This window comes from Drosophila miranda, assembly GCF_003369915.1.
Source record: "Drosophila miranda strain MSH22 chromosome Y unlocalized genomic scaffold, D.miranda_PacBio2.1 Contig_Y1_pilon, whole genome shotgun sequence".
Taxonomy (NCBI): Eukaryota; Metazoa; Arthropoda; class Insecta; order Diptera; family Drosophilidae; genus Drosophila; species Drosophila miranda.
Window position 1 is genome coordinate 10,476,022 of NW_022881603.1, and position 71,498 is coordinate 10,547,519.

General features: G+C 42.9%; 6 protein-coding genes and 1 long non-coding RNA gene across 8 annotated transcripts; 4 read left to right on the forward strand and 3 right to left on the reverse strand.

Annotated features, from left to right (window-relative positions):
• Nucleotides 1–5,834: 5,834 nt before the first annotated feature.
• On the forward strand, nt 5,835–8,055 carry LOC117190431 (activating signal cointegrator 1 complex subunit 1-like). The gene is made up of 4 exons (XM_033395511.1): nt 5,835–5,848; nt 5,903–6,167; nt 6,223–6,456; nt 8,050–8,055. The coding sequence occupies exons 1-4, from the start codon at nt 5,835–5,837 to the stop codon at nt 8,053–8,055; spliced, it is 519 nt and encodes a 172-aa protein (XP_033251402.1).
• On the reverse strand, nt 7,950–18,771 carry LOC117190414 (lysophospholipid acyltransferase 1-like). Its single transcript, XM_033395491.1, has 7 exons — nt 18,387–18,771; nt 11,266–11,489; nt 11,035–11,203; nt 10,792–10,962; nt 10,268–10,615; nt 9,871–10,203; nt 7,950–9,790 (listed from the first exon to the last, which is right to left on the reverse strand). Exons 1-7 carry the CDS (start codon nt 18,480–18,482, stop codon nt 8,948–8,950), a joined length of 2,184 nt encoding a protein of 727 aa, XP_033251382.1. The 5' UTR covers nt 18,483–18,771; the 3' UTR covers nt 7,950–8,947.
• Nucleotides 12,700–14,142, reverse strand: LOC117190415 (mucin-2-like). The gene is made up of 2 exons (XM_033395492.1): nt 14,036–14,142; nt 12,700–13,976 (listed from the first exon to the last, which is right to left on the reverse strand). Exons 1-2 carry the CDS (start codon nt 14,043–14,045, stop codon nt 12,814–12,816), a joined length of 1,173 nt encoding a protein of 390 aa, XP_033251383.1. The 5' UTR covers nt 14,046–14,142; the 3' UTR covers nt 12,700–12,813.
• Nucleotides 17,415–18,578, forward strand: LOC117190416. Its single transcript, XR_004473690.1, has 2 exons — nt 17,415–17,506; nt 17,570–18,578. It is a non-coding gene; the product is annotated as an uncharacterized LOC117190416 (long non-coding RNA).
• Nucleotides 18,772–19,463: 692 nt separating the features above from the next.
• On the forward strand, nt 19,464–29,150 carry LOC117190752 (cytochrome c oxidase subunit 7C, mitochondrial-like). 2 transcript variants are annotated; one of them, XM_033395816.1, is made up of 4 exons: nt 19,464–19,550; nt 28,671–28,754; nt 28,837–29,002; nt 29,052–29,150. In XM_033395816.1, exons 2-3 carry the CDS (start codon nt 28,671–28,673, stop codon nt 28,951–28,953), a joined length of 201 nt encoding a protein of 66 aa, XP_033251707.1. In that variant the 5' UTR covers nt 19,464–19,550; the 3' UTR covers nt 28,954–29,002; nt 29,052–29,150. The 2 variants fall into 2 exon arrangements, with proteins under 2 accessions (XP_033251707.1, XP_033251706.1); XM_033395815.1 differs by having other exon boundaries at nt 28,837–28,997.
• Nucleotides 29,151–29,260: 110 nt separating this feature from the next.
• Nucleotides 29,261–29,829, forward strand: LOC108157985. The gene is made up of 3 exons (XM_033395814.1): nt 29,261–29,411; nt 29,470–29,612; nt 29,663–29,829. The coding sequence occupies exons 1-3, from the start codon at nt 29,319–29,321 to the stop codon at nt 29,673–29,675; spliced, it is 249 nt and encodes an 82-aa protein (XP_033251705.1). The 5' UTR covers nt 29,261–29,318; the 3' UTR covers nt 29,676–29,829.
• A 16-nt stretch (nt 29,830–29,845) lies between these two features.
• Nucleotides 29,846–30,948, reverse strand: LOC108158870 (protein seele). Its single transcript, XM_017291610.2, has 3 exons — nt 30,612–30,948; nt 30,373–30,540; nt 29,846–30,314 (listed from the first exon to the last, which is right to left on the reverse strand). The coding sequence occupies exons 1-3, from the start codon at nt 30,694–30,696 to the stop codon at nt 29,998–30,000; spliced, it is 570 nt and encodes a 189-aa protein (XP_017147099.1). The 5' UTR covers nt 30,697–30,948; the 3' UTR covers nt 29,846–29,997.
• Nucleotides 30,949–71,498: the final 40,550 nt, after the last annotated feature.

Consider the following 71,498-nt stretch of genomic DNA (forward strand, 5'->3'; position numbering starts at 1 on the left):
TCGAAGTTCGATGACTGTTTTACAGTGTACGAATTGTGCTTTGCTGATCTCACTGATCAGCTCCAACAACCAGCAGTCCGTCCCGCCGCACAGCCAGATTTCCACGGCGGCTGCAGACTCCCCCCATGCGACATCGAAGTTTTCGCTGGGGATTACGTACGCTGGCCTACGTTCCGAGACCTGTTAACTGCGATCTACATACAGAATCCCAGGCTGTCTCCCGTGGAGAAGTTGTACCACCTCACCACTAAGACCAGTGGTGATCCGAAGGCCATAGTGGAAAAGTCCCCACTCACAAATGACGGCTTCGAGGCTGCCTGGAATGCCCTTCGGGACCGGTACGAGAATAACAGGCTCCTGGTGACTAACCAAATAAATATCCTCCTTTCATTGGCTTCCGTTGGTACCGAGTCCAGTCGTGCGCTAAAGGAGCTTCTCAGCACCATCCAAGGGGTTTTAACCGCACTGGCCCACTCAAAGGTCTCCACCGAAAACTGGGACAGCTTGCTGGTGACTATTTGTGCCTCCAAATTACCGAAGTTGACCCGGGCTTTGTGGGAAGATTCCGTCACCACAAAGAAAGAGATGCCTTCGTGGAAGGAGATGGAATCCTTCCTCAGCCAGAGATACCTGACGCTCGAAGCCATCGAGAGCAACCCGTCCGCTTCACACAGTCCGAAAGGTGATCCGAATCCGCCACCTTCCCGAAGCAACCCGTTCCGTTCCCAAGGGAGTCCTGTTCCTCGGAGGGTTCACTCCTTCGAGACAACCGTAAATCCGAACCGGAGAACGTGTGATCTTTGCGGGAAAGAGAGTCACCCAATCCGGCTATGCCCGCACTTTCTCCAAATGAACGCTGATGCTCGTTCCAGCTGCATCAAACAAAAGCAGCTTTGTCTCAACTGTTTCGCAAGAGGCCATCAGATCCGGGAATGCCAAAGTGCCCATAACTGCATTACTTGTGGGGACCGACACCACACGCTGCTGCACCGTGGCACTCCAATCGCCCGTGATTCCACTTCCCCAGTCGTACCGAGTCCAAGTATTTCCGACGCGCCACCCAGCGTTCAAAATTATTTCGCCTCCGGCCAAAGAGCTATCCTTCTGGGAACAGCAATCATTAATATTTGCCACCTGGGGACAAATTTCCGCGCCCGCGCTCTAATCGACCCGGGATCCGAGGCAACGTTTATCACGGAACGTCTTTTTAACATAATCAAGTTGCCGTTCCGACTCATCCAGGCACAAGTCTCGGGCCTCAATCGGACAGTATCCGCTCAATCCACGAAGATCTGTAATTTTGCCATCCATTCCACGACGAGGCCGGACTTGACTTAAACGCCACGGCCTATGTTCTGCCGGAACTGTCGGGTCACCTGCCATCCTATCCGATTCCGCAAACTTCGTTGCGAGACCTGCCGGGCCTTGCATGGGCAGACCCGAGCGGATATCCTTCCGTCCATCCTGTTAAGCGGCTCACAGACCAACATCTGTGGCTCTCTCCTCGGGCAGGAAACCATTTTCGGGTGGGTACTTTCCGGCCCAGTGCCCAATACTGGACAAAGCAGTATTTCATCCTTCTCTACGCAAGTTTCGAACGGGCTAGAGGCTCCCTTAGACCAGCTTCTTACCAAGTTTTGGGAGGTGGAGACACTACCGGTGAAAATCGTAGGCGAGTCGGATGCCTACTGCGAAAGCAATTTCCTCCGAACCACTTCGAGAACGTCGAACGGAAAGTACGTTGTCGCGTCTCGGATCGTCTCGGATCCGATCTGGGGCATTCAAGGTCGATTGCCCTGACTCAGTTTCTGCGGAACGAAAATCGTTTAAAAAGAGACTCTACGTTACAAGCGCAATACGACTCCGTGATCACATGACAGAAGTTCCTCCGATTCATGGGTCTTCAACCTACTACCTGCCGCACCACGCTGTCTTCAAGCCTGATAGCACCACCACGAAAGTCCGCGTTGTATTTAACGCATCTAGCCCGTCGACTAACGGTATCAGCTTGAATGATCTTCTGCACCCCGGCCCTGTTCTCCAGTCCGACTTTACCCTTCAGATCCTGAAGTGGCGCTACTACCGGTACGTCTTCAATGCTGACATCACCAAGATGTATCGGCAGATTTGGGTAGATCCGAAGCACACCCCCTTCCAGCGAATATTGTTTCGCAACAAGGAGGGCGAGATACGCGACTATGAGTTGCAAACTGTTACCTTTGGAGTCAATTGTGCTCCCTTTCTCGCCATCCGGGTGTTGCAACGGCTTGCAGACGATGTCCAGTCCCGATTCCCGAGAGCCAGTCACATCATTCGGTCCTGTATGTATGTCGACGACGTCCAAGCGGGTGCAGACTCTTCCGAATGACCATCTCCTTCACACCGACTTCCTTGAAATTGAGGCAGAAAGCACAGCCAAGACTCTCGGAATTCGCTGGAAGGCGACAACAGACGATTTCTTCTTCGTTCCGCCAGAGCTGGCATCCTATACCAAGCGAGCGGTGCTTTCCCAGATAGCAAGGTTGTTCGACCCTACGGGCTGGTTGGCTCCTTTCATTGTCCGGTCAAAGATCTTCATGCAAGAGATCTGGTTGCAAGAAGTGGGATGTGACGAAGATCTTCCGACCGAGATGCGTCAGCGCTGGCAGAGTTTTCTGCAGAGCTACTCCGCTCTCGACCAGATCCGCATTCCAAGGTGGATTGGCTCCGAACCAAGGGTCGAGCATCACGGATTTTACGATGCGTCCGAAAAGGCGTACGGTGCGGCGATCTACGTACGCATCGAGACTGACCACCTGGTCAAGGTGCAGTTGCTCACCGCGAAAACACGAGTCGCACCCGTTAAGACTGTATCGCTCCCCCGGTTAGAGCTATGCGGCGCCGTGCTACTGTCCGAAATGGCGACGGCTATCCTGCCAAATATTCCAAGCGCACCTACAACCTGTTACTTCTGGACAGATTCCGCTATGGTCCTGTCCTGGCTGAAAAAGCCTGCTTGCCACTGGACTACCTTCGTGGCCAACCGAGTGACCTGAATTTCCCAAGCCACCGAGGTCGAGAATTGGGGTCACGTTCCGTCCGCACAAAATCCCGCCGACCTCGCCAGCAGGGGCGTATCCTTACAGGAGCTCGTCGAGAACCAACTCTGGTGGCACGGACCAGCGTGGTTGCAAGGGCCGCGGCATCAATGGCCAGCCCAAGGCGGGGACGATCCCGTGATAACCCTCGAGCAACGTGCTATGAAGGTTCATTTTGCACCGAGCCCATCCGAAGACTTCCTCGATCGGTTCTCCAATCTGGAGAGAGCCCTGCGAGTCCGTGCTTATGTCCTTCGCTTCACAAAACGCTGCCGGAAGCTGGTCACCGGACAAGAGGACCACCTTGCAAGCGAAGACATTACCGAAGCTGAGCGCACTCTTATCCTAGAGACTCAGCGCAGGGAATACTCCCAAGAGTATCACTGCCTAAGCGAGAAGCGGCCAGTGCCAAGGTCAAGTTCTATCCCGAATTTGAACCCGTTCCTAGAGCAACATATCGCAACTTCTACCTTTCTGAAGTACGACGAACGGCATCCCATTATTCTGCCGCACCGCTGCCGGCTATCCCGCCTTCTCGCGCAATTCACCCACCGGATAACTCTTCATGGCGGGAACAAACTAATGGTGCGACTTATCCGATCCAAGTTCTGGATTCCCAAGGTTCATAAACTCATGAAGGGGGTGGTAAACTCCTGCAAGGTATGCGTCATCCACAGACAGAAGTTGCAAGCCCAAATGATGGGAGATCTTCCTACGGAACGAACGTCCTTTTCCAGACCGTTCACGCACTCCGGAATTGACTACGCGGGTCCCTTCGAAATACGGAATTACACAGGCAGAGCGTGATAACCAAGGGGTATGTGTGTGTGTTCGTGTGTTTTTCCACGAAGGCGATCCATTTGGAGCCCACGTCGGATCTCATGACCGAGAAATTTCTTGCAGCCTTTGCTCGTTTCGTCGCACGACGAGGGTGTCCGCAGCGCATTCACTCCGACAATGGCAAAACTTTCGTTGGTGCCGCCAAGGTGCTTTCCCGTGACTTCCTAGAAGCATTCAAGGGCTCGATAACTGATGCGTAGAGCCATCACCGGGTTTCGTGGCGTTTTATCCCACCAGGAGCTCCACACATGGGAGGTCTGTGGGAAGCCGGGGTGAAGAGTTTCAAAACTCTCTTCTTCAAAGCCACGTCCACTCGGAAGTACACTTTCGAAGAGCTTTCCACGCTTCTCGCAAAGATCGAAGCATGCCTTAATTTCAGGCCGCTCTCGCCGATGTCCGAAGATCCAACTGAGTTGCTGGCCCTTACTCCCGGGCACTTCCTTACCGGGGGACCCTTGATGTCTACGGCCGAACCCGAAGTAAAGGGTGACCTTAAATCAATAATCAATCGATGGCAGCATTTAAAGGCCCTCACCCAACAGTTTTGCCAGCGGTGGAAAGAGGAATACCTCAAAGAGTTCCACAAGCGCACTAAGTGGCAGACGCCGACGCCAAACCTCCAGGTTGGGGATATGGTTGTCGTCACAGAAGACAACCTGCCCTCCAATGAATACCGGCTCGGGAGAGTCCAGTCCGTGTATCCCGGCCCTGACGATAGAGTCCGTGTGGTAGATATCCTTACTGCCCGCGGTGTCCTTAAAAGGCCTGTTGTAAAGGTCGTTCTCCTCCCAGTAGAACGCCCTAGTTCCGTCCAACAATAACGCGAATGTACCTTCCAAAGCTCCAAGTTTCATTACTAATACTTCTTCGACCACTTTCCTTCCTCCTAGCTCATCGTATCCAGACATGGCCCCACGCTCACGGGCCATCCGCACCGGGGAGAGCCGGCGTCCACGGGGTAGAAGCACCTACCGTTGCCGAGTCTGCTCAGGAATACACCCGCTACAGACCTGCCACGTGTTTCTGCGCCTGAGCCCTGAGAAGAGGCTCCGAGCCGTCCTGAGAAACAAATACTGCGCCAACTGCCTGGCGCACCAGCACTCCGGAAAGGACTGCCTTTCGGGCGAAACGGGCGCGCTCATCGACCCATGCACGCCGGTGAGCTGCATTGACGACTCATTGGCCTCCGCCTTCAAGCTACCTACTACGCGCGTCGGCAACGAGAAGGTGTGCACCGCGGTCATTCGTACCAAGACGGGCGAATTCCGACTGGAAGCCATCCTGAAGGTCGAGCCCCGTTTGCGCATCCGCACGCCGATCCGACCTTTGAGCGATACGATCCGGGCTCCATTTGACGATCTGAAGCTCGCAGATGCGCAATTCCATCGACCAGCCACCATCTCTCTGGTCTTAGGCGCCGACGTTTACCCGAAAGTGATCCAACCCGGGTTCTTGGCACGCGAGGACGGCCTATCTTCCCAGAGCACGGTGTTCGGATGGATCGTATCCGGTGCATGCACACAGCCATAGACACCGATTGGGCTTTGCATCCTGCAGAGGGGGAGGATGTTCAGGCCAGCAGCAGATGAGTGCCGCGCACTGTGCCAACTTCGTGCGCTCCGGTCCCAACTCGCTCTCGCGCGCTCGGAGGGGCGCTCGGGAGATTTTACGACCCACGATCCACCCGGCGCTTAAGCCATCATGGAGCATAGATCGTAAGGCCTAGTTTAGTGACGTTTCAACCCTCGTTTCAAACGCACGATCTACCGCGCGACCCCCGAAATAAATACTACACATTTACCACAAAGCACCACGGCATTTTCTTTTCTTGCGACGGCTACAGGAGGTTTCACTTCATCATCCATATCGTCGTTGGAGACTTGAGCTTCGTCCGCCCCCTACAAACACTTTCGTTCCATGTGTCCAAGTGAGTGCCCAAACAGGTGTACATGAACTATGTTTCATTAGAATCAATTTCCTTGCAGATCATTTTATGGCGGACTGATTGGTGTCAAGGGATCGACCAAGCGTCGCATCGAGGAAGAAACCCCATCGGAAATTTACATTCCACGTCAGCACGAGGCGTCATCGAATGTGACGATCAAGGCCAAGGAGCGCAGCCAGGTGTGTGCTGCCTTGCGCCAGATCCGCTCACTTGTTGGCTCGCTGCGCAGGAAGATGCGTCCAACGCATTTTCTTGCTGTTCCATTGAACTTTGGCGAAGTGCAGAATCGCTTCTTGGAGCTTAAGGTAACAAGGACGATAGGACACCAGAGCAGCCATTTATTGTGCATTTACTTTCCAGACAAGCATTTTGGAGGCTCAGCTCCCAGGCATCGATAAGGAACTCTTCACTCCCGAGATCCCGAGATCCCACCTAACTTTGGGTGTCTATGTGCTGCTGGATGACGACGAGCGTAAGAAAGCATTGGAGGAGCTCGAGTCCTGTCGCTCCATGCTGGCAGATCTAGCTACTCCATTCGAGATGAAAGTAAAGGGTCTGGAGATCATGAATGATGATCCAAGCTCCATTCGCATTGTGTGTACGGCTGCGTTGAGGCTCCCGAGCTGCAGAAGTTTGCCGACCGGTGCCTGGCCCATTTTCAAACGACTGGATTTTCGGCCTCGGATAACAACGATCGCGATTTTTTGTATATTTGCTCTTGGACTGCATTTGCTGAATGTACTTGTATATAGTGTTTGGGCTCTCAAATGTGGCCTTTCTGTGCATTTCAGGGCTTTCGCTTGGCATTAATCATTCTCCGCCAAGCGAAAGAGTTCTTCTATTGGAAAGTGGTTTTTCTGTTACTGTTTCGCCTTCCCTTCTTGTCATTTGTATTACAATAAATATAAAAAAATATATATTTACTCGTATATGTATATGTGAGGATTTGTGGGGTTTATTGAATTAACAAAAATATGCAATGGGTAAAACAAGATAATAGGTTATAAAAGGTGTGTGCTTAAGAGCTATAGAGTAGGAAGTCATACACAAGTGTAGGACTGGACATGAGCAGATCTCTGAGGAAAACCAGGTGGCATGGCCGGGCCTGGCAAGGAGGATTATACGAGTACATATGATTATAGATATGCTGGATATATCCCTTTCACACACACACAAAAATTCGCACACTCGTAAAAAATTAATCAAATTGAGTGTAAACGAGGGGGAACGTTGTGAGTTGCTGCGGACACCGCAACTCTACGGCTATACCCGATACTAAGTCAGTATGGCTCTCCTCCGGCAGACGCCGCTAATATTAACACGACAAAGAGTGCGTGCGAGAGAGACAGAAAATCAGTCTGAGCGTGACGTCGGGCGCTGCGTAGCCAGTGCAAATTGATTTGTTCCTTTTGGCTATAAAAACAGATTTTCGTCCTTTGTGGGGGCGGAAGGGGGTGGGGCGATATTCTGAGATATACGTTTTATAGTGAGATCTAACAGAAGTGCGGATACCAAATTTGGTTACTCTAGATTACTCTGAGATTTGTGGATGCCCCAGATTTTCGTCCTTTGCGGGGGCGGAAGGGGGTGTGGCGAAATTTGGACACGAAACGGTCAAGGTCCGATATCACAGGAGTGTGGATACCAAATTTGGTTGCTCTGGCTCTTATAGGTTCTGAGATCCTTGAATTGGCATATTTTGCAATTGGCAAAACCGACCATGAAACCTGTGTGTTAGAGAGAGACAGAGCGAGAAAGTATGAAATTGTTTTCTTGATTCTGGCTATAATCATTATACGATCTGGTTCAGATTTTGCACTGTAGAATATATAGTCATCTTCTACGATTCTGCACTAGGCGCTGAAGGGGACGGACAGACGGACGGACGGACAGACAGACAGGGCTCAATCGACTCGGCTATTGATGCTGATCAAGAATATATATACTTTATGGGGTCGGAAACGATTTCTTCTGGACGTTACACACATCCACTTTTACCACAAATCTAATATACCCCAATACTCATTTTGAGTATCGGGTATAAAAACAACATTCTGTCTTACTTACTAACTTCGCACTACGCACGATTTGTGTTTGTTCTGGTTATGTCGCCTTGGCTTAGTTTATTTTTTTCAATATAGCTTCAGTCTAAAGTTAAGTTTTGGTTGACTTTTTCTTGTATTTTAGCTTTAAGAGGATATCATTGGTTCTACTTGTTACACGTCTTGTTTGGTTTAGTACTTAGGGCGGGATTCGCACTTCAATAATAATGATTTTATAAATTGATTTACTGGCTGGTACATAGACCATATGGAAAACACGCAAACATTTGCTTTAGTATATCTGATTTCTGCACTGTTTGGTGCATAGTGTATAGCGTATAGTGCACTGTATAGTGGAATAGTTCTTAATTAAACGACCCAGTCGTACAGTGCGTCCCAAAGCTATGGCAGACAGTTTGGAAGTGTATAGGATCGAGGCTTCTGGTCGATTTCAGTCAGTTGTCGAATAGTTTATGAAGGTGAATCGTATATTGAAGAAGATGCGGGATATGTGTACAACTGTGTCATCGTTTTGAAACGCACTGTAGGCCGCTCTGTGGCGGGACTTTTAACAATCAGATATAGGAGTAAATTGTTTAACAACAAATAGACTTTCGGAACACACTTAGATACAATAAATATTCTCAGTAGGTTCGTTTTCTTGCCAGATCGAATGTACATACATGTATAAATAACCTTTACCTACATATTTATTATCTGGCTAGTCCCCTTTAAAAAGTTACCTGAGTTCAAACAATTTGTATTCAATTCGATCAAAGATCTAAACTTAAAAAACACACTTCCTTGCACTGAAACCAAAAAATGTGTTCATTGTGTATCTGGATCTGTGTCTGCGTCTGCATCTCCGTCTACATTTGAGTGTGTTTGTGTGTGTTGTGTGCGTATTTGATAAATCAATCAGGTCTATCCATGGCCCTACTCTGTTTCCCTTCCCTGCCGTGGCATTCCTTTCGTTCGTCATAGTCATCGTTGTTATTGGTGCTGGTTATCAGTTTCTCCACAATTTCTAGCGGTCGCTGATACTATTTGGCATGACCATTACTGAGCACCGCTGGGAGGACGTTGGCCTGCTGCACCACCGCATTGATCACTTCAATCTCTTTCTTGAGGAAGGCGGCGCTGTTCTCCTCCGCGGCATGGTCGGCGGTAGCGCCACCTGAAGCATCGGTGCACTGTCGATTCTCGTGCACAGAGGATATGTAGCGCTTGCGGAGTCCCACTGAAGTTGCAGCCGCTTCCAGTGGCGTGGAAATGGCGCCGCCGACCGGCAATTTCAATTTGGGAAACTCGATGTCGCGCATCAGATCGTTCTTGAACTCCACAATGCCGCTGACGGTATCCGTTACAGTCTTATCAATAAATTCCTCAATGTTTTTGGTCTCGGCCTCGAACTTTTCCTTCAATTTGCTGGACAGCTGGTCCATCTCGCACTGGTCGTGTGGCACGCTAATCGCGTCGCGGGCGTTGGTCGGCGGCTTTGGACTCTTCGGTTGCTGCTGCTGCTTCTGTTGCTGCTGTGGGTGATGTGAGGTCTGTGATTGGAGTATTACATTGTTCTGTTGCTCTTTCTGCTGTTGCTGTTGCTCTGTCAAAAGCTGCTGTGGTGTGTTGTCTTTACATTTAGCATGCTTATCCTCGTCCCCATCCTCGTTGAGATCATTGCCGCCGGCCAGTGCCGCCCTGGCGGCCTGGGGCACCCGGGTCGGTGATGAGTCCCTGACACTGCCGCTGGCAGCAACGCTGTCGCTACTCTTGGGCGAGCTGTCTCTCCTCTCGCCGCGTATATGTTGTGGTAAAATAAATATGGTAACTAGTGAAATGATGTGAAGGCACAAATAAAATCTCAGGTACAATTTGATGCTGCCCTGTAATTGAGAAACGAAATAGAAAATTCCGTTTAGGGATCACCTCCTTCACGGCGCATACAAGAGTCAGGAGTACTCACCATAAATTCAAGCAGAACGAATGGGAATGTGGCATAGCCCATCACAATGCGTGTGATTAGGCAGGTGAGAATGTCGTAGAACATTCGCGTGAGCTGTGTGCTCTGGAAGCGATGACGGAAGAGTCTGCGTCCCATTCGCGCGGCGGTAACCGTCACGGCTCCGGTGGCAAAGGTCAGATAGTAGCCCGGATAGAAGCCATGCCACACGGCGCTCAATGCAAAGGTGAGCAGTGTGCCATACCGCTTCGGTACACGCTCGTAGACGAGCGTGCGGAGCCAGCGATTGGTGCCGCAGTTCCAGTTGTTGATAGTATCGCGCATGTTCGACGAAAACTGCCATGGGACAATGCGATAAAAACTATTTACGGATTCCAGATCAAAACAAAGATATGCCTACCTCGAACGACAGGACATTGATGTTGGATATTAGATCCCATTTAGCATTGCCGTCCTTGTCGTAGCCGGCAAAGCCTATACCAGCGTTATTGCATATCGCATCGGCCAGCAGCCATGCGTGATAATACTTGAAGCGTATGCAGGTGGTTGCCATCATGGCATACCAGTATTTATAGGCCATGCTGGTGTTCTCCAGGAAGTCATCCTCCTTCATGTTCTTCACTGGATAGAGCTTCACGAACTTCATGAATATGAAGGCGCACACGAGGCTGCCAATCACCTTGCGTATCACCGTTTTCGTTGGCGATGGCTCCAGCACCAGTTCCCTTTTGCCATTGTCCAGAGAGCCCTGTAGCGGACAGGAGTAATTAATGTGGCAGGCAATGCGGAGAAGCTACTGCTTCCAACCAGGTAGAAGGAAGGACAGCGGGGGGGAGGTCAATTTGTGGCCACTAATGAAATCATTGCAGCTTCCATTAGTTGCGACTGCAGTGACTCAGAGACCTGACCACAAAATGCACTTACATTGGTGGAAGGACGCTTCAGCAGATTGTAGCCCTCTAAAAACTCAATGTAGTCCTTGTAAAATACCAGTGGGCCGGCCAGGATGCTTTGGAAATGCCACACATACGAGAAGTACTCCAATACCGATGGCATTTTGCGAATGGCATGATACTGCTGAGCCTTTGTCAGGTCCTATTAATGACATACAAAATAAGTTTAGTTTTTGGCATTGCTGGGAAGTGCACCTCAATTTGATGAACTCACCTCCTCCTCCCGCACGAAACCGTCGTGTATGCTGAAGGCCAGGCTCGTAACCTTCTGTGTGATGATCATCAGTGGCCCGGTAATGTCCAGAACATAGGATCCATAGTCGTAGAGTTGTCGCATCAGGTGCACGCACAGCAAATAGCTCATGGCCACCAGCAAGACCGCTCTGCAATCTCAGTAAATTAGCGAGAGTTCAAATCAATCAGCGATTCTATGTGTATTCTTTACCTCTGCACAATGCGCGGATCTTGGGTGCGTATGACTATGTAGCATATTGCCGGAAGACCGGCAATGTGTATCGCCTGCTGGCCAAAGCAAAAGTAGCCAAAGGCCAGACCTATCGACAGTGCGAATGTGTGGCGCAACTTGCTCGACACCTTCGAGGGGTGCAGCATCGAGCGGAAGAGGGAGGCCAGGAAGAGCGCTGATATTTGGCATAGTAAAAAGTTTACCTGCAATGCAAAAGAAGAACATGTTTTTAAATTGAGTGAAAGAAAAAGAATACATTTGAATTACGCCTATATTAAACGTCGAGAAGACGTCACACAATTTACACGTATGCATATCTAGGGGAATTGCACCCCTAGTATGCACACGTAATTGGCATCAGCGAAGAGCATTCCTCTCCGCCAACATTGATCAAGATCAAGCATCAACGATCACGATCACACGTTGTGATCAATGTTGGCATGGGTTGGTTTTGGCATGGGTGGGTTGGCTTTCTTTCGGTGCAAATGCTTTGCTTGCAAACCGATCCCCTCGCACAGATCGTTCCCGCAAAGCCCTTTGCCAGCTTCCAGCTGACATTGAGCACCGAACCCTGGCAAATATATAATTTATGATTCTCTCTCGTGCCGGCAATGCATAAACAGCGAGTTTAATAGGGCTACAGGCCCCGCTGAACTGGGTTTCGTAACGGGGTCGGTCGAGACAAGCACATGATATAAAGCCTATAATTTATATCAATTGCTTACCACTCGCTCAATTAGATTTTGAGCGGTTTGAAAACGCATTTACTTTATACCCGATAAGGAACAAGCACCTCCAAGAACCTCAGGACCCCCAGTCGATTCGTTGAATGAAGGCCAAGCGGATGCGGCCATTGTCACCGGCCTTATCAGGGACAATGTTGTGCCGACGCACTTATGATTTATATAACCATACATATGTACACATGTGTACTTAAATGGGTATTATTGTAGAAACAGAACAGTTCCAGACTGTAATCAGCGCTACATCAGAATACATTTTGAACGTGTTCATAGTTTCTGATGTTCTGTTTTCGAATGTTTTTGGTGTAGCAGAAGTACGGGTTTTTCTTGGTGTTGTAGATGAGGATGAGATGAGTTTACATATCCCTGATACCGTCGATAAACCTTTTATTAAGTGTTAGCCAGACGCTGAGATAGGCTCTCCTCTATGCCAGAGACTCTCGCGTATCTGGAATGGATTGCTGTACCTTCAAAGCTACCCTTCTATTTCGAAATGAATTGTCATCGTAAACAACTCCAGGCGGACACTTACTATTCCCAGTAAATACGGCCGGATAGACCACCAATTCGTTGCAAAATTTATGTATGTTGCTTTTTGAAGCGGATAAGTTGTAGGCAGATCCTGGAACCTCAAAAGAACAAAAATGGAGCGACGACACAGTAGGATAAGTTGAGTTGGTAATAAGTTTGAATTGCTATTGCTATTTATTGAGTGGATTACTGTTGGTTAGGATAAACGTTAATATACATGTTGCACGTATCATATCCGCCGATCGTGTCATCTTCAGTTGCGCTGTGCAGGACAGTTCAGCACCAGGCTGCGACGGCGGCACTTGCCCTTATCCAGGTCGAACCACTGGCCGGCTCTGCATTTGTGCAGAACGCGGTTTCCGTTGAGGCACTCGTAGTAGCGGCGGCAGTGCTTCTCGTCCTTCAGGTAGGTACCGTCAGCTCTTCCGCTGCACTCGAGGTCGCCAGCAATGGAGATGCTGGAGCCGGAGAAGAGATCTAGCAGAGGCCTGGGAATGAGCTTCTCGATCAGGCTGGCAGCTTGAGGGGCATCAGTTGCACAGGGTGTGGTTGAGGGAGGTGTAGTTGAGGTGTCACAGGGTTGTTCAGGTGTCGGAGTTGTTGTTGTGTCACAGGGTGGTGACGGAGTAGTTGTCGTGTCACAGGGTGGATCTCGTGGAGGTGTACGGGTGCAAGGGGGGGGTGGTGACGGAGTAGTTGTCGTGTCACAGGGTGGCTCCTGCGGAGGTGTACGGGTGCACGGAGGGGGTGGCGATGGAGTTGTTGTCGTGTCACAGGGTGGTGACGGAGTAGTTGTCGTGTCACGGGGTGGAGTTGTTGTCGTGTCAAAGGGTGGTGACGGAGTAGTTGTCGTGTCACGGGGTGGCTCTTGCGGAGGTGTACGGGTGCACGGGGGGGGTGGCGATGGAGTTGTTGTCGTGTCACAGGGTGGTGACGAAGTAGTTGTCGTGTCACGGGGTGGCTCTTGCGGAGGTGTACGGGTGCACGGGGGGGGTGGCGATGGAGTTGTTGTCGTGTCACAGGGTGTTGACGGAGTAGTTGTCGTGTCACAGGGTGGATCTGGCGGAGGTGTACGTGTGCACGGGGGTGGCGATCGAGTTGTTGTCGTGTCACAGGGTGGTGACGGAGTAGTTGTCGTGTCACAGAGTGGATCTGGCGGAGGTGTACGGGTGCACGGAGGGGATGGCGACGGAGTTGTTGTCGTGTCACAGGGTGGTGACGGAGTTGTTGTCGTGTCACAGGGTGGATCTGGTGGGGGTGTACGGGTGCACGGTGGGGGTGGTGACGGAGTCGTTGTCCGTTCACATGGCGGCTGGCGGGTGTAGGTGCTGCACGGCTCCTGGGGGGCTGCAAGCGGCTGAGCGATTCTGTGCGAGTCTGCTACTACTGCCACGAGGGCCAGCAGAAGAAGGCTTACTGTAAATTGGATCGGTTAACTCTGAGGACTTTCGTGCACCTGCCCCTACGACACTTACAAAAATTCATTGATAACTTCAGGCAGCTCGAAAGGATAACTAACTGCAGTTGGTTACTTTACCTCTTTCGGTTCGGGGCTGTAACATCTTCTCTGTTGCAGCGCTCTTATATAGTCATCCGGCCAACGCTCGACTCAAGTGGTCTCCGTGTAACTGCGGGAACCGATACATTTCCTGATAATTTCCGACTAATTTGCAAAGTGCATTCCTGACCAGAGAAGATGTTCCTCCCTTGGCTATTATCCGGACCAACGTTCTACGGCTTCAATATATGAAAGCAGCTAGACACAGTACAGCGCAAAACCGTAAAACCAACGATATATCACAGATTTTAAGCTGAACTTTATTTGGCCAACTATAGATAATGTCTCAATTGAATATTCAATAGCGAAATCAATTCAAATTGTGCCATACTTATGCATATGGTAAACGCACTGTACTTGCTGCTCTTTATTTCAGATATCTTGTCAACAAACTTTGTTAGCATCTTTGCTCTCTAATTTCGTAATTGCCAAGGTACATGTCAGACTGTCGATAAGAGCCAGTAGTATACTTAAAATGTTTGTATTTGTGCACATATGTACTTAGATATCTAAGATATAGTACACATTATCTAGATCCATATAAAAAAGTAGTAGTAGCCACGTCATATGTAGTTATCTACCTCCTCGCGCCATGGGTCAAAGACAAAGCGACAATGGCCTGATGGGCGAGGGCCTCCGTCATAGCGATAAGCTACATACAATACTGTGGGACGATAAATTCGTTTGAGGTGTTGTTTTCATAAATGCCGAGTAGAGAGGTTGTATTACAGATCTGATTAGAAGGTATATAGGTGTGTATTGACCGACCAATGTGCATGCACACCGCAGAAATGCCACAGAGGAAAAAGTCTCCCCATACAAATACGCAGTGTTGTAATCATCATCCATCCATCCAGCCATCCAAAGAGCTCATGCGCAATTATTCGAGTTGGCAATACGCTGGCGAAAACCGGTTAGCCAGCAAAAGCAAACGAAAGGAAAATCTTGCTAAAGAATAATATTTCAAGTCGAAATACAGTGGAATCAGCATTCGGATGGGATTAGGCCCCAACAAGTGGGTGGGCGGCGACTTGTTGGAATTGGAATTAGAGCAGGAGAGCACCAACAGCTGCGTAAGGGCCCGAGCCCAAGCCAACCCGAGTTGATGAAAAATGCCGGATATGCGGAAGGCAATCATCAGCTTGCTTGGTGCCGTGGATGGTTTCAGCTTTTGTTTCAGATTGAAGGGGAAGGGGTGGTGCCAAACCAAGCTCACATACATAGTACCTCTCTGAGGGCCTCTCTGGCGACAAGGTGAAATAAGTAAATTGAGCATAAACTCAGGTGAGCCAATCGAATTTCAACACTGATATTGAATTTCTGGGCACGCAGAGACAAGGAAGCCCCCAGTGTTTCGATTGTCAGATTTTTTTGACACGCTGCAATCGGAGGGCAGCATTTGAACACGATTTCATGCATTGGTATAGCAAACAGTTTAAAGGCAAATCTTGACCCCTCTTTCGCGGCTTGTCTCCGTCCCTTTTCAGTGCGCAAATTATGGAGAGCTTGATGTCAAGATAAGACGTTGCTATAGTTCCAGGCCAACGGACGGAGCACAATGCAGCTTGGATGAATGTGTACGCACGAAGGCAGCAACCCCATTGTTCTCTGGCGTACTTTAGAGCTTCAGACAAGGGCCTTGTAGGGCTGTCAAGGGCTTAAATTGTAGCAGAATGTTGTACAAGAGCTGCCAATGTAGAAACCCATCAGCCAACTAAAATGTTTATGGGTAAATCACGAATGCAAGCTAACACGCAACAAACATGCACCTCAAATGGAAATATAAGCATAAATCATTTGAAAAAACCCCAAAAGCGTTTTGGGGCGGCTGTGTGCCAAACAAGCGCGTACCGAAAAGTGGCGTGATCACTATAAATAAACAAAAAACAATAAAAGCAGCAACAATATCGTTCCCAATGCGAACATACGATAAAAAGCAAGATTACGAGTAGAAGACAAGAAGGTGAGGACAAAGAACAAAGAATCAAGAACGCACTACGTTATCGTTAAGCATCAAAAAAAATGTTCCACTGTGGAACAAAAGCGAGAGTGAAAGATTGTTAAATTTATTATAATATATGCATATGGAGGGAGAGTGGGAGTTAGAAAGAGTGTGCATAGAGAGCAATGCGCAACAATTAGCCACTCTCCCGCCCTCTCTATTCGTCACTCTCTTTGTCAACTTACCGGTGCGCTCCTCTTTTAACCCTTTTGGCCCGTCGCCATGCATTAAAATTTTCAATTTACATATTAATTTCAATTGGTTTACACTTTGCTTTTTGATCGAACAGACCGGTTCCAGTGCTGCGCATATGTATGTATATACAAGTTGTGAAATATTAAATATATTTGCAACAACAAACATGAGTTGTTTATTGCTGTTTATTAATAAAAGCAAATACATATGTATGTACACATAGACAGCGTCGTGCATGTAGGGGAGGCCGACCCCGTGGGAGGCGAGTTGAGAGTGAGAAGAGCGAGAGAGCAAATGAAAACAAAAAGTTTTATGGGCTGAGAAAATATGCCGCCATTGGCTGGCCGGGCCTGCAGCAACAGCTCATTAGCACCAATAAATACTGCATGCAGTACAATAGAAAGACATACACAAACTCGTTATAAATGATCTCGGCATGAGGCAATTTCTCGAACAATTGGCCAATTCACCGGCATTCGCTTTCCGTGCTTCAGCCTTCATAATAAAACTAATAAAACATTTCTTGCTAATAGCCCGCCGTCTAATAGTGAACTATTGCTAATTTCCAAATGTGTCATACACCCAAGGACCCAACCCACCCACTGACATCACAAAAAAGTTAAATGGTTCCCAAGTCACCCTGTCACTATGAGTCATGAGCGGTTCTGAGGAGGGGTCTAGGGAGGCGACAATATCAGCTGAGCCAAACAGAGGCGCGAAAGAGAGCACACACACATATGTACGTATATTCATATACGTATGTATGTCGCTGACGCTCGCTCACAACTACACAACTACAGCTGTCGCTGCCGTTTGTTTGCAAGCAAAAACAGCGCTAAAAATTCAATTATCGTGGAGCTCTTCGCGGAGGGAGTGGAGTGGAGTGTAGGAGCCATGAAAAAAGTCGGTTAAATTGAATTTCAAGTATGTTTTGATAAAGACAACGGGCAATCAACCATTTTGTGCAAGTATGTGTCTATGTGTCTAGCAGCCAAATTCGCACTATATAAGCGGACTTCATACACATCCACACACATGTGTGGACGGACGGCTTTACATCGGATGTTGGTATTAGGTCATCAGCATTGAAAATATTACTACTGAGTAGAGTAGATTACGTGTATGCCATCATTTTTGCTGGGCCAGCGGATATGTCTTAAACGGATTTGGGCCAGGCCGTAACCGCTGCAGGTAAATGCATACAAATGCATTAATGAATCACTTTTGTATCCCTCTCGCTCTTTACCTATGTAGTTGCCGTTATGCAAATGACATTGCAGCCATCGTGTTAGAGAACAATCAGACACATGTAGAGACTGTAAATATATTAGTGAGACACTCAGGCGATCAATTTCCCATGACATCCTCGCACTCATGAAGCAAAAATCTTTGACTATGCCGAAACAAACGATGCGTCAAGACGAGTCCAATGTACAAAATGTAACGGCTGTGCATATTGTAAAGTTGACTTTTGTTCTAAATTGAAAGCGTACAGCGTGGAAAATTACACAGATTATTCTGGGCGACGCGACTGTCAGCAGCTGCACCTCCCCTGATAAGAAAGTGGGACACCGAAAATCATACACATTTTGCATGAATCTAACTTTAATTTACACAAGTAGTTGTAGCTTCTTTCAAACGGCAGTCCAATTGAGGAAGGCGTACACTATGGAGCACAGCAAAAATTCAATTAGTTGTCAATTTCGCGCTCAAATAACCTCGAACAAGCAAGTAACTAAACGCCCAAAATTTTCCAAAACTTTGACGGCTCCACCTTTTTTGGACCATAACCGGGATATTGGGCCTTCGTTTTGATTGACACTTTCTTTATTTCGTTGCTAAGACAATGCATTACGTCAAGAACACTGCAGCCGATACAAATACCTTTTAAGTATCAATATTGTAGGCGTAAATTATGCAAAAGATACTAGGCTTTGTCTGGATTATTAACACACAAACACACTTACACTTTTATGCACGTATATAAGCATAGATAAACACGCACACGTGCACACACCCGTTTGATTTAGAAGGCATGTGAGGAACGGAGCGGAGAGTTATAAGAACTTACCAAATCAACAGAGAGCCCCACCATGTCGGCCAGCCAGGTAAAGGCATGGCTCCCATTATATAAATCATTCCCAATAAATTTGGGCGATTCGAGCATTTTGCCAGTGTTCTCCTTGTTGTCTTGTTGCTGTCTTGTCTGTTACTCTACTCCTCACTGCTTCATTTGTGCGATTGTCACAGTAAATCGGTGTTTCTTGCGAATGGAAAAATTCTATATGTAGCGATTCACAGACTCTTTGCGCGACCGCCCCGAACGATGGGACCCTCTAACTGGGCCGCGTGTATATGCCGACGCTGCGGAACGTTCACTTATAATTTTGTGCAATAATTTCGAATTTATTTATGTTTGCTATATGTATGATTTCGTCCGTCAAAATGGCCGCTCTACAACATTCGATTGTTTTTGCCTCAACAACAATACAGCGTCTCGTATATCGATAAGAAATCGAGCTTAGCCCACCTAACCCCGATCTTTTGAAACAGTTCAACGACTTGAGGTAAATAGCGGCAAATATTACTGAATTTTAATTCTTCTTGCAGATCTATACAATATTTCCTCTTAAAAAAAAAACGATATCTTTCACCCGAACTGCGCTAAAATTATTATATTTTTATTATTTTCGGTGAAGCATTAAAATACCCCCTTGGCTTACAAGGGGTTAATCGTTCTTCGTCAAGGATTGGACGCCATATTCATCGGTTTTGATATTCCGAGGAATATTACTAGTTAGATAGAACATTTAGCCATGCCCACATAGTTTTATCCAATTAATGAAACTATTTTCTACATGACTGGTTTCTTTTAAATACTTGCTTTTATTGCGTTTTGCGTAAAAAGAGGTTTTAGCGGAAAAGGTCAAACAAATAAAACTGAAGTGTGTAATCACTCCTATTGCTCAATATCGATCTTCGCAAGATCGCAATTCTATAATATCCTTTTCCCTAGGGTATGCAGAATGTTGCCATTTTGCGTGAAATTCTGCTCTTTTTTTCTCGGCACATGAGTCTGGCCCATACAAATTGAATGTTATCTTTATTTTGTGCAGTGTATAATTTAGATAGTATTGAAGCTATCGATACAGTAAATACCTCTCTCTAATTTGCGCACCACAAACAGCGAGTTCTGTGTTTCTGAAATTTTTACTTGAAAAATTTAAATATCAAAATTGTAAACTTTTAATAGCACGGTTTTATTATATGTTCTTCTTTCTTGATCGGCGTATTCGAATGAATGTGTGTTGGCATATCGATACTTGTCGATGACAAGTATCGATATATCGAGTACATTGGTATTTCTTATAATACTATCGATGAGTAAATCTTAAACTAATATTCAAATCTTATAAACTAATATTCATATCTTACATTCGGGCAACCTGACTACAGATCGCCCACGATCTACACACTAAGGCATACAGTTGGTTAAACATTTCTTATTCGGTATTGTCTTACTTAACATACTATTTCATCGATTAACAACATGAGACCATGGTTTTATCCTTGCACTCTACCCAGGGTTTAAGCCTTGCTGGTTCTAATATACTTCGGAATGGCATTTGCGTCAACTGACAGTCCTCAATGTCGACAACCTCATAACGATCATTATCCAATACTCTATTGATCCTGTACGGTCCTCGATACTTTGGTGCGAACTTCTTATTGATCCCCGGTGTTGTGTCCACATGCCGGACTGCTACATAGTCACCAGGTTCATACTTTAATGGGGCTCTATGTTTATGGGCATACATCTTCTCATTTCTTTTCTGCGACAACCGTATGTTCTCACTTGCTATTTCTCTTATAGTTTCCAACTCTCTAAGTTCTGACGGTAACTTCTCCTCTAGGTATTCGGTTAATTCATCTACAACGGGTCCTTTCTGGGGTATTCCAAATAACAATGTGCTAGGTGTCTTTTTCGTACTGCTGTTAACGGAGTTATTAATGGCGTGCTCTACCTTGCTCATCAACCTATACCAATCGGCTTGCTCAAGGGGCTCTGACAGTTTTCCTAACATAGGAGTAAGAACAGGATTCACCCGCTCCACTTGGCCATTCGCCTGCGGTGCACCTGTAGCTACCTTAATGTGCTCTATCCCTCTCTCCTGCAGAAAACTAGAGAACTCTAACGAGGTGGAACAGGTCCCACGATCTGATATTATCCTAGTAGGGCGACTTTTTATTTATTTATTAAATTAACAAATTAACAAATTATCTGTTAATAATGGTACTTAGTTACTAAAGGCAGAAAAAGTTAAGTTAAAAGTTAGCTAAATTTAAATGATTATAAATATTGCATGCAATTAGTTTAAGAGACAGTTCAGGGGATAGGGTTAGACAGAGGGAGTTATAATTATGGCATAAAACCCTAAAAGGTTCATGATCAGCATAATTAGACCTACATATGGGTAGACGGATAGGCCTAAAAGTACGGGTAGGTCTGGATGGAACGGCCAAGTCAATCTGACCCAAGAGAGTTTGGGAGTCAACAGTCCCAAGAAGGAGCTTGTGCACGAACATTACGCCATTGCATATTCTGCGATGGTGCAACGACGGCAGGTCAATAAGATTTAGCCTAGACCGGTAGGGTGGCAAGATTCTACCCGAGTCCCAGTTAAAGTTCCGAAGGGCAAAAATTAAAAATTGCTTTTGCACGGATTCAATAACAGCCTGGTGCTCTTTATACTGCGGGCTCCACACACAAGAACAATACTCCAATATAGGACGTACTAACGAGATGTACAATTGTTTCGTAACGTACGGGTCGTCAAACTCCTTGGACCAACGCTTGATGAACGCTAAAACACCCTTAGCTTTATTTACAGTTGCAGCTATATGGGTGTTGAAACACATCTTATGATCAAAAAGGACTCCGAGGTCATTTGAACTCGAAATTCGCTCAAGGACATGATTTCCTAGAACATATGAGACAAAATGAGGAACGCGACGGTAAAATGTCATAAGTTTGCATTTGGAAAGGTTCAGAAAAAGAAGATTAGTTGAACACCACAATAGTAGTTCACTTAGATCAAGTTGAAGGCGTGTGTGCAAATACCAATCAGAGTAAGAAAGACAGATTTTGACATCATCAGCATACATTAGTGTAGTAGAGTATGTTATAACTTGAGGAAGGTCGTTCACAAATAAAATAAACAGAAGCGGGCCCAGATGACTTCCCTGTGGCACACCTGAAGTAACATTAACAGTATTTGACAACACGTTAGAAAACAAAACACGTTGAGTACGGTTAGAGAGATAGGACAAAATCCAATCTAGAAGATTCGTTGGGAACCCTAATAAGGAGAGCTTTTGAATAAGCAGAGCATGGTTCACAGAATCGAATGCCTTGCTGAAGTCCGTAAAAACTACATCCGTCTGCAAACCAATTTGAAAACCACGGTGGATTAGGTTAGAAAACTCAAGAAGGTTAGTCGATGTTGAACGATGTCTGAAAAAACCGTGTTGCGACGGAGATATCAAGCTGCAACAAAGATGTTGCAGTTGCCGGGTGACCAGGAACTCAAGAAGCTTCGGGATGGCGGAAAGCTTTGCGATACCACGATAGTTTTCAATGTTTGATCTTGAACCTTTTTTGTGAAGCGGAATGATGTAGGACTCATTCCAAATTACTGGGAGACAAGACTGTGCCAAGGAGAGGTTGAAGAGAAAGGTCAAGGGTTTGCAAAGGGACTGGGCACAGTGTTTTAAGATGCAACTTGGTACCTTATCTGGACCCGCAGAAAACGATATGTCCATAGATGACAAACCTTCAAGAACAACGCTTTCCTCGAAAAAGGGCAGAAAAATACTGTTAGCTTGAGGTAGCTGGTACGGATACGGAGTGGATGCGTTGTAAATATGAGACGAGTACGTTGTTTGGAAAAAGTTAGCGAATAAATTTGCAATACCAACAGCAGAAGCTTCTGTTTTGTTCTGGTAATGAAGGGACGGAGGAAAAACGTTTGACTTGCGCTTAGAATTAACGAACGAATAGAATTTTTTAGGATCACTACGAAAATTACTACTACATTGTGAAAGGTAATGATTATAACACTGACTATTGACGGCAAGGAACAGAGAGCGAGCGGAGGAGTATAGAGCTAAGGCCAACGTGGAGCCCGACTTCTGGTACTTTTTATAGAGCCGGGATTTATTATTTTTTAAGTATGACAAATACTTGGAGAACCAGGGAGGCTTGGACGATACAGGTACAGTGATATCTGGAACAAACGTATTAAGGGCGGAGTAAATAGAACTATAAAACGAGTTAACAGTTGCATCTATGTTCGGTAATGAATAAAGAAACGACCAATCAACACGCGAGAGATGTAGATCTAAATCAATAAAGTTTGTTTTGCGAAAACACTTTATGTGACAAGGAGCCATGGAACTGTCAGCACCTCCAGATTGTGTACACTCCAGTGATATCAACAAAGTTGGATGGTAAGGATCTTCAGGGAGAGATATTGGGCTTGCTCTAGATACAGTAGCAAGAGAACCATCGTTAACAAAAACGAGGTCAAGAAGTCTGTCCCTAATGTTTTTAACGGCATTAATTTGGACGAGGGAAATATCCGTTAGCCCATTGATAAAGTCATTATGGCAATTGGGAAACAACAGGTTAGCGTCATTACAAGGCAGCCAAGAAAGAAATGGGAGGTTAAAGTCCCCCATGACAATAATTCGATCATTGCACCCTAATGTAGAAACAACATTATTAATTGCTGAAAGGTGGTGTAAGTAAAGCTCAGCATCAGACCTGGGAGGAATGTAAGAGCAGGTTAAATAGAAAAATGCGGAGCCAACACGAACTTTGACTGCAACAAATTCAATTCCATGAATGTTATTGAATGGGAATAACTCAGATGAGAAAACAGATTTAACTGCAATCAGAACCCCACCTGCAAAAGATGGGCGGTCCATTCTATAAATAGTGTAACTATCAATGAAAATTTCGTGATCATTGACAGAGGAGTTAAGCCAGGTTTCGGTAAACGCGATGGCATCGAAATCAAAGGACGCGCTATTAGTATGAATTTGACGCAACTTTCCCAGCAAACTGCGAACGTTCTGATAGTGCATGGAAAAATAGTACATCAGTTTTTTGGAGCATGTTCGGTAATTCTTGGATTCGAGTTCGAATCTTTGAGAAGGAACTCATGCACAATTGTATGCTCAGGCCATATTGACGGTTCTAGAGAACAGGATAGTAAAGAATCAGGGAGAAGAATTTTAAATGATGATATGTTGCGCTTATGTTTAAATGAAAATTTAGTCACAACTATATCAACAGGCGAAGTGTTAAGTTTAGTGGCAAGATGTTGTTTAACATCCTCCGTTGTAGCCTCAGGAATAAGACGAGAAACAAATATTGCTTTCCGAGGGACCACTGCTTTAAGTTGAAGTCCCGAGCGAGATCGAGATGGTGGAGCCACACCTAAAAGAGATCTCGGTACAAGGGCAGAGGAATTGGCAGCAATGGCTGTAGCAGGAATTGGAGTAGGAATTGCAGCAGGAATTGGAGCAGGAATTGGAGCAGGAATTGGCAAGACGTCGTCAGCAACCAGCACACGCGCAATAGGAGCACTCACCGCGTCAGAAGTGACGGCCACAGAAACTGCAGGGATGGGATTGATGCTGTTGGGGAGTTGGGTGCTCGAAGGAAGCACATTGCTCGGTGTAAAAAAAAAAAAAAAAATCAAAATATTTACTTAAGGCATCCTTCGCTTCCCGCGTGCTGGTACTATTAACCGGGAACAATTTGACAAACTTAGTGAATGCATCTATTACCACAAGGAGGTGTTTTCGCTTAGATCTAATACTCGGCAACGGACCCAAATGATCAACATGTAGGGTATGAAAAGGAACACACGACTTAGGGATACTATGGAGCGTTCTGTTATGGATTGTTTTAGGCATCGAGTGTAGTATACACGGTAGACAGTTTCTGATGAACCTTCCCACTTTACTTCTCATTGACGGAAACCAGTAGGTCCTCAAAAGGTCACTCACGCACTTCTCTGCGGCCAGATGTCCTAGTTTTTCGTGTGACCGCCTTATCAACTGCTCTTCCATACACATTGGTACATAGAAACATAGTTTGTTTTCACAACTCCTCTTGTAAACAATACCATCTATCATTTTAAAATCTACTTCAATTCCATCCTCTAGCATTTTTCGAATCCTAACTACTTCCTTGTCTCGCATCTGTTCTGTTCGCAATATCAAATCAACAGCGTCTGGCGTTGCACCTACTACCCCAACTATCAATGATTTTAGTAATCTTTCCTCCTGAAACTCTAACTTGTCCCTCTCTACTGTATCCTCAACACATTTTTTCTCTTTATCTGAATTCCTACTACTAATGTACTTTACTCCCCCCACCACATCGTTAACGCTTCCTCTACATTGGCTCAAATCTCTAATTTCAATCTTCCATCCATCCTCTTCCCTATATTCACTATTCTCTATGTTATCTCTACAATCACCACCAAGGTTCTCTCTATCATCAGACTTCCACCTATTTCCCAATCTACTTCCTACTGCACTTGATTCTCCACACTCAATCTCAGGGTTCTGTACGGTACTACTACGCTCTCTATTGATATTTAATTCTCTACACTTAATCACAGGGTTCTCTACGGTACCTCTATGCTCACTACCAGTGTTGTCTCTACTTACATTATTCCTTGTATATTGCTTTCTACTCTCATCTTTTTCTAAATTAGACTTTTCTAAACCGTATTTGACTCTATAACCATGCTCTAACATATTCGTCACTTGATCTTGTCTGCTCAGCGCATCAACGTGCGCCATACTGGCCCCAGGTCTGTGCATAATGGAGTAATCATAGTTCTCTAACTCTAGGGACCACCGTGCTATCTTAGGACTAATTGACTTTCTGGTTAACGTCTGTACTAACGAATTACAATCCGTGATTATTTTGAAGGACCTAGCTCCAAATATGCTCTAAAACGCCTCAATGCATAAATTTTATCCAATGTCTCTAGTTCGAAACTATGATAACGTGATTCTCTTTCTGTTGTTTTGCCGGAATAATAGGACAGAGGGTGCATCTTCCCATCATCTTGTCTTTGCATCAGTATTGCGCCATAACCGTATGAACTTGCGTCTGTATGTAATTCCGTTTCTCTATTTGGGCTAAAAATGGCTAATACCGGAGGATTTGCCAACGCATTCTTAAGAGTTTCAAACGTCTTCACCTGTTCTCTATTCATGGGAAACGGACCACCTTCTTTTAACAACTGCACCAAGGGCTTAGCTGTCGTCGCAAATGACAACATGAAACGTCGAAAATACGAAAAGAATCCCAAGCATGAGTGCAGTGCTTTTACATTTTGAGGTATTTTTTCAAGGCCTCAATATGGGAATCACTAGGAACTATTCCGTTTTGATTAACTTTATACCCCAGGAAATCGATGTTTCGATTGACAAACCTACACTTTTTTAGATTTATCTCTAAATTTTGCTCGCTAAACCGAATGCATAGTCTTTTTAATATATCCATGTGTTCTTCAACTGTTTTAGTCGCTACTAATATATCATCCATGTACACTACAATGCTTTTGTTCCTAATAAAGTCTCTCAAGAGCTCCGAAATAAATCTCTGAAAAATAGCGGATCCATTTTTTAACCCAAAGGGCATTCTCAAGTACTCATACTGTCCGGTGTCACAAACGATGTATACGGAACTGATTTTTCTTCTACGCCTATTTGATGATACCCACTTTTCAAATCTATAATGGAAAAACAGCACTTGTTTTCTAAAAACTCAAGACAGTCCTCAATAAGGGGCAATGGGAAATTATCTTTAACAATTCGTTTGTTCAGACCACGGTAATCGACACACATTCGAAGTTCTCCTGATTTTTTTTTTACTAGGACCAACGGGGAAGCATAAGGAGACTCACTATGACGGATTACTTTCTTTTCTAACAGATCATCTACTATTTCAGCTACTTTCTCTCTCTCATGGTAGGATAAACGACGCGGAGTACAATGAAATGGTGTTGTTTCTGTTACACGAATCTGCATCTGATACTTTGGTGGTGCTTTAAAGTCAAATTCTTTGTGTAAATAGTATGTCTTAATAACTTCCCTACACTTTTCTGCAAGAGTGAGGCCAAATGCGAAACCTACGTTAATATGTTCCTCTTCATCAATCTCTACCGACGCACAAAAGTTACTGAATTCGTCGCCTTGATTCATATTCTCGATGGCCATTTTGTCTCATTCCTTGAGTTTTCTTGTGTCTGATTTTTAAATGAATTAGAACGTTTGATTAGCTCGCTTCTTTCTGATTGATTACCATCTAACTCATCATATAGTCTTATGTTAATATTATTTTTACGTTCGGTGAATAAAGACGCGCAGGTTAAACTAATAGCTTTTTGCTTTAACGAACTTAATGATGTGTGTTGCTTCGCATTGATATTTTTCTTATGAACTAATTTTACTTCAATAACTTTAAGGGCATTGCGTCCCAACAATACCGGCAAAGGCAGCATGTTATCATCTACGATGTTTAATAAAACGATATATTTCTTTGTGCAAAATTCAATATGGCACTTAAATTTTCCCCATACGGGAATTGGTTGTCCCCCTAGTCCATAGTATTTCCTAACTTCATTATAGGCTTCAACTATAGCCGACTTCGGTATCAAAGACTTATGAATAAAACTTACAGGGCTACCTGTATCAAATAGACTAAAAATACTGACGCCTCTTTGTTCACCAAACGGAAGTCATAAAGTGATTAACAGCCGCTAAATCGTCGTTGTTTTTTTCTCCTGGTCGCTCCTCATCTTGAACTGCAGCTACCCTAGTGGCCATCTTTCGTTTCGGGCACTGCGAATATAGGTGGCTGGTACTCCAACAGTTAAAACATGCCCCATCCGGTCTCTTTGGCTGACTGAATTCCTTCATAACGTGCACAAATTGCCGACAGTTGTAGCAACGCATTGCGCCACCACCTTGCTGCTGCCCAACTGCCATACTCACATTTAGTTTTCCCTTTGTCATACCTTCGCTACGAATTGCTACGACGCCAGGAGCTGACCTTATCATAGGTGACCATCTTGTCACGCAACTCGTTGAGTGTGCTGCAATATAGCATGGATGCTGCCATGCCCGTCTTGTCCTGCAGTCCCTCTACGATGAATTTGACCACATCGCTCGTGGCCATGTCTGCTTGCGACGCTATGCTGCACATTGCGACGAAATATTGCAATGCGCTTTCATTATTTGCAATTTTCCGTGCCTCCAGTCGCTTTCCAATGTCCCACGCTGTCACTTTCTGCTCAAAGACGTTGAGCAATTCTGCTCGCATCAATTGCCAAGTCAAAGGCGCCACATGGTCGATGTACGCCTTCGCCGATCCGCCTAGCAGCCGCTTCGCTAATATCCAGCATTTGGACTCGGATACACCATGGAAATTCATAATGTCCTCAAAGTTACTTATCCAACTGGTTACAGCCTGGTCGTCATCTCCAGAAAATGGACGCATCAACGCCTCAATGTGTGTCAAGTCGATGCAATCTCTCGGCGTTTCCAACTCCATAGCCTCTTTCTCCGTTTTCAATATGCTTAATTTGAGATCAGCTAAGCGCTTGCGAGAAACGTACAATTGTTCCAACTGCTGCAAACGGCGCGATTCTTCTTCGTAATCATCTGATCGCATGGTCAATTTCGAACAAGCGTTGTCTTGTCGCGGCATGAATGCTTCTTCAGCCTTCTGCACATTTTCACCATATTCTTCTGGCGCCGCTTTTACTGCGTGTTGTGCACTACGGTTGTCTCTATCTATCTCGCGCTCAACCGGGACTGCAAAAATGTCTGCCTGCATAGTCTCGTCTGCGTTTGGCGCCGTATTTCCTAGCTCATGCGTGTCTTCCATGATTTTTTTCACTGCTGTACGTAATTGGTGTATGTTGGCATCTTGATCAAAATATACGTTATGTCGCTACGCAATATGTCGCTAAGTTCACTTTTGGTTTTCGCTCTTATGTCTGCATTGTTCATCGCAGAGTTTTTTTTTTTTTTTTTTGGTCAAACCCCACACCTGATATGTAAACTTTTAATAGCACGGTTTTATTATATGTTCTTCTTTCTTGATCGGCGTATTCGAATGAATGTGTGTTGGCATATCGATACTTGTCGAGGACAAGTATCGATATATCGAGTACATTGGTATTTCTTATAATACTATCGATGAGTAAATCTTAAACTAATATTCAAATCTTATAAACTAATATTCATATCTTACAAAATGTTGGGCCGCAGCAGTGTCATTGCACGCAACTTCTCGCAATCTATGGTCCGCTTCAGCGGCCATGGTGGCGTTCCCGGCGAGGTGAGAACATGAATTCAATAAAATCCATCGGTTACATAATTTTCGGAAAATCAATCATCGGAAAATTCTCATTGAATTCCAGAATCTGCCCTTCGGCCTGACAAACAAGTACAGGATCACCGCCCTGTTTACCATCGGCTGTGTTCTGGGCTTCGGCTCCCCCTTCCTGATCGTCAGACACCAACTGCTGAAGAAGTAGGGCGCTCCCCAGTGGCCGTCGCGCAGCCAGCAGCAGCAACAAATGTAAGGTTAGTTGTTTCAACTGCAAAAAATTCGCTAAAATATGTGTTCTTCCAGATGTAAGATGCTTTGAAGGTCCAGCCAGGCGGTGCAGTGTGTTACAGCTTAAATTTAAGTGGAAAGTGGAAACGGAGTAAAGTTGCCTTAAACTGTAAACCAAGCGGATACATTTTTTCTTTAGCCTTAAGTAGTAGGCCTGGCCTTTTGCTCTCGACGCTTGTCATTTGGCAGACGCTTCAAATAATAGTTAGTGCTCGTCAGCAAGCAGTCGTCTTTTTCATAAAAACTAAACGTTTAAAGTTTGTAAAAACAAGAAATTTTATCATGTGGTCCACACTGCGTACCTCGGTGCGCAATATATGCAATCCGTTGAGTCGCTCTTGCCATCACGGCTATCCTGGCGGTTGTCCGGGTGCTGTAAGTAGGAAGGGTTTCTGTGTTTATCCGAATTTTCTACAAGCCTGGCTGCCCATAGAATTTGCCCTGGTCGAAGGGAATGCATAGCCCGATGCGATTCACAATATTCTGGGTTGTTATTGGCACTGTGGGCTTTGGTGCTCCATGGCTGGTTGTGCGTCACCAGATGCTCCGTAACACAGGTGGACCTCCACCGGAACCGTAAGTACTACCAGATCGAAATAAACAACTACTAAACATTTGTGTTGCAGCAAACCGGAGTAGAAAAAGATGAAGAAACGAACAACAAATTGCCCATAGAACACACATCAAACAGTCTGCCTAACTAAAACTCCATAAAATTATACCACTTAAGTTTTACATTCATCGTGCAGCGAATAAAACCACACAAGACTTTTATGGAGGTTATGCACATTAATTTGATTTATATTGTATCTAGTTGTTTAGCACTGGCGTAGTCTATACAATATATATATTAGTTTTATTTGAAAGTTCAGTACGGATCAGCGCCGGCCATTGGCAAGCATAACACAGTGGTGATGATCGTGGAAATTCGTTAGTGGAATTGACTAGGATAACTACATCTCTACAGCTCCTCCTTTTCGCCAAAGTCGTATTCATCCTGTACGGGCGCCTCGTCACAGTACTTGGCCTGCTCTGAGCAGATTTTAATGTCCAAATCCTTGCCCAGTTCCTCGGCTTGGAATGCCTTCAGGAAGATTTCATCATTGTCCTCCAGGACCTCGTTGCAAAAGTGGCCCAGGCTCTTGTTGAGATCACCGTCTTGCACGAAATCGACCAACGATGATTCAGGATTCATCTGACCATTGACTATCATCTTCAGCAGTGTGAATTTGCCGTTGCTCTTGTAGGTGGCCTTCAGGTAGTCATCCATTTTTTCACCTGCCAGGAAGGAATTGAATCATTAGTTGTTGCAAAGACTTGATGTGCTGGCACTTACAGATCTTCTCCATAAGTTCGGTGAGGAACATCTCAGACTTGATCAAGCGTACACGCTTGCTCACCGAATTGCCCTTGGCATCCAAACGGAAGCCACTCACATCGACCTTCTTATTGGCATCCTCCTTGGCAATGGCTTCTTCCAGCTCTATCACCGTGGCCTTGCAAACTGCAAATAACAGATAGGGTCGATTTAGGAGAGTACTAACAGGTCCGAATCAGCCTGTTGCTGCCTCTTACCGTGGCACTTGACTTCCTTCGAGGTAAAACTGTAACCTTGCGCCAGCACCACCAGGCAGCACAATACCAGAGCCTTTGTCAGCATGTTTTAGAACTATTTAACAATAATTTAATTAAAGGAGAATAAAAGTAGCTCCTGGGACACGTCAGCACAGCGCGAGCGGTTTGAAAATGCGCGAACAGATAATGTCTGCTCTGGGATATACGACTTTAGAGCTACGTGGACTATGTGGCTCCAATTACTCTAATCAGCAGTGTATTTAAATATGCTGTGGGCGGAGAGAGGGTGGCGCGACGCGACAGAAAGTCTAGTAAACAATAAATAATTCGAGTACAATGTTTGTGACACTAAGCAGCAGTGTGACCGACCCTCAGAAATATATCGACATATACCGTCTCTTTTTAAAAATATACCGTAAATATACTGACGAAGTCAAGTTCTGTTATACATATTTCTCGTTTTTGATGTTCCGTTCAATATTACTAGCTATATAGAATATTTAGCCATGCCCACATAATTTTTTCTGATTAGTGAATCAACTTTCTATTTAACTGGTGTATTCTTAATACTTGCTTTTATTGCATTTTGCGTAAAGGAGGTTTTAGCGAAATAAGTCAAACAAAAAACAAGTAGCGACATAGGTCAATCAAGACAAACGAAAAAGGAAATTGCTCAATTTTGATAATCCATTGAATAATGCTGACTAAGTAAATCTCTCAGCAATGCCCACATAGTTTTATCCCATTTATGAATAAATTTTCTACAAGATTGTGTAACAGATAACGAAGCAGGAGGCTAGGATCTGAAACGGTAGACGAGCAGATGGAGGGTATGATCGAGATCCATGCACGCGTTGCTGCCGGTCTCATGGTTAGTCGGGTAGAGTGGGGGTGGGGTAGGGAGAGATCGCGTCACGAGCTCGAGCATTAGGAGCAAAGTCAATAACAATAAGTTTCGCGTGCGGTTCAAGGTTCAGACGGAAGAAATTTACAGAGAAATGACAGTGTAGGGAGATGAGTCAGCGGAACTAATTCGAGCGGGAGTTGCTTGCGGTGTCATTGCAACTCGGTATGCCCACCCTTCCTTGATCGCACCGGTCCAAATAGGCTGAGAAATGGGTAACGATCCCTAAAATAAACGCTCTACTTCTGCTAGGTTACGTCATCTCGGCCCCACATGATCCTTAATAACGGCAACAATTAACGGGAATTCATTACAAACAGTTTATTCATTAAACTTTCCTACAAGCTCTCATGGCCGCTAAGAGGGTAGATATATATAGTGACATATCCATAATTCCCCACATCCCATACACATTATGTTTATGTACAATTCATCCACCCCATCCACGCAAGTAACAGGACCCCACTCAAGAATCAATAACTGTTTCTTCCCATACTCCAAGCTAGGGCCCCCCATAATATAAACAATGGACCACATTGTTTCATCAACATTAGAATCACGCCCCTCTCGAGAAATCGATTCTTTAGAATCACGCCACTCATGAGGACCAATCAAAGCTAGACATAAAACCAAGGATTATCACATTCCTAGCTCCGTCATGTAATGCAACACCGATCGCCAGCAGTGGATGCCTTTCATCAAAGCCGACGCATCCCCAAATATCGATCCAGGCACGTACGCCACCGACACGAAGATGCAGCCGAGGAAAGCAACGCCCGAAGCCAGAGTCGGGAGTTCCAAGAGAAGGGCTCATGGAAACTAGCCAGCAGCAGAGAGAGATCAGTTCCGTTTGAGAAAAGCAGACGTAAAGTTAAGTCGGCGAATTCAACCAATCTTGTGACATAAAGAAATTAAGTACTAAAAATAAAATCTTTTTTAAAAACTAAATTTCGAGTTGCGGATATTTAACTGGCGCAGTCGGTAGGATTTCGTTTGAAATTAACTCCTATATTTCGGTAATGGTCAGCTTGTGTAATTTCTAATTACTGTGATCACGTAATCCCGGAATCGTTAATAAAATTGTGAAATCCGCCAAAGAACCTATGTGTTACGAGCACATACGATTTGCAAAACTAAAATTAAGTGAACTGAAGTAAGCGGAGATAGTGATCCACCAAGAACAGTGAAACACTAAATACAAAATCAAAAAACTTACAAGTGAACCAAAATAAAGTTAAAAACTACTGAAAACAAAACAAAACCCAATCAACACCAACAACATGGCGTTACCACCACTATCATTGAGCCACTTGAACCAGGCACTGCTGTCGATCAGACAAATACCTGCCTATGACGGTTCATCTGGACAGCTAAGCACATTGATCAAACGAATCGAATATGTATGCGGATTATATCCAACTGAAGATCTTCGCCAACAAAGGATCCTATTTGGAGCGACCGAGATCCAACTGTCAGGAGAGGCTCAACGCATATCGCAAATGATACAACCCAACACGTGGCTCGAACTGAAGACGGTGCTGATCAACGAGTTCAAAAATCACACACCATATGAAGAACTCTTACGACAACTATACACCACCAGATTCAACGGCAGTCTTCGTAAGTTTATAGAAGAATTAGAGATAAAAGCATTATTAATAAACAATAAGCTAAACTTAGAAAACATACCAGAAAATAATGTCATTTATAAAAACGCAAGAAAAGATATTACCACATTGTCTAATCTTAAGAAGGCAGCACAAGAAGAAGGATTGTACGAAGCTAGTACAACAGATTCAGGTACAAATAAAGATCAATCGAAATCGTCTCAATCAAATCGAAAGAATGTTGGAAACTATTATCCAAATTATAATACTACTAACTATCACAATCAAACTCAGAGTTCATCTGGAACAGGTCAGACTAATCGAACAAATCAAAATCAAAATTCCCAAAATCCTGGATTATACAATGAGTTCAAAAATTCCTTGAATCAAGGTAGGGCTCAGAATCCATTCAATCAGCAAATATCTCAAAACCAAGCTAGTGGGAGTGGACCCAACCAACCTATTAAAAGAGGGAGGGAGAGCCAGAGTGGCCAAACGAAGATGGACGTAAATTTTCATCAAGCCGCCTCGGAAGAAACCGAGGAGGACCCTATATAAACATTACCATTAATAAAAGAATATTAAGGTGTATCGCTGACTCGGGATCATCGATCAACATCATGAAAGAAAATTATACAGATTCCGAGATAAAAGACGATAACCTTACGGTCCATACCATCAATGGACCTGTCCGTTTAACTAAGAGTATAATGAGGAATGCGAACAAAACATGTCCGTCCGAACAAAAGTTCTACATACATAACTTTTCCGAAAATTATGATAGGATTATTAGGAAGAGAATACTTGATGGCAAGTAAAGCCGTCATCGATTACAGAAATGACACTGTAACACTAGGAGCTAGGTCGTACCCAATCATTCAGAGTGGAGAAGCTATTGAAGCCGGCAAGACCGCACAGAAGTGCACTGATCCCTCTACAAAAGAAGAGAAGATCGCACCTAAGTGCCTTGACCCATCTCCAGAGGGAGATCAATACTTCGCTTCCGCTCTAGACAGTGAATTAAGGGAATGTAATCAATTACGATTGGAACACTTAAACGACGAAGAGAGGGAAGAGTTAAAGAAGGTCTTATATGAGTTTAAGGATGTGCAGTACAGAGAAGGTGGCAATTTGACTTTCACAAGTACAATCAAGCACGAGATCAAAACTCAACATGAAGACCCGGTCTACAGACGACCATACAAATATGCCCAGATACATGATGAGGAGGTAAACCAGCAAATCAAAGATATGATAAGGCAGGGAATAATTCGAAAGTCGAATTCTCCTTACTGCTCGCCCATATCTATGTTTCCGAAGAAGATAGATGCTTCAGGAAAGCAAAAATATCGAATGGTAGTAGACTATAGAAGTCTAAATGAAATAACAGTTAAGGACAAATTCCCAACTCCACGAATGGATGAAATCCTAGACAAACTAGGTAAATGTCAGTATTTTACGACAATCGATTTAGCAAAAGGTTTCCATCAAATACCCATGGAACCTAGCTCAATCCCCAAAACTGCGTTCTCCACTAAGCATGGACATTACGAGTACACTCGTATGCCCTTTGGGCTAACCACTGCCCCAGCTACCTTCCAAAGATGTATGAACAATCTGCTAGAAGAGTTAATCTTCAAAGATTGCTTTGTATACTTAGATGACATCATTATATTTTCCACTTCATTGGAAGAACACTTGTTGTCACTAAGGAGAGTATTTGGAAAGTTGAGAGACGCCAACTTGAAGCTACAAATGGATAAATGTGAATTCATGAAAAAGGAAACTGAATTCCTAGGTCATGTAGTCACTACTGAAGGAATAGTACCAAATCCAGGCAAAATCTCTGCCATTGTCAAATTTCCAATACCAGAAACGACTAAACAAATAAAGTCATTCTTAGGTCTGTGCGGGTTCTACAGGAAATTCATTCCTAATTTTGCAAACATAGCAAAACCCATGACACTCAAACTAAAGAAAGGAGCTGTCATAGACCCCAAGGAAGAAAAGTACGTCGAGGCATTTGAGAGACTAAAAGTACTCATCACCTCAGACCCTATCCTTGCGTTCCCAGACTTTGACAAAATGTTCACGTTAACAACCGACGCTAGTAACATAGCATTGGGAGCGGTTTTGTCACAAGAACACAAACCGATCTGCTACGCTAGCAGAACCCTAAATGAACATGAAATAAACTATTCAGCCATCGAAAAGGAATTATTAGCGATCGTATGGGCAACCAAGTATTTCCGTTCATACCTGTTCGGTAGAACATTCGAGATACAAAGCGATCATAAACCCTTGATTTGGTTGAACAACCTCAAGGAGCCAAATATGAAATTACAAAGGTGGAAAATAAAACTGAATGAGTTTGATTTTAAAATGAAATATCTACCAGGCAAAGAAAATCATGTAGCTGATGCCTTATCAAGGGTAAAGATTAATGAAAATCTCCTTGGAGAAGCTTCCAATAGCGTTGGTGCAACTGTACATAGCGCACAGGAAGACAATCGAAATCACATTGCTATCACGGAAAGACCAATTAACTATTACAATCGGCAAATTGAGCTAATAAAAGGCAATGAAGATAAGGTAGAAACAATTCGTTATTTTCACAAGCTAATCATCAAGATCACGTATAAGGAAATGACTAACACCTTAGCGAAGGATATAATAAAGGAATATCTATGCACCAAAAAGAGCGCATTATATTTCCATAACGAAATAGATTTTCCTCCATTCCAAAAAGCCTATTTAGAAATCATTAATTCTAACAATATAACCAAAGCTATTAAATCAAGCACGAAACTCCTAGATATTCAGAATTACGCTGAATTTAAAGAAACCATATTAAAGAATCATAAAGGTTTACTCCATCCAGGGATAGAGAAAACCGTCAATTGGTTTAGGGGAAAATACTATTACCCGGATTATCAAAAACTAATCCAAAACATCATAAACGAATGTCCTACTTGTAATATTGCCAAAACAGAGCATAGAAATACGAAGTTGGCATTCGAAACTACACCGGAAATACTGAACATCAGAGAGAAATACGTCATAGATTTCTTTATGGTTGGTAACCAACAGTTCCTATCATGTATTGACGTATACTCGAAGTTTGCCACTCTTGTAGAAGTAAAAAGTCGTGACTGGTTAGAAGCAAAAAGAGCCATCATGAAAGTTTTTAACGAGATGGGCAAACCAATCGAAATCAAAGCCGATAAAGATTCAGCTTTTATGTGCACAGCATTGCAAGCATGGCTGAATGCGGAAAACGTCAAAATAGAGATCACTTCCAGCAAAAATGGAATATCTGACGTAGAAAGATTTCATAAAACAGTAAATGAAAAATTAAGAATAATATCTAGCGAGGATAACCCAGAAGATAGATTCACGAAGTTTGAATTAATTCTTTATACTTATAATCATAAAACCAAACATAATACCACAAATAGGACACCAGCTGATATATTCATTTATGCAGGCTCACCTGATTATGACACCCAACTAAATAAAGTGAATAAAATCACTCAATTAAATAAAAACCGCATAGAGTATGAAGTAGATACCCGCTATAAACTATCACCTCTAGTTAAGTCTAAGGTAACAAATCCTTTCAAAAGGACGGGCGAAATTAGACAGGTAGACGAAAAACATTATGAAGAAAAGAATAGGGGTAGGAAAATAACTCATTATAAATCAAAATTCAAGAAAAAGAATAAATCTAATAGAAGCAAATATAATAATTCCAGAGAAACCGAGGAAGTTAATGGAATCGGTGAACTTCAACACAATTAAAATCCTCATCTTCCTCATAATTACCATCGTAATGGCACAGGGCCAAAACATAGAAATAAATCCTATAAAATCCCAAAACGGATATATGATATTCAAAACTGGATCGATTAACATACCTATCAATTACGAATACCATTATCTAACTGTTAATGTAACTAAAACCGAAGAACTATACCAAAATTTATTAATGCAAGCCACTAAATTCCAGGACATAATCCAAATAAAATATCTAGTAGACAAATTGCAAAGAGAAATGAACGGGCTAAAAATAACCAAAAGAAATAAAAGAGGCCTAATCAATATAGTAGGAACAGCCTACAAATATCTCTTTGGAACACTAGATCAGGAAGATAAAGTCGATTTGGAACAAAATATAGAAAATTTAGCCAGCCATAGCATTCAAATGAATGAACTAAATTTTGTAATAGATGCAGTTAATAGCGGAATAAACGTTATAAACAAACTAAATGAAGAAAAAGACAGGAATCAACAAATAGAAATTTTGATATTCAATCTACAACATTTCACAGAATATATCGAAGATATAGAACAAGGTATGCAATTAACTAGGCTCGGTATATTTAATCCAAAATTATTAAAACAAGACTACCTGGAACAAATAAATTCTGAGAAAATACTAAATATAAAAACCTCCACATGGCTAAAATCCGATACCAACGAAATTCTAATAATTTCCAAAATTCCCAAAGACATTACAAAAGTACCAATCTATAAAATCATTCCGTATCCAGACGAATTAAATAACATGTTAACAGATATTGTTGAAGAATGACCATCTCTAGCAATGCACGCATGTATTGACAGACATATGAGTATGTAGACGTATGTATGAGTGAGAGACGTAACGAAGCGACGTTCTCTTATCTCCCTTTTTGTTCTCCCTTTCGTTTCGGTCTCTATCTGCCTGCGAGCAGAGCATTTATTAGTCACAAATAAACCTTACATATGAATGGTTGCGTTTTTACTTTTCGGTACAAGAACTTCCCTTGCAACGGCAGCGAAATTCTGTCCAACAGGTTATGGGCCCAGGTTCGGATTTTGTAAATTAAAAGTAAAGTGATTGTTTTAGTTACGAACTATTAACATCGGTGTGACTCAGAGACTAAACGATAATCAGCAATGAGCGGGATGTATCAAATAGACAAATTAGAGGAGGGAAATTATGACTCCTGGTGTATTCAAATGCGGTCTGTGTTGGTGCACGCTGAATTGTGGAGTGTGGCATCTGGTGACCTGCTACCAACGAATGTTCCCGAAGGTGTGAATTGGCAGGCCAAGGATGAAAAGGCGCTGGCCATGATCACATTGAGTGTGAAAACTTCACAGTTGGGATACATTAAAAATTGCAGTAAGTCGTCCGAAGCATGGAACAAATTAAAGAGTGTTCATCAACCAAGTGGACCTGTACGAAAGGTTCAACTGTACAAGAAATTGCTAAGCAAGCGCATGGACCAAAGGCAAAGCGTTTCAAGCTACATTAATGAGTTCGTGGATATTCTTGATGGCCTTGGGTCAGTAGGAATCGAGCTAAATGATGAACTGCGCTCAATTGTTTTGTTGTCAAGCCTTCCAGAACAATTCGAAAATTTCGTTGTCGCCATAGAGACGCGCGACAGTCTGCCGACTTTCGATGTTCTATGCGTAAAACTGAAGGAAGAAGGCGAACGAAAGGGAAACACAGAAGATCAAAAGGAATACGTAAAGGCATATACCGCAGTACATAAGCCGGCCGCGCACAGAGCGCTAAAGAAGAGAAACAATACAATGATATGAAGGCTCAGTGTAAGAAGGAGAGCGCAAATGTGGAAAGGGCAGCAAGAGTGGAGAACAAGCAGTGCAGTCTATTAAATGCGTTGGACGCAGATAATTTGAAAAAGAGTATGTGGTGTTTGAATAGTGGTGCCACAAGCCACATGTGTTGTGAGAAACAGTTATTCACAAAGTTCGAGAAACACACAGAAATGATTGGTCTGTCTGACTCCGGTTTCCTAAAAGCTGAAGGAAAAGGGGAAGTAGAGCTGAAGACAGAGATATGCACGCTGCTGTTAAAGAATGTTCTCTATGTGCCCGAAATGAATGGAAATTATTTCTCGGTGAGCAGCGCTGTACAGAATAAATGTGTCGTCACTTTTGGACAAGAATATGCACGAGTTATCCAAAATGGCGAATGCATTGTAAAGGCGAACAGAGTTGGAAACTTGTATATGTTTCGAGGAAAACAAAACAACTGTTTTGCGGCGGTTAAGGCTGATGGTGCCCTGTGGCATAAACGGTACGGCCACTTGAACATCAGTAGTATGAAAGATTTGATCAGCAAAGGAATGGTGCGCGGCATTGAAAATATGGTTTTCCCGGCGAATATGAATTGCAAAACATGTATGGTCAGCAAAATTCATGCGCAACCATTTCCTGTTGCAACCACCAGTAGAGCTCAAGATATATTGGAACTAGTTCATGCAGATGTGTGCGGGCCCTTTGGCACACAGTCGCTTGCTGGATCAAAGTATTTTCTAACCTTCATCGATGACAAATCAAGGCGTATATTTGTGTATTTCCTGCGGACAAAGGATGAAGTCTTCCAGAAGTTCGTCGAGTTCAAAACCCTGGTTGAACGGCAAACGGGAAAAAGTCTCAAATGTATCCGGAGCGACAATGGCGGTGAATTTGTCAACAAATCGTTTGATGAATTTCTGAAAACTAATGGGATTGAGAGGCAGCTGACAGTGGCGTACACTCCACAGCAAAACGGCGTTGCTGAGAGGGCAAACCGCACTCTGGTGGAAATGTCAAGATGTATGCTGGTCCAGTCAGGATTAGGCGAATCCTTGTGGGCTGAGGCAGTCAACGCAGCTGTGTATGTACGGAATCGGTCCCCGACCAAGGCGCTGACCAATATGACGCCTATGGAAGCGTGGACTGGTAAGAAACCTTTTGTTGGTCATCTAAAGGTTTTTGGCTCCGTTGCAGTAGCTTTGGACAAGGGTCCAAGGAAGAGTAAACTTCAACCAAAAGGCCAAGAATATCGCATGATTGGATATTCAGTAGCGGCTAAGGGCTATCGACTGTATGACCCAGTGTCTCATCAGGTGATTGAGAGGCGAGATGTTCTCTTTGACGAGATCCAAGACGACAAGGATACAGTCACATTCGAACTTCCGAAGGCAGAAGTTAGCATGCAGTCAGGCGGCGATACTGATGACATTGACAGCAGTGGTGGAGACAGCAGCCATGGTGCAAGCGTTGACGGGGAGAATCAAAGTAGCAGCGGTACTGATGGGTACGAGAGCGCAACAGAAAAGGTTGAGTCAGATGAGCCAGCTCCTCGCGTTGGACCTGGCAGACCAAGGCTGATTCGGACCGGCAAACCTGGCCGTCCGAGAAAGGAGTACAACATTCTTGGTGCTCTGGTTGCCAGCAACGTAAAGATTCCAGTATCCTACGAGGAGGCGTTGATCAGTATTCATGCATCACATTGGTCCGAAGCGATGCAACGCGAATATGAGGCATTAATGGCAAACGAGACATGGCAGTTGGCAGACTTACCGGCAGGACAACGAGCAGTTGGATGCAAATGGGTATATAGCCTGAAACGCGACAAAGATGGTCAAATCGAACGTTTCAAGGCGCGGCTGGTGGCAAAAGGTTGCTCCCAGCAGTACGGCATAAACTATGCGGAAACATTTTCTCCAGTCTGCAGACTGGAGAGCGTGCGATTTATTCTTGCGCTAGCAGCAGAATTGAAATTATATGTCAACCAAATGGATGTATGTACGGCATACCTCAACAGTGACCTGAGCGATACGGTGTACATGAAGCAACCACAAGGGTACATTGATCGAGCTTATCCAGCGAAGGCTATCCTGCTTAAAAAGGCAATATATGGATTGAAGCAGTCAGGAAGGGAATGGAATTCGAAGCTGAATGGCGTCCTGACTAATCTGGGTTTTGTTTCCTGTGACAACGAGCCGTGTCTCTACCAGCAGAGAGGGAAAGGTAACTTATCGTTAATCTTGGTATATGTTGACGATTTACTTATAGCATGCCAGTCCAAAGAGGACATGCTCGGTATCAAATCGGCTATTTCAAATGCGTTCGAATGTATCGACAAAGGTGTTCCAGAGCTGTTTTTAAGCATGGAGGTGCACCGTGAAGGTGAGCTTGGGCCTATCACCATAGGCCACTCGCAATACATCAAGGAACTATTGAAAGCTCACGACATGGACAAATGTAGACCAGTGGCTACTCCGTTGGATGCGGGGTTCCAGGTGGATTGTACTAATGAGCAGTGTCAAAAGGTTGATCCTGTCATGTATCAATCCATGATTGGTGAGCTGATGTGGCTGGCACTCACAACCAGACCGGACATTTTGCATTCAGTTGCAAAGTTCCCAGAGGAACAAAGATCCGCACGCAGAGCATCTGGCTGGTGTGAAGCACGTTCTGAGGTACTTGGCAGCGACGATGAACTTCAAACTATACTACAAAGGGTGTCACCAGCCACTTACTGGATATGTGGATGCGGATTGGGGCGGCGATCGAACTAACCGGAAGTCGTATACGGGCTATGTTTATTTTTTGGCAGGTGGCCCAATTTCTTGGCGATCTGAGAAACAACGCAGCGTGGCACTTATCAGCACGGAGGCAGAATACATGGCACTGTCGGCTGCGTGTAAGGAGTCCATATTCTTACGTCGCTTAATCATTGAAATTGGCTGTGGAGATGAAGCTACCTCAACTACCTTATATGGCGATAATCTGAGCGCACAAGAGCTGGCTAGGAACCCAGTGCATCACTCAAGGACCAAGCATATTGATATTAGATATCACTTTGTACGACAGATTGTAGAAGAAGGTCAAGCTAAGTTAAAGTATGCTAGTACAACAGATATGATTGCAGATATCTTGACCAAGAATCTCCCTAAGAGAAAGCATGTCGAATTTACAAAATTGTTAAGTTTAAATTGAGTTAAATGGAAGCATGCACGCATTGAGGAAGGGTGTTGAAGAATGACCATCTCTAGCAATGCACGCATGTATTGACAGACATATGAGTATGTAGACGTATGTATGAGTGAGAGACGTAACGAAGCGACGTTCTCTTATCTCCCTTTTTGTTCTCCCTTTCGTTTCGGTCTCTATCTGCCTGCGAGCAGAGCATTTATTAGTCACAAATAAACCTTACATATGAATGGTTGCGTTTTTACTTTTCGGTACAAGAACTTCCCTTGCAACGGCAGCGAAATTCTGTCCAACAGATATGACATACGACAAGTACTACATAAAAAATGAAGAAGTATTTGTTAAAGAAACTAGATTGAAAACCAATGACAATTGTATAAAAGGAATTTTAATGCAAAATCCCACTAAATGTCCATATTCCAAAACTTTTCAAAACTTTCAAATAAACTTTATTGAACCCAATATACTAATCACATGGAATCTTCCAAAAACAACGCTAAGCCAGAATTGTGTAAACCAAGAAATCATAGCGGAAGGAAATACCATTATAAAAATCTACAACTGTTCAATCCAATTAAATGAATTTACAATATCAAACACAATGTTAGATTTTGCCCAGAATGTTTATGTCAACAACAACATAACTAAAACGAGGGGGAACGTTCTGAGTTGCTGCGGAGACCGCAACTCTAAATTTATACCCGATTCTAAGTCAGTACGACTCTCCTCCGGCAGACGCCGCTATAATTAAACGACACGACAAAGAGTGCGTGCGAGAGAGACAGAAAATCAGTCTGAGCGTGACGTCGGGGGCTGCGTAGCCAGTGCAAATTGATTTGTTCCTTTTGGCTATAAAAATTATCTGATCTGATCCAGATTCAGCAATCTGATAGATATGGTCATTATCTATGATTCTGCGTTTTTAGTTTTCTCGAATGTGCAATATTGTGGATGCAACAGATTTTCGTCCTTTGTGGGGGCGGAAAAGGGTGGGGCGAAATTCTGAGATATACGTTTTATAGTGAGATCTAACAGAAGTGCGGATGCCAAATTTGGTTACTCTAGCCTTAATAGTCTCTGAGATTTGTGGATGCCCCAGATTTTCGTCCTTTGCGGGGGCGGAAGGGGGTGTGGCGAAATTTGGACACGAAACGGTCAAGGTCCGATATCACAGGAGTGTGGATACCAAATTTGGTTGTTCTGGCTCTTATAGGTTCTGAGATCCTTGAACTCATATTTTGCAATTGGCAAAACCGACCATGAAACCTGTGTGTTAGAGAGAGACAGAGCGAGAAAGAATGAAATTGTTTTCTTGATTCTGGCTATAATCATTATTCGATCTGGTTCAGATTTTGCACTGTAGAAGATATGGTCATCCTCACCGATTCTGCGTTTTTGGTTTTATCGTATCTTTAAAAATGTGGATGCCACAGATTTTCGTCCTTTGTGGGGGCGGAAGTGGGCGGGGCGAAGTTTTGAAATATTTTTGTAGCAGTGACATATCACAGAAGTCTGGATCCAAAACATCGTTGCTCTAGCTCTTATAGTCTTTGAGCACTAGGCGCTGAAGGGGACGGACGGACGGACGGACGGACGGACGGACAGACGGACAGACAGACAGGGCTCAATCGACTCGGCTATTGATGCTGATCAAGAATATATATACTTTATGGGGTCGGAAACGATTCCTTCTGGACGTTACACACATCCACTTTTACCACAAATCTAATATACCCCAATACTCATTTTGAGTATCGGGTATAATAAAACCACTGTCGTATGTCCAAACTAATGAAATAATTATGCAATACACCAAATATAGTAACCTATTACAAATACGTCTACTAATTTCATTTGTCATAATTATATTAGTACTACTAAGTTATGTAGCTATTAAATTTAAGAAAACTTCTAAAAGAGTCACGGTTAAATGTATTAACCCTATAATAGAAGCAGAAGAGGAACCAACCTCAGCCACCGCACTTGACACCCCGTCACTATACCCGAGGGTAATCGCCTAGGGACAGGCTAATAACAAACGTTGGGGGAGTGACATATCCATAATTCCCCACATCCCATACACATTATGTTTATGTACAATTCATCCACCCCATCCACACAAGTAACAGGACCCCACTCAAGAATCAATAACTGTTTCTTCCCATACTCCAAGCTAGGGCCCCCCATAATATAAACAATGGAACACATTGTTTCATTAACATTAGAATCACGCCACTCTCGAGAAATCGATTCTTTAGAATCACGCCACTCATGAGGACCAATCAAAGCTAGACATAAAACCAAGGGGTATCACATTCCTAGCTCCGTCATGTAATGCAACACCGATCGCCAGCAGTGGATGCCTTTCATCAAAGCCGACGCATCCCCAAATATCGATCCAGGCACGTACGCCACCGACACGAAGATGCAGCCGAGGAAAGCAACGCCCGAAGCCAGAGTCGGGAGTTCCAAGAGAAGGGCTCATGGAAACTAGCCAGCAGCAGAGAGATCAGTTCCGTTTGAGACAAGCAGACGTAAAGTTAAGTCGGGGAATTCAACCAATCTTGTGACATGACCCCCCCATGGGGGGTATGAACCGTCGCGGCAGTGTTTAGTGGGTTTTGAAGTCCTCGAGGATCGAGGTATTTTTCGCATAGGCCAGTAGTTGCTGTGGCGTCCTCTTGGAGGCATCTTCCAGTGATGCCAGCACTGGGGCGCCCAGGTATCTCCTCCTTGCCCTTAAGAGAGCAGGACAGTTGCAGATGAGATGTTCTAGGGTTTCGGTTGCCCCAGGTTCGTCACATTTCCTACAACTGTCTCTGTTTGTGATTCCTAGCTTTGTCGCATGCGCCGCAGCCAGGCAGTTTCCCGTTAATATTCCCACTAATAATCTGCAGTCCTTCCGTGGTAGGTGCAGCAGGTAGTGGCTGAGTTTGTCATTGCGTTCCTTGCACATGATTTTCGAGGTTCTGCAGGCGGTGGTACTCCTCCACCTACATTCGGTTTGTGATCCGGCCTGCTTTTCTAGATCGCTTTGCAGCGTTCTGAGGGAGACAGGCACGTTCTCGGTTCTCGTATTCGCCAGCCCGACGCCTTCCTTAGCTAGTACGTCCGCCGTCTCGTTCCCTTCGATGCCCTGGTGGCTGGGAATCGAGTAGATCCGCACTGACTTTGTCGTGCTTAGGGTATCTAGTGCCTCCCTGCTCGCCAAGACATTTCTGGAACTGACTGCGGACGACTGCATGGATCTTATCGCCGCTTGGCTGTCGACGAATAGGTTGACCGCATCGTGTGCTCTTTCAGTGAGAAGAGCGACTTCTGCTGCTTTCCTGGTGGCAAAAACCTCTGCCTGGAATATGCTACAATGGTCCGGTAGCTTATATGACAGCCTTATCTCAGGGTCTGTACAGTATAGGCCCGCTCCTACTCCTCCGTCCATCTTGGAGCCGTCCGTATATATATTGAGGTGCTCCGTTTGGTCTCTTCCGATTTTCCAGTCTTCAGGTCCCAAGGATGCAGTTGTTTTTACGTCGAGGCATGTTTGGGGGGTCATGTAATCAGTTGATCTGTTCATTTCCCTTCCAATTGAACTATGCCCGTATTCTTGTGGCGACATATTTCCTGAAGCGATGAGGCGTTGTGCTGCCTTTCCTGCAGTCAGACGGGCGTGGATGTCTAGGGGTTCGATTCCAAGTAGGGTTTCGAGTGCTTTTGTTGGGGTTGACCTAGGCGCCCCTGTAATACAGAGCAAAGCCTGTCGCTGAGTCCTTTCCATAAGCTTATGATACGTTTTCTTTCCAGTAGCTTGCCACCACACTAAGACTCCATACAGCAGAGTTGGTCGCACCACCGAGATGTAAATCCAATGCATCAGAGCCGGAGATAGGCCCCATGTGCTGCTGAGCATCTTCTTGGATGCATAAAGCGCAATGGTGGCCTTCTTCACCCTTTCCAATACATTGGGTTTCCATGCCAGTTTACTATCCAGTACTGTGCCCAGGTATTTGACTTGTGTTTTTGGGGTTAGCCTAGTTTGATTGATCTTCGGGGGGGTCCATATCGGTACCTTGTACCTCTTGGTAAAGAGGATGAGGTCCGTCCTGTCCGCGTTGATACTGAGTCCTACTTCTTCCGCCCACTCGCGTATCTTCCTGAGTGTTCGTTGCATTAGTGAGCTGAGGGTCGATGGGCAAACACCCGTAATAAGTATGCTTATGTCGTCCGCATAAGCTGTTATTATTGGGGCCTTCCTTTCGTATCTCTTGATGAGGTCGTCGACGACCAGATTCCACAGGAGGGGCGACAGGACTCCACCCTGGGGTGTGCCTCTGTGTGCCTCTTTTACCATGGAAGCGGTGCCCCACTCTGATTGCACCCGTCTGCAACCTAGGAGGTTCCTTATCCACAGGTTGATTGCTGGGTGTGTATTAGTTGCTACCAGGCAATTTGTTATTGCTTCCGTAGCCACGTTGTTGAATGCTCCGGAGATGTCCACGAATACTCCCAGTGCATACTTTTTATTGTGAAGGGCTTTCTCAATGGTAGCTACTACCGAATGTAGTGCGGTCTCCACCGATTTCCCTTTAGTATAGGCATGCTGGTTGGTTGACATCAGTCCCCCTACCTCATTCCTGATGTGTAAGTCCAGCAGCTTTTCTAGCGTTTTTAATATAAAGGAGGTAAGGCTTATCGGTCTATAGTCCTTGGGACTCGCATGGCTGCACTTTCCTGCCTTTGGGAGGAAGACAACTCTCGAGGTTCTCCATTGGATAGGGATATAGCCAGTACTTATACAAGCTGTGAATATTGCGGAGAGCCATGGGGTAATCGCCTCTTTGGTCACCTGCATCATGGCTGGGAATATCCCGTCAAGTCCTGGTGCTTTTGTGCCCGCAAAGGAGTCTATTGCCCAGTGGATTCGCTTGGTGTTTAACAAATCTGTTGGGGGGTGTTGTTCCTCGGTTGCTAGGTCCTGGTGCTCTTTGGCATCAGCGACCTCGGTGCAACCAGGGAAATGTTCCTCCATTAGTGCTGTTAGGGCTTCGTCACTGCCCTCTGTCCACTGTCCGTCATCTAGCTTTAATTGGCTTTGTATGGTAGGCTGCTTAGAGAGCAGCTTCCGTGGCCATGCGGTTTCTGGTACTTTCTCGATGTTGGAGCAGAAGGTCCTCCACGAGTTCCGTTGTGCTTTACGTATTTCCTTCTTGTAGCTCCTGAGTAGGAGTCTGTATTCCTCATAGACGATCCCTTCGTTCGCTTGTTTGGCGATCTTAAAGAATTCCTTGAGGTTGTCCCTTTGAAGAGAGAGATCCCGGCTCCACCAGAGTGGCTTGGACCTCTTCTTCGTCCTCGAGGGTTTGCACGATGTGTGGTAGGCGTCCAGCAACGCGTTGGATAGGGTCTCTAGAGACTTCTCTATGTCCTCCGCGGATTTCACTGTGCCCGGACTCGCGAGCTTCGAAGTAACTGTCTTTTTAAACTTTTCCCAGTTTGTATTCCGGGGGTTTCTATAGACTATTACCTTCGAAGAATGTTTGAAGTCGCACTTAAGCTGAATGTACTTGTGATCTGAAAAGAAGGGTCTTTCAAGGACCCTCCAGCTAGATACCGTAGTACTGTTTCCCGTTGCTAGTGTTAGGTCTAGCACGTTGGATGAAGTCGGACCTACGAAGGTGTGCTCCTCCCCGACGTTTGCTATATATAGATTAGTATAAAGTATAAAGTCTAAGAGTGACTCACCTCTATCATTGATGTCGGTGCTTCCCCACACATTGTGGTGGGCATTGGCATCCGTCCCGATGACGAGTTGATAGTTTTTGTTGCCGGCTTCTGTCACCAGGCTCCTGAGTTCGTCGGGTGGTGCGGGTCTGTCGTGAGCCATGTAGCAGGAAGCCACCAGAAGGCGCTTTTCCTCGCTTTCCAGCATCACAACCGTCAGGTCATCCGTGCTGTAATGAGACATAAGGTAAGCATGGATTCCCTTTCGTACGAGTACGACGGTTCTGTTCCTGCTTACCGATGTTGCGTAGAACAGGTTGTGATTTGAGGACTTTATTCCGGCCACTGAATTGCCTGTCGCAATCCAGGGCTCCTGGACTAGAGCTATGTCGGCGAGCCCTTGCTCCATGGCGATGAGGAGCTCCGCCGACGCTACCTTGCTTTTATGCAAGTTTAGCTGCAGCACACTGAGCATGGGTGGCTGGCTCACTTGCATCCGACGGGTTGACTACTAACGTCAGGTCACCGTCTTCCTCGTCTTCGTCCTCAAGCGCAAGACCCTGGGCGGCCTCCACGATGGACTCGAGACCTAAGTCCTTTTCCACCTCGCCTACCTGCAGGGTATGCGCGTCCTTGTCCTCAGGGTGGCGCTTTTTGAGGCGCAGGTAGACGCTACCCATGCCCCACGCCATCTTCCCGAACTTGGGATACAGCAGATCCTCTGCCTCCTTGTTTATTTGGAGGATCACACATTGGCCCCCCTCGTTGGGTAGTGGGCTACCAATGTGTAGGATCCTCCAATCGGTCGTTGGCACGTCCGCGTTTTGCCGCTGAAGGAGCTTCAGCGCTCGGTCTCCCTGGATTGTGATGGGGAAGAGTACCTTCGCCTTAGGCTTGGACGGGATAAGCTCCCGGTCCACAACCTCCAGCTTGGCCCCCTCCCACATCGCCTCCAGTTGGCAGACCGTACGCGTCATCCACCTTAGGGTTGGATCGTCGTTGCACTTTAGGATCTTAACCCCATTTAGCCACCCAGCACCATCGAACGTGGGCATAGGGGCCGCGGGGTCTTCTTCCATGTGTGCAAACAGTGCGTCGACGAGACGCGCGTGCACAAGCTTCCACTGTGCCGCTGACATCTTGCCGTTTTCCTCGCTCCGGTCGATGAGTGCCACGATCAAATGTCGTTTGGTCACATCGCTGACCTTCGCGTTCGATTTCGATGGCTTCTTGGCCACTTTCGGTGGAGTCTGCACTCTTGGGTCCGCGTTGCCGCTTGCTCGCCGGATTGTCTTTAATGGCACTCTCAGTCGAGCGTTGCCTCTTGGTGGCCATCATCTCCTCCACCTTATTGGCATATTCGCCATTCGACGCCCTCATCTGTGGCATCTGGGCGTAATGTAGTCGGCCCTCCTCTACTCGCTGCTCGGCCCAGGCTAGCTTGACCTTCTCCTCCTGGGAGATGTCTACTTTACCTTGCAGCCGGCTTTTGATATTGAGGGCCGCTTTGTAATGTGCTTTGGCCTTCATCCCCTCCTTGGAACGCTTCGGCCCTTCCCTACGCAGGGAGCTGGTGCCTGGTTCCGGTGAGCGGAGAAGGCTCTCTTCCTCCGTCCTGCTCATAGAGAGCACGCTCTCCAGATCCGTGTCTGTGTCGACTACGGCATCTGTGCGGCTCAACTTGCAGGCTGCGGAGTGAGTTGTTTTTGTTGTTGTTGTTGTGTGGACGTTGACATGCAATGACTGCATCTTTCAAGAGGCGATGCAGTTACTGCACCGTCAAGTGGCCCGTGTGACACCAGCAGAAGGCTGTTACGCGCGGATCCCAGGCAAAACGCAGCCCTCCTCCCGCCCAACCGACCGAGGGGCGCTGCCGCATGACGCGCGGTGCGTAGCCGAACCAAACGCGAACATGCAAGAAATATAGCTATTAGACTAACATTCGAGGAAAATTAGTACTAAACTTACTAAGAAACTAAGCATGCAATCAAAGTACAAATACCACTACAGTTACTAATTAATAGAAAGGTGTGTAAGGATTAATAATTTAATAAGAGGAAGAGAATTAGTGGTGGATATAATATGGTAGAGGGAATTATAATCCGAGCATAAGACCCTAAACGGTTCATGCAAGGAATAATTCGATCTACAAAGTGGAAGGAACAACGGTATAAAATTTCTAGTCAGTCTAATAGGAATCGTGAAGTTTATGCGGCTCAACAGATCAGGGCTGTCTATGTCACCCCTGATCAAGTTGTGCATAAATATCACACCAAGCATTTTTCTACGGTTAACTAAGGATGGGAGGTTTACTAATAGTAGTCTACTAGAGTAAGATGGGAGTCTTACACCCGCATCCCAGTTAAGGCCCCGCAGAGCAAAGAGTAAAAAGTTTTTCTGTACTGATTCTATACGGTCCTGGTGTACTTTGTACTGAGGGCACCATACACAGGAGCCGTATTCTAAGATCGGACGAACAAGCGAGGTATAGAGAGTCTTTGTTATATAGGGGTCGTCAAATTCCTTTGACCACCTCTTTATAAACCCAAGCACGCTCATGGCCTTATTTACCATGGTAGAAATGTGTTCGGAAAACTTTAACTTGGGGTCTAACATAACACCCAGATCATCCACCAGGGTAATTCTCTCAAGAGAACCACCAAATAGGGTGTAAGGAGCCAACAAAGGGCTAGAACGATGAAATGTCATAACTTTGCATTTCGAGGCATTAAGGTGTAACAAGTTTGCACAACACCATGACTGAAAGTTATTGAGATCGGATTGCAAGCGAGAATGAAATGAAATGTCCTTGTACTGGACACAGAGTTTAACATCATCCGCATACATAAGTACTCGAGAGTATGTTAATACTGAAGGTAAGTCATTAATAAAGAGTGTGAAGAGTAAGGGGCCTAGATGGCTGCCTTGTGGTACTCCCGAAGAAACCTTTACTGGGAAAGAGAGGGAGTTTTTGAAGAGGACTCTTTGAGACCTAGAACAAAGATAGCTAGAAATCCATCTCAGGAGGTTGGGCGGAAACCCTAAAAGGTCAAGTTTATGCGCTAAAAGGGAATGGTTTACAGAGTCGAATGCTTTACTAAAGTCGGTGTAAATAACATCCGTCTGTAAGTTACCTTGAAAGCCTTTAATAATGAAAGAGGTAAACTCTAACAAGTTCGTGGTGGTTGATCGCCGCCTTATAAATCCATGCTGAGTTGGAGATATAAGTGACTTGCAGAGATGTTGCAAGTGCGGAGTTAAAACCTTCTCAAACATTTTAGGAATAGCGGATAACTTTGCTATACCTCTATAATTTTTTGCATCAGACTTGCTACCTTTTTTATGGAGAGGAATTATAAACGATTCCTTCCAGATCGGGGGGAAGCAAGAAGAATCAATGGATAGGGTGAATAGTTTAACCAAAGGTCCACACAGAGCCTCGGCGCAGTACCTGAGTACACAACCTGGAACCCCGTCTGGACCCGGTGAAAACACCGGCTTAACTAGTCGAAGATCATGAAGTAGGGAACATTCATTTAACAAGGGACTAAAACTGCCGTTCGACCTCGGTAAACCGTATGGGTACGGGTGACCAGAGTAGCTTTCCTCAGAATAGGTGGTTTGGAAGAATTGGGCAAAAAGATCGGCAATTGCCTGATCATTATTTGCCGACGTATTACAAAATGATAGCGAGGATGGGTGTGCGGACGTTCTACGCTTACTGTTTACGAAGCTGTAAAACTGTTTAGGGTCCTGAGAAAAACGTATCCTGCATCGAGATAGGGAGTTCATATAGCATTGTGTATTAAGAACTGAAAAGTTTGACCGAGCTAATACATAGCGAGAGAGAGAAGTAGGAGAACCCACTTCTTGAAATTTTTTATATAGTCTTGATTTTAAGTTTTTTAGACTGGATAACTCTTTGGTAAACCAAGGGGGTTTTCCAGATCTAGTCGGACAAGAAAGCGGGACACAAGAATCGAAAAATGTGCCAAGAGCATTGTAAAAAATGTTTGTGCCTTTTATGATATCAGTGCACAAGTACAAAGCGGACCAATCAAAATCCCTAATGAGGTTATTAAGCTTCGCAAACTCGGCTTTACGAAAGCAGCGGACACGTTCGGGCAGCCTACTCGACCGATCCAATACAGTTGGTCCTATATCTAGCGACACCTCGAAAGTAGGGGGGATTGTGGCAGTAGCTTTACAACTGACTTGGCCTGCTCCCGCCAAGTCTGAGGTGTGACCGCTGGCGACACGCAGAGAGGATTGCTCCTCCCCGTGCCCGCCGGTGGTAGCAGTCACGCTTCCCACCGACGTTTGGGTTGACATCCCAACCCGTGCTTTATCCTTCTTCGCCTCAATATTTGGCCCGAGGGTCCATACTGGTTAATATTTTTCGGGGGGACCACCCCCTACCGTTTTAGGCCTGACCGCCAGGCACCTCTAGCCATGGCCCTGGTTCGGTTCCCCCGACTTTGAATCGGGAAGACGCCGGACCATAGCCTTAGCTAGACACTGCATTACCCCGGACAGAGCAAGCGACAGTGCATTACCCTTGTCCCGGGTAATGCAGTGTCCATTGCCCAGCCGGCACCCTCGTGGAGGGTTCAGCTAGAAGATTTTCGCCAGCCTAGGATTTCGTTTAAAATTAACTCCTATATTTCGGTAATGGTCAGCTTGTGTAATTTCTAATTACTGTGATCACGTAATCCCGGAATCGTTAATAAAATTGTGAAATCCGCCAAAGAACCTATGTGTTACGAGCACATACGATTTGCAAAACTAAAATTAAGTGAACTGAAGTAAGCGGAGATAGTGATCCACCAAGAACAGTGAAACACTAAATACAAAATCAAAAAAACTTACAAGTGAACCAAAATAAAGTTAAAAACTACTGAAAACAAAACAAAACCCAATCAACACCAACAACATGGCGTTACCACCACTATTATTGAGCGAAATCCACTTGAACCAGGCACTGCTTTCGATCAGACAAATACCTGCCTATGACGGTTCATCTGGACAGCTAAGCTCATTTATCAAACGAATCGAATATGTATGCGGATTATATCCAACTGAAGATCTTCGCCAACAAAGGATCCTATTTGGAGATCCGAGATCCAACTGTCAGGAGAGGCACAACGCATATCGCAAATAATACAACCCAACACGTGGCTCGAACTGAAGACGGCGCTGATCAACGAGTTCAAAAATCACACACCATATGAAGAACTCTTACGACAACTATACACCACCAGATTCAACGGCAGTCTTCGTAAGTTTATAGAAGAATTAGAGATAAAAGCATTATTAATAAACAATAAGCTAAACTTAGAAAACATACCAGAAAATAATGTCATTTATAAAAACGCTTTGAACAACACAATTAAAGATGTCATTACTCGAAAACTTCCTGACAGAATGTTCATGACCTTAGCAAGAAAAGATATTACCACATTGTCTAATCTTAAGAAGGCAGCACAAGAAGAAGGATTGTACGAAGCTAGTACAACAGATTCAGGTACAAATAAAGATCAATCGAAATCGTCTCAATCAAATCGAAAGAATGTTGGAAACTATTATCCAAATTATAATACTACTAACTATCACAATCAAACTCAGAGTTCATCTGGAACAGGTCAGACTAATCGAACAAATCAAAATCAAAATTCCCAAAATCCTGGATTATACAATGAGTTCAAAAATTCCTTGAATCAAGGTAGGGCTCAGAATCCATTCAACCAGCAAATATCTCAAAACCAAGCCAGTGGGAGTGGACCCAACCAACCTACTAAAAGAGGGAGGGAGAGCCAGAGTGGCCAAACGAAGATGGACGTAAATTTTCATCAAGCCGCCTCGGAAGAAACCGAGGAGGACCCTATATAAACATTACCATTAATAAAAGAATATTAAGGTGTATCGCTGACTCGGGATCATCGATCAACATCATGAAAGAAAATTATACAGATTCCGAGATAAAAGACGATAACCTTACGGTCCATACCATCAATGGACCTGTCCGTTTAACTAAGAGTATAATGAGGAATGCGAACAAAACATGTCCGTCCGAACAAAAGTTCTACATACATAACTTTTCCGAAAATTATGATATTTTATTAGGAAGAGAATACTTGATGGCAAGTAAAGCCGTCATCGATTACAGAAATGACACTGTAACACTAGGAGCTAGGTCGTACGCAATCATTCAGAGTGGAGAAGCTATTGAAGCCGGCAAGACCGCACAGAAGTGCACTGATCCCTCTACAAAAGAAGAGAAGATCGCACCTAAGTGCCTTGACCCATCTCCAGAAGGAGATCAATACTTCGCTTCTGCTCTAGACAGTGAATTAAGGGAATGTAATCAATTACGATTGGAACACTTAAACGACGAAGAGAGGGAAGAGTTAAAGAAGGTCTTATATGAGTTTAAGGATGTGCAGTACAGAGAAGGTGACAATTTGACTTTCACAAGTACAATCAAGCACGAGATCAAAACTCAACATGAAGACCCGGTCTACAGACGACCATACAAATATGCCCAGATACATGATCAGGAGGTAAACCAGCAAATCAAAGATATGATCAGGCAGGGAATAATTCGAAAGTCGAATTCTCCTTACTGCTCGCCCATATCTATGTTTCCGAAGAAGATAGATGCTTCAGGAAAGCAAAAATATCGAATGGTAGTAGACTATAGAAGTCTAAATGAAATAACAGTTAAGGACAAATTCCCAACTCCACGAATGGATGAAATCCTAGACAAACTAGGTAAATGTCAGTATTTTACGACAATCGATTTAGCAAAAGGTTTCCATCAAATACCCATGGAACCTAGCTCAATCCCCAAAACTGCGTTCTCCACTAAGCATGGACATTACGAGTACACTCGTATGCCCTTTAGGCTAACCACTGCCCCAGCTACCTTCCAAAGATGTATGAACAATCTGCTAGAAGAGTTAATCTTCAAAGATTGCTTTGTATACTTAGATGACATCATTATATTTTCCACTTAACTGGAAGAACACTTGTTGTCACTAAGGAGAGTATTTGGAAAGTTGACAGACGCCAACTTGAAGCTACAAATGGATAAATGTGAATTCATGAAAAAGGAAACTGAATTCCTAGGTCATGTAGTCACTACTGAAGGAATAGTACCAAATCCAGGCAAAATCTCTGCCATTGTCAAATTTCCAATACCAGAAACGACTAAACAAATAAAGTCATTCTTAGGTCTGTGCGGGTTCTACAGGAAATTCATTCCTAATTTTGCAAACATAGCAAAACCCATGACACTCAAACTAAAGAAAGGAGCTGTCATAGACCCCAAGGAAGAAAAGTACGTCGAGGCATTTGAGAGGCTAAAAGTACTCATCACCTCAGACCCTATCCTTGCGTTCCCAGACTTTGACAAAATGTTCACGGTAACAACCGACGCTAGTAACATAGCATTGGGAGCGGTTTTGTCACAAGAACACAAACCGATCTGCTACGCTAGCAGAACCCTAAATGAACATGAAATAAACTATTCAGCCATCGAAAAGGAATTATTAGCGATCGTATGGGCAACCAAGTATTTCCGTTCATACCTGTTCGGTAGAACATTCGAGATACAAAGCGATCATAAACCCTTGATTTGGTTGAACAACCTCAAGGAGCCAAATATGAAATTACAAAGGTGGAAAATAAAACTGAATGAGTTTGATTTTAAAATGAAATATCTACCAGGCAAAGAAAATCATGTAGCTGATGCCTTATCAAGGGTAAAGATTAATGAAAATCTCCTTGGAGAAGCTTCCAATAGCGTTGGTGCAACTGTACATAGCGCACAGGAAGACAATCTAAATCACATTGCTATCACGGAAAGACCAATTAACTATTACAATCGGCAAATTGAGCTAATAAAAGGCAATGAAGATAAGGTAGAAACAATTCGTTATTTTCACAAGCTAATCATCAAGATCACGTATAAGGAAATGACTAACACCTTAGCGAAGGATATAATAAAGGAATATCTATGCACCAAAAAGAGCGCATTATATTTCCATAACGAAATAGATTTTCCTCCATTCCAAAAAGCCTATTCAGAAATCATTAATTCTAACAATATAACCAAAGCTATTAAATCAAGCACGAAACTCCTAGATATTCAGAATTACGCTGAATTTAAAGAAACCATATTAAAGAATCATAAAGGCTTACTCCATCCAGGGATAGAGAAAACCGTCAATTGGTTTAGGGGAAAATACTATTACCCGGATTATCAAAAACTAATCCAAAACATCATAAACAAATGTCTTACTTGTAATATTGCCAAAACAGAGCATAGAAATACGAAGTTGGCATTCGAAACTACACCCGAAATACTGAACATCAGAGAGAAATACGTCATAGATTTCTATATGGTTGGTAACCAACCATGTATTGACGTATACTCGAAGTTTGCCACTCTTGTAGAAGTAAAAAGTCGTGACTGGTTAGAAGCAAAAAGAGCCATCATGAAAGTTTTTAACGAGATGGGCAAACCAATTGAAATCAAAGCCGATAAAGATTCAGCTTTTATGTGCACAGCATTGCAAGCATGGCTGAATGCGGAAAACGTCAAAATAGAGATCACTTCCAGCAAAAATGGAATATCTGACGTAGAAAGATTTCATAAAACAGTAAATGAAAAATTAAGAATAATATCTAGCGATGATAACCCAGAAGATAGATTCACGAAGTTTGAATTAATTCTTTATACTTATAATCATAAAACCAAACATAATATCACAAATAGGACACCAGCTGATATATTCATTTATGCAGGCTCACCTGATTATGACACCCAACTAAATAAAGTGAATAAAATCACTCAATTAAATAAAAACCGCATAGAGTATGAAGTAGATACCCGCTATAAACTATCACCTCTAGTTAAGTCTAAGGTAACAAATCCTTTCAAAAGGACGGGCGAAATTAGACAGGTAGACGAAAAACATTATGAAGAAAAGAATAGGGGTAGGAAAATAACTCATTATAAATCAAAATTCAAGAAAAAGAAGAAATCTAATCTAAATCTAAATCTAATAGAAGCAAATATAATAATTCCAGAGAAACCGAGGAAGTTAATGGAATCGGCAAACTTCAACACAATTAAAATCCTCATCTTCCTCATAATTACCATCGTAATGGCACAGGGCCAAAACATAGAAATAAATCCTATAAAATCCCAAAACGGATATATGATATTCAAAACTGGATCGATTAACATACCTATCAATTACGAATACCATTATCTAACTGTTAATGTAACTAAAACCGAAGAACTATACCAAAATTTATTAATGCAAGCCACTAAATTCCAGGACATAATCCAAATAAAATATCTAGTAGACAAATTGCAAAGAGAAATGAACGGGCTAAAAATAACCAAAAGAAATAAAAGAGGCCTAATCAATATAGTAGGAACAGCCTACAAATATCTCTTTGGAACACTAGATCAGGAAGATAAAGTCGATTTGGAACAAAATATAGAAAATTTAGCCAGCCATAGCATTCAAATGAATGAACTAAATTTGGTAATAGATGCAGTTAATAGCGGAATAAACGTTATAAACAAACTAAATGAAGAAAAAGACAGGAATCAACAAATAGAAATTTTGATATTCAATCTACAACATTTCACAGAATATATCGAAGATATAGAACTAGGTATGCAATTAACTAGGCTCGGTATATTTAATCCAAAATTATTAAAACAAGACTACCTGGAACAAATAAATTCTGAGAAAATACTAAATATAAAAACCTCCACATGGCTAAAATCCGATACCAACGAAATTCTAATAATTTCCAACATTCCCAAAGACATTACAAAAGTACCAATCTATAAAATCGTTCCGTATCCAGACGAATTAAATAACATGTTAACAGATATGACATACGACAAGTACTACATAAAAAATGAAGAAGTATTTGTTAAAGAAACTAGATTGAAAACCAATGACAATTGTATAAAAGGAATTTTAATGCAAATTCCCACTAAATGTCCATATTCCAAAACTTTTCAAAACTTTCAAATAAACTTTATTGAACCCAATATACTAATCACATAGAATCTTCCAAAAACAACGCTAAACCAGAATTGTGTAAACCAAGAAATCATAGCGGAAGGAAATACCATTATAAAAATCTACAACTGTTCAATCCAATTAAATGAATTTACAATATCAAACACAATGTTAGATTTTGCCCAGAATGTTTATGTCAACAACAACATAACTAAAATTAAACCACTGTCGTATGTCCAAAGTAATGAAATAATTATGCAATACACCAAATATAGTAACCTATTACAAATACGTCTACTAATTTCATTTGTCATAATTATATTAGTACTACTAAGTTATGTAGCTGTTAAATTTAAGAAAACTTCTAAAAGAGTTAAATGTATTAACCCTATAATAGAAGCAGAAGAGGAACCAACCTCAGCCACCGCACTTGACACCCCGTCACTATACCCGAGGGTAATCGCCTAGGGACAGGCTAATAACAAACGTTGGGGGAGTGACATATCCATAATTCCCCACATCCCATACACATTATGTTTATGTACAATTCATCCACCCCATCCACACAAGTAACAGGACCCCACTCAAGAATCAATAACTGTTTCTTCCCATACTGCAAGCTAGGGCCCCCCATAATATAAACAATGGACCACATTGTTTCATCAACATTAGAATCACGCCACTCTCGAGAAATCGATTCTTTAGAATCACGCCACTCATGAGGACCAATCAAAGCTAGACATAAAACCAATGAGTATCACATTCCTAGCTCCGTCATGTAATGCAACACCGATCGCCAGCAGTGGATGCCTTTCATCAAAGCCGACGCATCCCCAAATATCGATCCAGGCACGTACGCCACCGACACGAAGATGCAGCCGAGGAAAGCAACGCCCGAAGACAGAGTCGGGAGTTCCAAGAGAAGAGCTCATGGAAACTAGCCAGCAGCAGAGAGATCAGTTCCGTTTGAGACAAGCAGACGTAAAGTTAAGTCGGGGAATTCAACCAATCTTGTGACATAAAGAAATTAAGTACTAAAAATAAAATCTTTTTTAAAAACTAAATTTCGAGTTGCGGATATTTAACTGGCGCAGTCGGTAGGATTTCGTTTAAAATTAACTCCTATATTTCGGTAATGGTCAGCTTGTGTAATTTCTAATTACTGTGATCACGGAATCCCGGAATCGTTAATAAAATTGTGAAATCCGCCAAAGAACCTATGTGTTACGAGGACATACGATTTGCAAAACTAAAATTAAGTGAACTGAAGTAAGCGGAGATAGTGATCCACCAAGAACAGTGAAACACTAAATACAAAATCAAACGAGGTGGAACGTTGTGAGTTGCTGCGGACACCGCAACTCTACAGTTATACCCGATACTAAGTCAGTATGGCTCTCCTGCGGCAGACGCCGTTAATATTGAACCACACGACAAAGAGTGCGTGCGAGAGAGACAGAAAATCAGTCTGAGCGTGACGTCGGGCGCTGCGTAGCCACTGCAAATTGATTTGTTCCTTTTGGCTATACAAATGATCTGATCTGATCCAGATTCAGCAGTCTGATAGATATGGTCATTATCTATGATTCTGCGTTTTTAGTTTTCTCGAATGTGCAATATTGTGGATGCAACAGATTTTCGTCTTTTGTGGGGGCGGAAGGGGGTGGGGCGAAATTCTGAGATATACGTTTTGTAGTGAGATCTAACAGAAGTGCGGATACCAAATTTGGTTACTCTAGCTTTAATAGTCTCTGAGATTTGTGGATGCCCCAGATTTTCGTCCTTTGCGGGGGCGGAAGGGGGTGTGGCGAAATTTGGACACGAAACGGTCAAGGTCCGATATCACAGGAGTGTGGATACCAAATTTGGTTGCTCTGGCTCTTATAGGTTCTGAGATCCTTGAACTCATATTTTGCAATTGACAAAACCGACCATGAAACCTGTGTCATGAAAGAAAATTATACAGATTCCGAGATAAAAGACGATAACGTTACGGTCCATACCATCAATGGACCTGTCCGTTTAACTAAGAGTATAATGAGGAATGCGAACAAAACATGTCCGTCCGAACAAAAGTTCTACATACATAACTTTTCCGAAAATTATGATATTTTATTAGGAAGAGAATACTTGATGGCAAGTAAAGCCGTCATCGATTACAGAAAAGACACTGTAACACTAGGAGCTAGGTCGTACCTAATCATTCAGAGTGGAGAAGCTATTGAAGCCGGCAAGACCGCACAGAAGTGCACTGATCCCTCTACAAAAGAAGAGAAGATCGCACCTAAGTGCCTTGACCCATCTCCAGAGGGAGATCAATACTTCGCTTCCGCTCTAGACAGTGAATTAAGGGAATGTAATCAATTAAGATTGGAACACTTAAACGTCGAAGAGAGGGAAGAGTTAAAGAAGGTCTTATATGAGTTTAAGGATGTGCAGTACAGAGAAGGTGACAATTTGACTTTCACAAGTACAATCAAGCACGAGATCAAAACTCAACATGAAGACCCGGTCTACAGACGACCATACAAATATGCCCAGATACATGATCAGGAGGTAAACCAGCAAATCAAAGATATGATCAGGCAGGGAATAATTCGAAAGTCGAATTCTCCTTACTGCTCGCCCATATCTATGTTTCCGAAGAAGATAGATGCTTCAGAAAAGCAAAAATATCGAATGGTAGTAGACTATAGAAGTCTAAATGAAATAACAGTTAAGGACAAATTCCCAACTCCACGAATGGATGAAATCCTAGACAAACTAGGTAAATGTCAGTATTTTACGACAATCGATTTAGCAAAAGGTTTCCATCAAATACCCATGGAACCTAGCTCAATCCCCAAAACTGCGTTCTCCACTAAGCATGGACATTACGAGTACACTCGTATGCCCTTTGGGCTAACCACTGCCCCAGCTACCTTCCAAAGATGTATGAACAATCTGCTAGAAGAGTTAATCTTCAAAGATTGCTTTGTATACATAGATGACATCATTATATTTTCCACTTAACTGGAAGAACAATTGTTGTCACTAAGGAGAGTATTTGGAAAGTTGAGAGACGCCAACTTGAAGCTACAAATGGATAAATGTGAATTCATGAAAAAGGAAACTGAAACTCCTAATTTTGCAAACATAGCAAAACCCATGACACTCAAACTAAAGAAAGGAGCTGTCATAAACCCCAAGGAAGAAAAGTACGTCGAGGCATTTGAGAGGCTAAAAGTACTCATCACCTCAGACCCTATCCTTGCGTTCCCAGACTTTGACAAAATGTTCACGGTAACAACCGACGCTAGTAACATAGCATTGGGAGCGGTTTTGTCACAAGAACACAAACCGATCTGCTACGCTAGCAGAACCCTAAATGAACATGAAATAAACTATTCAGCCATCGAAAAGGAATTATTAGCGATCGTATGGGCAACCAAGTATTTCCGTTCATACCTGTTCGGTAGAACATTCGAGATACAAAGCGATCATAAACCCTTGATTTGGTTGAACAACCTCAAGGAGCCAAATATGAAATTACAAAGGTGGAAAATAAAACTGAATGAGTTTGATTTTAAAATGAAATATCTACCAGGCAAAGAAAATCATGTAGCTGATGCCTTATCAAGGGTAAAGATTAATGAAAATCTCCTTGGAGAAGCTTCCAATAGCGTTGGTGCAACTGTACATAGCGCACAGGAAGACCATCTAAATCACATTGCTATCACGGAAAGACCAATTAACTATTACAATCGGCAAATTGAGCTAATAAAAGGCAATGAAGATAAGGTAGAAACAATTCGTTATTTTCACAAGCTAATCATCAAGATCACGTATAAGGAAATGACTAACACCTTAGCGAAGGATATAATAAAGGAATATCTATGCACCAAAAAGAGCGCATTATATTTCCATAACGAAATAGATTTTCCTCCATTCCAAAAAGCCTATTCAGAAATCATTAATTCTAACAACGAGATGGGCAAACCAATTGAAATCAAAGCTGATAAAGATTCAGCTTTTATGTGCACAGCATTGCAAGCATGGCTGAATGCGGAAAACGTCAAAATAGAGATCACTTCCAGCAAAAATGGAATATCTGACGTAGAAAGATTTCATAAAACAGTAAATGAAAAATTAAGAATAATATCTAGCGAGGATAACCCAGAAGATAGATTCACGAAGTTTGAATTAATTCTTTATACTTATAATCATAAAACCAAACATAATACCACAAATAGGACACCAGCTGATATATTCATTTATGCAGGCTCACCTGATTATGACACCCAACTAAATAAAGTGAATAAAATCACTCAATTAAATAAAAACCGCATAGAGTATGAAGTAGATACCCGCTATAAACTATCACCTCTAGTTAAGTCTAAGGTAACAAAGCCTTTCAAAAGGACGGGCGAAATTAGACAGGTAGACGAAAAACATTATGAAGAAAATAATAGGGGTAGGAAAATAACTCATTATAAATCAAAATTCAAGAAAAAGAATAAATCTAATAGAAGCAAATATAATAATTCCAGAGAAACCGAGGAAGTTAATGGAATCGGTGAACTTCAACACAATTAAAATCCTCATCTTCCTCATAATTACCATCGTAATGGCACAGGGCCAAAACATAGAAATAAATCCTATAAAATCCCAAAACGGATATATGATATTCAAAACTGGATCGATTAACATACCTATCAATTACGAATACCATTATCTAACTGTTAATGTAACTAAAACCGAAGAACTATACCAAAATTTATTAATGCAAGCCACTAAATTCCAGGACATAATCCAAATAAAATATCTAGTAGACAAATTGCAAAGAGAAATGAACGGGCTAAAAATAACCAAAAGAAATAAAAGAGGCCTAATCAATATAGTAGGAACAGCCTACAAATATCTCTTTGGAACACTAGATCAGGAAGATAAAGTCGATTTGGAACAAAATATAGAAAATTTAGCCAGCCATAGCATTCAAATGAATGAACTAAATTTGGTAATAGATGCAGTTAATAGCGGAATAAACGTTATAAACAAACTAAATGAAGAAAAAGACAGGAATCAACAAATAGAAATTTTGATATTCAATCTACAACATTTCACAGAATATATCGAAGATATAGAACTAGGTATGCAATTAACTAGGCTCGGTATATTTAATCCAAAATTATTAAAACAAGACTACCTGGAACAAATAAATTCTGAGAAAATACTAAATATAAAAACCTCCACATGGCTAAAATCCGATACCAACGAAATTCTAATAATTTCCAACATTCCCAAAGACATTACAAAAGTACCAATCTATAAAATCGTTCCGTATCCAGACGAATTAAATAACATGTTAACAGATATGACATACGACAAGTACTACATAAAAAATGAAGAAGTATTTGTTAAAGAAACTAGATTGAAAACCAATGACAATTGTATAAAAGGAATTTTAATGCAAATTCCCACTAAATGTCCATATTCCAAAACTTTTCAAAACTTTCAAATAAACTTTATTGAACCCAATATACTAATCACATAGAATCTTCCAAAAACAACGCTAAACCAGAATTGTGTAAACCAAGAAATCATAGCGGAAGGAAATACCATTATAAAAATCTACAACTGTTCAATCCAATTAAATGAATTTACAATATCAAACACAATGTTAGATTTTGCCCAGAATGTTTATGTCAACAACAACATAACTAAAATAAAACCACTGTCGTATGTCCAAACTAATGAAATAATTATGCAATACACCAAATATAGTAACCTATTACAAATACGTCTACTAATTTCATTTGTCATAATTATATTAGTACTACTAAGTTATGTAGCTGTTAAATTTAAGAAAACTTCTAAAAGAGTTAAATGTATTAACCCTATAATAGAAGCAGAAGAGGAACCAACCTCAGCCACCGCACTTGACACCCCGTCACTATACCCGAGGGTAATCGCCTAGGGACAGGCTAATAACAAACGTTGGGGGAGTGACATATCCATAATTCCCCACATCCCATACACATTATGTTTATGTACAATTCATCCACCCCATCCACACAAGTAACAGGACCCCACTCAAGAATCAATAACTGTTTCTTCCCATACTCCAAGCTAGGGCCCCCCATAATATAAACAATGGACCACATTGTTTCATCAACATTAGAATCACGCCACTCTCGAGAAATCGATTCTTTAGAATCACGCCACTCATGAGGACCAATCAAAGCTAGACATAAAACCAATGAGTATCACATTCCTAGCTCCGTCATGTAATGCAACACCGATCGCCAGCAGTGGATGCCTTTCATCAAAGCCGACGCATCCCCAAATATCGATCCAGGCACGTACGCCACCGACACGAAGATGCAGCCGAGGAAAGCAACGCCCGAAGACAGAGTCGGGAGTTCCAAGAGAAGGGCTCATGGAAACTAGCCAGCAGCAGAGAGATCAGTTCCGTTTGAGACAAGCAGACGTAAAGTTAAGTCGGGGAATTCAACCAATCTTGTGACATAAAGAAATTAAGTACTAAAAATAAAATCTTTTTTAAAAACTAAATTTCGAGTTGCGGATATTTAACTGGCGCAGTCGGTAGGATTTCGTTTAAAATTAACTCCTATATTTCGGTAATGGTCAGCTTGTGTAATTTCTAATTACTGTGATCACGTAATCCCGGAATCGTTAATAAAATTGTGAAATCCGCCAAAGAACCTATGTGTTACGAGCACATACGATTTGCAAAAAGAAAATTAAGTGAACTGAAGTAAGCGGAGATAGTGATCCACCAAGAACAGTGAAACACTAAATACAAAATCAAACGAGGTGGAACGTTGTGAGTTGCTGCGGACACCGCAACTCTACAGTTATACCCGATACTAAGTCAGTATGGCTCTCCTGCGGCAGACGCCGCTAATATTGAACCACACGACAAAGAGTGCGTTCTCGCACGCACAGACAGAAAATCAGTCTGAGCGTGACGTCGGGCGCTGCGTAGCCACTGCAAATTGATTTGTTCCTTTTGGCTATACAAATGATCTGATCTGATCCAGATTCAGCAGTCTGATAGATATGGTCATTATCTATGATTCTGCGTTTTTAGTTTTCTCGAATGTGCAATATTGTGGATGCAACAGATTTTCGTTCTTTGTGGGGGCGGAAGGGGGTGGGGCGAAATTCTGAGATATACGTTTTGTAGTGAGATCTAACAGAAGTGCGGATACCAAATTTGGTTACTCTAGCTTTAATAGTCTCTGAGATTTGTGGATGCCCCAGATTTTCGTCCTTTGCGGGGGCCGATGGGGGTGTGGCGAAATTTGGACACGAAACGGTCAAGGTCCGATATTACAGGAGTGTGGATACCAAATTTGGTTGCTCTGGCTCTTATAGGTTCTGAGATCCTTGAACTCATATTTTGCAATTGACAAAACCGACCATGAAACCTGTGTCATGAAAGAAAATTATACAGATTCCGAGATAAAAGACGATAACCTTACGGTCCATACCATCAATGGACCTGTCCGTTTAACTAAGAGTATAATGAGGAATGCGAACAAAACATGTCCGTCCGAACAAAAGTTCTACATACATAACTTTTCGGAAAATTATATTTTATTAGGAAGAGAATACTTGATGGCAAGTAAAGCCGTCATCGATTACAGAAAAGACACTGTAACACTAGGAGCTAGGTCGTACCCAATCATTCAGAGTGGAGAAGCTATTGAAGCCGGCAAGACCGCACAGAAGTGCACTGATCCCTCTACAAAAGAAGAGAAGATCGCACCTAAGTGCCTTGACCCATCTCCAGAGGGAGATCAATACTTCGCTTCCGCTCTAGACAGTGAATTAAGGGAATGTAATCAATTAAGATTGGAACACTTAAACGTCGAAGAGAGGGAAGAGTTAAAGAAGGTCTTATATGAGTTTAAGGATGTGCAGTACAGAGAAGGTGACAATTTGACTTTCACAAGTACAATCAAGCACGAGATCAAAACTCAACATGAAGACCCGGTCTACAGACGACCATACAAATATGCCCAGATACATGATCAGGAGGTAAACCAGCAAATCAAAGATATGATCAGGCAGGGAATAATTCGAAAGTCGAATTCTCCTCACTGCTCGCCCATATCTATGTTTCCGAAGAAGATAGATGCTTCAGAAAAGCAAAAATATCGAATGGTAGTAGACTATAGAAGTCTAAATGAAATAACAGTTAAGGACAAATTCCCAACTCCACGAATGGATGAAATCCTAGACAAACTAGGTAAATGTCAGTATTTTACGACAATCGATTTAGCAAAAGGTTTCCATCAAATACCCATGGAACCTAGCTCAATCCCCAAAACTGCGTTCTCCACTAAGCATGGACATTACGAGTACACTCGTATGCCCTTTGGGCTAACCACTGCCCCAGCTTCCTTCCAAAGATGTATGAACAATCTGCTAGAAGAGTTAATCTTCAAAGATTGCTTTGTATACATAGATGACATCATTATATTTTCCACTTAACTGGAAGAACACTTGTTGTCACTAAGGAGAGTATTTGGAAAGTTGAGAGACGCCAACTTGAAGCTACAAATGGATAAATGTGAATTCATGAAAAAGGAAACTGAATTCCTAGGTCATGTAGTCACTACTGAAGGAATAGTACCAAATCCAGGCAAAATCTCTGCCATTGTAAAATTTCCAATACCAGAAACGACTAAACAAATAAAGTCATTCTTAGGTCTGTGCGGGTTCTACAGGAAATTCATTCCTAATTTTGCAAACATAGCAAAACCCATGACACTCAAACTAAAGAAAGGAGCTGTCATAGACCCTAAGGAAGAAAAGTACGTCGAGGCATTTGAGAGGCTAAAAGTACTCATCACCTCAGACCCTATCCTTGCGTTCCCAGACTTTGACAAAATGTTCACGGTAACAACCGACGCTAGTAACATAGCATTGGGAGCGGTTTTGTCACAAGAACACAAACCGATCTGCTACGCTAGCAGAACCCTAAATGAACATGAAATAAACTATTCAGCCATCGAAAAGGAATTATTAGCGATCGTATGGGCAACCAAGTATTTCCGTTCATACCTGTTCGGTAGAACATTCGAGATACAAAGCGATCATAAACCCTTGATTTGGTTGAACAACCTCAAGGAGCCAAATATGAAACTACAAAGGTGGAAAATAAAACTGAATGAGTTTGATTTTAAAATGAAATATCTACCAGGCAAAGAAAATCATGTAGCTGATGCCTTATCAAGGGTAAAGATTAATGAAAATCTCCTTGGAGAAGCTTCCAATAGCGTTGGTGCAACTGTACATAGCGCACAGGAAGACAATCTAAATCACATTGCTATCACGGAAAGACCAATTAACTATTACAATCGGCAAATTGAGCTAATAAAAGGCAATGAAAATAAGGTAGAAACAATTCGTTATTTTCACAAGCTAATCATCAAGATCACGTATAAGGAAATGACTAACACCTTAGCGAAGGATATAATAAAGGAATATCTATGCACCAAAAAGAGCGCATTATATTTCCATAACGAAATAGATTTTCCTCCATTCCAAAAAGCCTATTCAGAAATCATTAATTCTAACAACGAGATGGGCAAACCAATTGAAATCAAAGCCGATAAAGATTCAGCTTTTATGTGCACAGCATTGCAAGCATGGCTGAATGCGGAAAACGTCAAAATAGAGATCACTTCCAGCAAAAATGGAATATCTGACGTAGAAAGATTTCATAAAACAGTAAATGAAAAATTAAGAATAATATCTAGCGAGGATAACCCAGAAGATAGATTCACGAAGTTTGAATTAATTCTTTATACTTATAATCATAAAACCAAACATAATACCACAAATAGGACACCAGCTGATATATTCATTTATGCAGGCTCACCTGATTATGACACCCAACTAAATAAAGTGAATAAAATCACTCAATTAAATAAAAACCGCATAGAGTATGAAGTAGATACCCGCTATAAACTATCACCTCTAGTTAAGTCTAAGGTAACAAATCCTTTCAAAAGGACCGGGGAAATTAGACAGGTAGACGAAAAACATTATGAAGAAAAGAATAGGGGTAGGAAAATAACTCATTATAAATCAAAATTCAAGAAAAAGAATAAATCTAATAGAAGCAAATATAATAATTCCAGAGAAACCGAGGAAGTTAATGGAATCGGTGAACTTCAACACAATTAAAATCCTCATCTTCCTCATAATTACCATCGTAATGGCACAGGGCCAAAACATAGAAATAAATCCTATAAAATCCCAAAACGGATATATGATATTCAAAACTGGATCGATTAACATACCTATCAATTACGAATACCATTATCTAACTGTTAATGTAACTAAAACCGAAGAACTATACCAAAATTTATTAATGCAAGCCACTAAATTCCAGGACATAATCCAAATAAAATATCTAGTAGACAAATTGCAAAGAGAAATGAACGGGCTAAAAATAACCAAAAGAAATAAAAGAGGCCTAATCAATATAGTAGGAACAGCCTACAAATATCTCTTTGGAACACTAGATCAGGAAGATAAAGTCGATTTGGAACAAAATATAGAAAATTTAGCCAGCCATAGCATTCAAATGAATGAACTAAATTTGGTAATAGATGCAATTAATAGCGGAATAAACGTTATAAACAAACTAAATGAAGAAAAAGACAGGAATCAACAAATAGAAATTTTGATATTCAATCTACAACATTTCACAGAATATATCGAAGATATAGAACTAGGTATGCAATTAACTAGGCTCGGTATATTTAATCCAAAATTATTAAAACAAGACTACCTGGAACAAATAAATTCTGAGAAAATACTAAATATAAAAACCTCCACATGGCTAAAATCCGATACCAACGAAATTCTAATAATTTCCAACATTCCCAAAGACATTACAAAAGTACCAATCTATAAAATCGTTCCGTATCCAGACGAATTAAATAACATGTTAACAGATATGACATACGACAAGTACTACATAAAAAATGAAGAAGTATTTGTTAAAGAAACTAGATTGAAAACCAATGACAATTGTATAAAAGGAATTTTAATGCAAATTCCCACTAAATGTCCATATTCCAAAACTTTTCAAAACTTTCAAATAAACTTTATTGAACCCAATATACTAATCACATAGAATCTTCCAAAAACAACGCTAAACCAGAATTGTGTAAACCAAGAAATCATAGCGGAAGGAAATACCATTATAAAAATCTACAACTGTTCAATCCAATTAAATGAATTTACAATATCAAACACAATGTTAGATTTTGCCCAGAATGTTTATGTCAACAACAACATAACTAAAATAAAACCACTGTCGTATGTCCAAACTAATGAAATAATTATGCAATACACCAAATATAGTAACCTATTACAAATACGTCTACTAATTTCATTTGTCATAATTATATTAGTACTACTAAGTTATGTAGCTGTTAAATTTAAGAAAACTTCTAAAAGAGTTAAATGTATTAACCCTATAATAGAAGCAGAAGAGGAACCAACCTCAGCCACCGCACTTGACACCCCGTCACTATACCCGAGGGTAATCGCCTAGGGACAGGCTAATAACAAACGTTGGGGGAGTGACATCCATAATTCCCCACATCCCATACACATTATGTTTATGTACAATTCATCCACCCCATCCACACAAGTAACAGGACCCCACTCAAGAATCAATAACTGTTTCTTCCCATACTCAAAGCTAGGGCCCCCCATAATATAAACAATGGACCACATTGTTTCATCAACATTAGAATCACGCCACTCTCGAGAAATCGATTCTTTAGAATCACGCCACTCATGAGGACCAATCAAAGCTAGACATAAAACCAATGAGTATCACATTCCTAGCTCCGTCATGTAATGCAACACCGATCGCCAGCAGTGGATGCCTTTCATCAAAGCCGACGCATCCCCAAATATCGATCCAGGCACGTACGCCACCGACACGAAGATGCAGCCGAGGAAAGCAACGCCCGAAGACAGAGTCGGGAGTTCCAAGAGAAGGGCTCATGGAAACTAGCCAGCAGCAGAGAGATCAGTTCCGTTTGAGACAAGCAGACGTAAAGTTAAGTCGGGGAATTCAACCAATCTTGTGACATAAAGAAATTAAGTACTAAAAATAAAATCTTTTTTAAAAACTAAATTTCGAGTTGCGGATATTTAACTGGCGCAGTCGGTAGGATTTCGTTTAAAATTAACTCCTATATTTCGGTAATGGTGAGCTTGTGTAATTTCTAATTACTGTGATCACGTAATCCCGGAATCGTTAATAAAATTGTGAAATCCGCCAAAGAACCTATGTGTTACGAGCACATACGATTTGCAAAACTAAAATTAAGTGAACTGAAGTAAGCGGAGATAGTGATCCACCAAGAACAGTGAAACACTAAATACAAAATCAAACGAGGTGGAACGTTGTGAGTTGCTGCGGACACCGCAACTCTACAGTTATACCCGATACTAAGTCAGTATGGCTCTCCTGCGGCAGACGCCGCTAATATTGAACCACACGGCAAAGAGTGCGTGCGAGAGAGACAGAAAATCAGTCTGAGCGTGACGTCGGGCGCTGCGTAGCCACTGCAAATTGATTTGTTCCTTTTGGCTATACAAATGATCTGATCTGATCCAGATTCAGCAGTCTGATAGATATGGTCATTATCTATGATTCTGCGTTTTTAGTTTTCTCGAATGTGCAATATTGTGGATGCAACAGATTTTCGTCTTTTGTGGGGGCGGAAGGGGGTGGGGCGAAATTCTGAGATATACGTTTTGTAGTGAGATCTAACAGAAGTGCGGATACCAAATTTGGTTACTCTAGCTTTAATAGTCTCTGAGATTTGTGGATGCCCCAGATTTTCGTCCTTTGCGGGGGCGGAAGGGGGTGTGGCGAAATTTGGACACGAAACGGTCAAGGTCCGATATCACAGGAGTGTGGATACCAAATTTGGTTGCTCTGGCTCTTATAGGTTCTGAGATCCTTGAACTCATATTTTGCAATTGACAAAACCGACCATGAAACCTGTGTCATGAAAGAAAATTACACAGATTCCGAGATAAAAGACGATAACCTTACGGTCCATACCATCAATGGACCTGTCCGTTTAACTAAGAGTATAATGAGGAATGCGAACAAAACATGTCCGTCCGAACAAAAGTTCTACATACATAACTTTTCGGAAAATTATATTTTATTAGGAAGAGAATACTTGATGGCAAGTAAAGCCGTCATCGATTACAGAAAAGACACTGTAACACTAGGAGCTAGGTCGTACCCAATCATTCAGAGTGGAGAAGCTATTGAAGCCGGCAAGACCGCACAGAAGTGCACTGATCCCTCTACAAAAGAAGAGAAGATCGCACCTAAGTGCCTTGACCCATCTCCAGAGGGAGATCAATACTTCGCTTCCGCTCTAGACAGTGAATTAAGGGAATGTAATCAATTAAGATTGGAACACTTAAACGTCGAAGAGAGGGAAGAGTTAAAGAAGGTCTTATATGAGTTTAAGGATGTGCAGTACAGAGAAGGTGACAATTTGACTTTCACAAGTACAATCAAGCACGAGATCAAAACTCAACATGAAGACCCGGTCTACAGACGACCATACAAATATGCCCAGATACATGATCAGGAGGTAAACCAGCAAATCAAAGATATGATCAGGCAGGGAATAATTCGAAAGTCGAATTCTCCTTACTGCTCGCCCATATCTATGTTTCCGAAGAAGATAGATGCTTCAGAAAAGCAAAAATATCGAATGGTAGTAGACTATAGAAGTCTAAATGAAATAAC

Excerpts from the sequence above, each read along its gene's own strand:
- LOC117190431 (XM_033395511.1), top strand. Across the intron at positions 6,168-6,222 it reads ATCGCTTCTTGGAGCTTAAG|ACAAGCATTTTGGAGGCTCA; the intron begins GTAACAAGGACG and ends TTTACTTTCCAG.
- LOC117190414 (XM_033395491.1), bottom strand. The coding sequence starts at position 18,482 with ATGCTCGAATCGCCCAAATTTATTGGGAATGATTTATATAATGGGAGC. Across the intron at positions 10,963-11,034 it reads GTTTCGTGCGGGAGGAGGAG|GACCTGACAAAGGCTCAGCA; the intron begins GTGAGTTCATCA and ends TGTCATTAATAG. Across the intron at positions 9,791-9,870 it reads TCGTTCTGCTTGAATTTATG|GGCAGCATCAAATTGTACCT; the intron begins GTGAGTACTCCT and ends TCTCAATTACAG.
- LOC117190752 (XM_033395816.1), top strand. The coding sequence starts at position 28,671 with ATGTTGGGCCGCAGCAGTGTCATTGCACGCAACTTCTCGCAATCTATG. Across the intron at positions 28,755-28,836 it reads ATGGTGGCGTTCCCGGCGAG|AATCTGCCCTTCGGCCTGAC; the intron begins GTGAGAACATGA and ends ATTGAATTCCAG.
- LOC108157985 (XM_033395814.1), top strand. The coding sequence starts at position 29,319 with ATGTGGTCCACACTGCGTACCTCGGTGCGCAATATATGCAATCCGTTG. Across the intron at positions 29,412-29,469 it reads CTGGCGGTTGTCCGGGTGCT|AATTTGCCCTGGTCGAAGGG; the intron begins GTAAGTAGGAAG and ends GGCTGCCCATAG.
- LOC108158870 (XM_017291610.2), bottom strand. The coding sequence starts at position 30,696 with ATGCTGACAAAGGCTCTGGTATTGTGCTGCCTGGTGGTGCTGGCGCAA. Across the intron at positions 30,541-30,611 it reads GAAGGAAGTCAAGTGCCACG|TTTGCAAGGCCACGGTGATA; the intron begins GTAAGAGGCAGC and ends TGTTATTTGCAG. Across the intron at positions 30,315-30,372 it reads CGAACTTATGGAGAAGATCT|GTGAAAAAATGGATGACTAC; the intron begins GTAAGTGCCAGC and ends CCTTCCTGGCAG.